The sequence below is a fragment of the Talpa europaea genome (assembly GCF_964194135.1).
Source record: "Talpa europaea genome assembly, chromosome: 9".
Classification (NCBI taxonomy): Eukaryota; Metazoa; Chordata; class Mammalia; order Eulipotyphla; family Talpidae; genus Talpa; species Talpa europaea.
Window position 1 is genome coordinate 19,057,639 of NC_140076.1, and position 52,387 is coordinate 19,110,025.

Genomic DNA, 52,387 nt, shown 5'->3' on the forward strand with positions numbered 1-52,387 from the left:
CCGGGGCCTCCGGGCCCGCTCCCCGGGCCGGCCCGCGCCCTCCCCCGACGCGGGAGCGCCCGGCGCGGGGCTCGGGGCCGGCGGAGGCGGGGAGGGGCCGCGCAGCCCAGCGCCCGCCCCGCGGCCGCTCCCTCGCCGGCTCCTTCCCTCCCCGCGGGCCCCGGCGCCCCGCCCGCCCCGGCCGGCCCCTCCCGCGCCGCTCCCGCCGCTCCCGCCGCTCCCGCCGCCCAAACTTTTCTCCGGGCGCGTCTCCCCGCCGGCCGCCCGCCCGCCCGCCCGGCTCATGGGCGCCCGGCCGCTGGGGGCCTGACCCCCGCCCGGTCCCCGGCCCGCCATGGCGGCCCGCGCGCCCCCCGCCGCACCTGCGGCCGAGGAGCCGGGGGGCCCCGGCGGCGCCCCGCGCAGGAAGAAGTCCCGCTCCGGCGCGGCCAGCCTGCGCCGAGCCTTCAGCTGGCTGCGGGGCAAGCGGCGCAAGAAGAAGGCGGCGGGGCCCGAGGGCTCGGAGGCGGCAGCCCCCCGGGGCAAGAAGGCGGACGACAAGGCCAGGAAGCCCAAGGGGAAAGGCCGAGGTAGGGCGGCCGGCACCTGGGCTGCGCGCCGGGGCGGCGCCGAGGGTGCGGCCGGGCTGGCTCCGCCGGGGTCCGCCGCGTGGGAAGGGGGTGACCCCCGTCGGGCTGGCGCTGGGGGCGCAAGAGCCAAGACCGGGGCCTGAGCACCCCCTTTCTGCGCTGCCCCCCAGCGCTTCCCAGACTCAGCCCCTTGCCCTGCTCTAGGGACTTCGAGGGGACCCCAGGCTGGCACAGGGATCCCCCGGCTTAAGCTGGAAGCCGGAGTCTGGTCGTGGGACGGGGAAGCCGCCCCTTACCCCAGGCGCACCTGGGTTCTGCCCTCTGCTGAGTCAGGGGGTCAGAGACTTTACTCTGGCCTGGGGCCAATGGGAGAGGTTGGGGACCTGGTGTCTGCGGGAGGGGGGGGGTTCCCGCAACGGCTCTTAAAGGGTGTTTCAGTCGACCGGGTCGATCTAGGTTTGCAGTTCACAGAGGATCTAGCGCGGAGCAGAGTGTTAGCTTTTCCCACCGCTCGCCCGCTCCCCCCACCTCCCACCCCCTCACCTGGGCCAAACCGCAAACATCCACCTTCTAGGGGGGTGAGCACGCAGGTGAGCCCAGGTCCCTCCCCATCCGTCCTTCCCCCAACCCTGGTAGCAACAGTCTAACATTCCTCCAGGGTGGGAAATGTGCTCACACATGGGGGAACTGAGGCTCAAGTTCAGGTAGAGGCTGTACCTGGTTGGGGCGAGGGGGGGGGGTGCTTAGAGACAGCAGCTAATTCCTTGCCTTTGGGCTCCCTCTGGCCTGTGGGCGAGGAAAGATCAGCCTGAGGGGAGAGAAGACTGACCTGACCTGCTAGGATCACTTTTCTCTGGCCCCTTGCTTAGTTCTTTGCTTATTCCGCACCCCCTCCCCCCTTCCTGTCTCCTGTTTGGGGGTGGGCATGACTCTGCAAGAGGGTGGGGCTCCCTTGGGACTTGCTGTCCTCTGATGTCTACCTTTCCAGCTCGCTGGGGTGAGGAAATGGCGCTGTGATTGAGGCCCTTCCCATTCCTCCTGGCCTGCATTTACCCTCCCAGTGTCCTTTACCCACCTCCTCTGGAGGAGAATTAGAAGGAACACTTTAGGGGTCAGGAAGAGGGTGACAAGCCTCTTGTGTGATTGCATCCGGCCTGATCTTCCTTTTGGATAAAGGCCCTGCTCTTCTGCGGCCCAGCCACTAATAAAAGTCAGGATGCTGGGGCCAGGGTGGGTGGGCTGGGCCCTGAAAAGGGGAGGGGATGAGGGGTGTTTCCAAGGGCTCTGCAGTCCGCCCCATCTCGCTCAAAAGGATGGATTGTGGTCAGATGGTCAGGACTGGAGGTAGAAGGCTAGTGGTGTAGGGGAGCCTTTTCTCCTAGGAGACCAGCCTGGAGGCTGAGGTTGGAAAAGCTGACACTGTAGGTCTGAGCCCCAACAGACTGTTTGGGGTCATTGGGTCAGTAGCCAGGCCTCCCCCTGCCTTGTATTTGGTATCAGGTAGCGCTGGGCTTTCCAGGCAGCAGGTCAGTCTGATTTGAGAGCATGTGCGTGGGCAACACCTCCCACGCCCCTGGCTGTTGTTTCCCTGCTCTGGGGGTGGCCCCAGGTAGGACGGGAGGAAGTCCTGCTCCCTTTTGCTCCAACCTCCTATTATTCCAATTGTTTCCTTGTCACTCGCCTAGCTGTTTCTTTTCTGTTTATTAAGAGAAATGAATCCGATCTCTCTAATCTTTGCTGGCACCACTGGTTAGGAAGGGGAAGCCCAAAGAGGAGTTAACTCTTTCTGGGGGAAATGTTCAGATTGGAGGAGGGATACCCTGATCTTCCCGGGAGGTCAGGGACCTTTGCTGGGAACATCACTGTTGCTTCCATCACAGTCTCTGTACCAAAAACTCAAGATTCAGGTCTTGGCTCCCCTAATCTGACTCCCCTGCTACAAGATGGGAAAAATGAACACTTCTCTTCTGGGATTCTTCTACTCCTCACTGCCCTGTACAGAAAATCTGACGTTTATTGATTATTCGGAATGTACCAGCAGCTCTGTATCCCTGATTTCATGTGCGCCCATTTGCAGATGAGAATATTGAGGCTTAGAGACTGATTGATTTTCCTAAATTGAAATTTGAACTCAGATCATCGGCCTCCAAAAACTGCTACTGTCTCCATGATTCTCTCAAGGACTCAGACCAGGGTGTCTTAAAGCCTTAAAGATCTATAGAGGCATGTTTTTTTTTATTTATTTTGTTTGTTTGTTTGTTTTGTTTATACATGCACTGGGTGCAGTCAGAAGTGCGGGAGGGTGAGAGAATTCACCAGAGCCAGAGCGGGGAGCAGAGCAGGCAGAAGGACCGAAGTACACTGCTGAGGGGAGCAGCGGGCGGCAGGAGAGGTCTGCGCGCCATGTGGGACCCTCCTCCGGTGGCCGGGAAGCAGCCGGGGATCGAACCGGCGCCGCAGAGGCTGCGGGCAGCTTTGCAACCCATCGCTCAACCGCTGCGCCACCGGGGAGGCCCAAACCCTTAAAGATCTAAAGATGGGAAGGGCCCAGGGCAAGCAAGGGGATGTGATAGGGTGGGAAGAGTATCAGAGTCAGACAAATGCGAGTTCCAGTCCCGCCTCAGCTAGCAGCAAGCCCACTGACACTGGGCAAGCAGCTTCTTGGTGGGCTCGCTGAGTCCATCACTGTCCCAGGGAACAGAGGGGCCTTTCTCTCCAGGGAGCCCCTCTGACTGGAGCATGTATTGGTGAATCTGAAACATTTCTGTCTCTGCAAGATCCTTATAAAAGAGGGTGTGAAAATTCTGTACAAGTGAAGTTGCCAGAGAGAGATAAGGGGTTGCTGTTGGTATGTTTGTTGAGTCACCTGAGCTCTGAGGTCCTAGTCTGGAAGTAACAGGCTCTGAGGCTGACAGGACAACTCTGCCTCCCCGGTGTGCCTCTGGGGCCACGTGATGCCCTCAGGTTATTAACTCCTCCAAAGCCTAGTTTCCCTATCTGTAAAATAAGGGATAATAAATCCTAGCTTTATGGAGGTGTCTCTAGGAGCCAATGAAACGCGCAGACATGCAAGTGCCTTGTGAACTGTGGAGCACGGTCCAGGTGGCCACAGGTTTCTGCTGTTCTGATGCTGTTCTGGGTATTAGCAAAGTTCATCCTGGTCCAGGTTTGCAAAACAACTCAGTTAATTATGCCTCCGATACCCCTGATGCTTACTTTGAGATAGAATCCACAGAAGGTGGAGTCTTACTTGTGTCCAGTGGAAAGATTTAGGCCCAAGGAAAAGTAAACAAACAGGAATCCATATTTTCGGGAAATGTCACTTGATCTCTAGACAAGTATGTGGGGAAGAAGTGTTTCTGGGACAGATGCCAGGACTGGAGCCTGGTAGATAATCAGGGGAGGCTTCTGGAGGAGGTGAGCAAAGTGTGGAAGGAGGCAAGGTGATGGCTAATGTGCAGGGGGACATGAAGGATGCTGTGTGCCGGCCCTGGGTGCCGTTGTCATGAATGTTTTCCCTTGTCCTCACAACAGTCTGGGAGGCGGGCACTTACCACCATTTGTAGGTGAGAAAACAGGCCCAGAGGGTGACAGTGAGTTGATGCAGGTCACTCAGCTTCATTCATTCAAAAAAGACATCATATGTTAGGCTGTGCTCAGGGTAATTCAAATACTTGGGACAAGCAGGCCTGGTTCCTGCCAACGTGGACAGGACGTTCACAGGCACGGCAAGGACAGAGCTAATCGGTCTACTTCCAGAGGCTACCCTCTCCAAACAAAATAGTGAGGTTGGATGTGTTTCTGACTCTGGAGCGGAGTCACTGTAGTAGTCTTAGCACCAGCTTTGGGGAAAGGAGTCCATTGCCTGCCCGAAGGTTTGGCTTCTCTCTGATTCTGGGCAGTGGCTGGAGGTGAGAATGGGAATAGGAATGATCCCATCTATTGATAAACTTCTGGAACCACTCTGCCATGCCCAGCAGATTTACCCTCATGAACTCTGCACCCACTCAGGGAGAGCTGACCTTGGCTGCCCAGAGACTCCTGAGTTTGACTATTGATCTACTGTATGTCCTTGGGCAAGTGCTGCCTCACCCTGGGCCAGATGTGACCTACCTTAACGAAGATAGGGTTAATGGCCTTTGGGACCCAGTCTAGTTCTAGAATGCTATAGTTTGAGAATGGGCTGGAGAAGCAAACTGGTAGGAACTGGGGTATGGAAGTGCGAGCTGTGTCCAGGAAAGGAGAGCCTACCTTTGGCCTGTCAGGTGGGTAAGACAGTGACCTGAATGTCATAGAAAGTGGGCAAGGAAAATGCGCTGTGAACAATGCCATCTATCCCTGCAGAGGAAGGGGCCTGTGTATCTCTGCAGCAAAGTGAGGACCCAAAGGCATTTTGGGTAGTAGGCGCTTGGCCTCTCTGATGTTAGGATGTTATCTATTTGCTGTTCAGTAAACACTCCATGTATTTCCGCATTCTCGCCATTACATGTGCTAGTCCCCTACCGAGAATGTGCTTTTCTAAGCTTGAACTCCTCTTTATCTCTCAAGGCCTGGCTCCAGTGACATCGCCAATGTCGTTATCCATGGTAGACTCTGAAATTACTGCCCTCAGACTCTAGGGCAGGGTGCTTAGATTTGGAGTTAGACAGTATGTGCTTTTTCTGGAAACTTTTTCTTGGGCAGGGGCATCTCAGTGTCCTCCTCAGCCTGTGCCTGGGTCCGTGTGATAGGGTCAGTGGTCCCTCCTCTAGGGCACACATCCATTAGGGAAGAAGTTTCCATAGGGGAGCTTCTTCTAGCCCTGTTTTATTTGCCTTGGGTGCAGATGGAGAGTGAGCCTTACTAACTTATTTCACAGTTATTAAATATTTGATTTGAAGTAATAAGTACCTACTATGTGTCAGATACTGTCCTCAGTATTAATGAGAGACAAGATCCCAGACCACCTGAACCTCACAATTTGAAAGGGGGGAACCAGACACTGAACAACTACTTAAGGGTTGAGTGTGACAAAAGAAGGAACACAGTGATCCCAGAGGAGATCAAGGACAGCTTCCCTGAGGAGGACACGTATGCTGAAATGGAAGCGGGGGTGGGTGGTCCCTGGTGGCGCAGGAGTTAAAGTCTCAGCACTGTCAATCTATCACCAGTCACTGCGGCATGAGTTTGATCTTGGCCAGGGAGGTGACCCACATGGTGCAGCAGACTCTTCTGTCTTGCCTGCTGCTCCCCTCAGCAGTGTATTTCAGTACGTACATCTGCCTGTTCTGCTCCCCACTCTGTCTCCCCTACCTCTGGCCTATACCCCAGTCTTGCATGCATGCATAAATAAAAATAAATCTTGAAAAAAAAATGGTAGGACGAGGGCATGCTGGGCTGAAAGATTTGCAGTCCTGGAATCAGGTGAGGCATCTGGTAGAGGCTGGGGCTAGACTGCTGGCTGGGGTTCTGTGGGTCTGGGGACCACTGTACCTCACTGTTCAGCTCCTGAGGGTAGGAGCCGGATGATAGGTGGGTGCCCTGATAAGGATCCCCAGAACCTCGGCATCGGGATCCTAGACACTCAGAGATGATGGCCTGAGATGTCACAGGGAGTCCTCATGGCACATACAGATGGCAGGTAAGGCCCAGAGGAGGAAGTGACTTGCTCAAGGTCATACAGTATTAGAGCTAGACAGTGTTAGAGGTGGGCCAGGAGCCATACCTGTCAGGCTCACCTCAGCTTCCCCTCTCCTTTGTTCAGACTTCAAATGGAAAATCCCACCCCAGAGAGGTGGCTGCAAGGGTTGGGGGAGAGGAGTAGGAAGCCAAGGCCAAAAAGGCCTTTATCCCTTTCCTCTCTGAGAGCCTTCGGGGGGTTCCTTCCAGCTGCTTCTCCCTCCTGTTGGAGGCCCCGATTCTCCACCATGGCACACTTCCCAGTGTTCTGGAAATCCCCCTCAGGTTGGGAGGGGCCCTCCCCTCATTATTCTATCAGGGGCCCTCCCCCCATTATCCTCTCCTGCTTTTCCTTCTCCTGCTCCGGAAGCATAACTGTCAGCAAGGTTTGCCTGCCTGGAGTAGCTAAACCTTGTGGCCAGCAAAATCTATACTCTGTTGTTCGTCGGGGGAGAGCCTCCTCTCACCCACCTGCCCCTTGGAAACTCCCCAACCCCAACCCTCAGCACTGTCTCAGCTGCTCCTGGCTTGGCACTTGCTGAAGAAAACTAATGAGAGGAGTCATTGTGTATGTGTTGTTTGGGCCACAGTGAGTGGGGTGTGGTGGGAGAGCAGGTGTGCTACCTCCACCTTCCCTCATTGAACCCCACTATCACTTCCAGCCCCTTGACTGACTTGAGGAAGGAAGCAGGTGGCAGCAGTTTACTGGGGCATGAGGATGAGAACTGTCCACACCCCCCCATTATTATACTCCACTGTGTTCTGTGCTTTTGTGTTCTCCTGTCCTCTGTGCCAACTCAGGAAGACTGTCAGCCCCCCTCACAGGTGCCCGCTCTGTGTGTGGCACGAGGGGCAGAGAGACAGCTCAGCTTGCAAAGCGTTTAAACTTCTCATCTTGTGGCAAAGTGCTTGATTCCTGGGAGGCTCCTGGTGGGCTCTGTCCCGAGGTGAGCCTCTTTTTATATATATATATATATAATTTTTTAAGTGTTTACAATTTTTTTTTTTTTTTTTGCATAGAAGACTAGGGTGTAGGCCAGAGATGTGTGTGTGAGAGGATTCACCAGAGACAGAGTGGGGAACAGAACAGGCAGACTGAGTGAAATACACTGCTGAGGGGAGCAGTGGGCGAGACAGGAGAGGTCTGCTGTGCCATGTGCGTTGCTCCCTGGCCGGGGATCAACCTCAGCCGTAGCATCTCGGTGAGGCCTTTGCCATCATTCTCTAAGAGGCACTCAAGCCCAGTCTTGTCGTCCCAGGAGTTCCTGTCCATCCCCTGTTCATGCCACCTCTTCCTTCCACCAGTCCTGCCCCGGGCTCTCCCATGCTCTTGGCTGTTGGCAGATTCTCTTTCCCCAGCATCCTGGAGCAAGCACAGCCACTGCAGTGAAAGACTGTGAGGGGGTCCTGGGCTCCCCCGCCTGTCCTCCAGATGTCCCTGTTCACAGAGTTGTCACCACCACCTCGGCCAGTATGCAGGCCCACCCTCTCCATCCACCAATTCTGTTCACATACCTGGCACACCTGCTGTGAGCCTGAGTTACTAAGAGGAGCGAGGCAGTTACTGCCCGGGAGGAACTTGTTTTCTGGCTGGAAAGGCACATAATCCAACAAATGGGTGTCTTGAGACAAGTGCTGGGGTGGTGGTACACAGGGTGCTGAGGAGGCCTCTGATCAGAGGGCAATGCTGATGCCTTTGGGGGCACAGAACTGAGCTGGGGGAAGACTTCATGGAGTAGGCTGTCGAGCAGGGTCTTGGGGACAATGAGGAGTCTTCCCAGCAAAAGCGAAAGAGGAAGGAACACTAGTGAAACCTGGAGGTCGATGGGGAGGGCATGGGGTAGTGGCAAGCAGTTTTGTGTATGTAAGAATGAGAGGGGTGAGGCAGGAGATGTGGCTGAACCAGTGAGAGTGTGTATGGGCAGGGAGGCAGCTCTGTGAAGGCCTCCTGCAAAAGTCAAAGCACCTGCTATGCTCCAGACATCCTTCTAGGCTCTGCATACCTGCCCTCACTCAATTCAAACCAAGGCATTTGAACTTTACTCTGGAGTGTTATCTCTGCTCCCCATACCAGCTATTATCTTTATGGGCCTCAATGCCTGCATCTGTAAATTGAGGGAATTGGGCTAGTAGGTCTCTGAGGTCTCTTCCAGCTTTGAGAGTAGGACCCTCTTTGTGTAAAGCAAGGGGTCAGCTTGGTATACAGTATATGCTCAATAGTATTTTCTGGATGGATGAATAAAACACCAGTCCCTGGGACTGTACTGTTGTCAATCTCAGACTCTTAGCAAGAGATGGGCTTCAGGGAGGGTGGGAATCAGCTTTGACCCTCCCATTTTTCAGGGAGGGAACAGGGTATCCTGGGTATGAGAGGCAGCATGGTGTAGTGAAGGGACTTGTCCAAGTGGCAGAAAGGATGAAATATATGGGGATTAGATATGAGGGCTTGGGACCTCCGGTCTAGCCCACTCTCAGCTACACCACACTGCCCTTCCTCAGAAAAACAGGGCAGAATTATGGTGAAGGAGAGCGCTGCCCAGGGCCTTGGGAATAGGGCTCTGTGAGGATACTGAGGAGGGGCAGCCTGACAGCCTGGAAGGCTTTCAGAAGAGGTGGCACTTGGCATGGGTTTTGAAAAACAAAGACTTGTATAAGGAGAGCTGGGTGAGGGACACAGCTCCTCATGGGTGGTTTTACAGGTTTACCTATGGCTTCATTATTTACACACACACACACCCCAAATGTAGATATGGGCATACACTCTACAAACATAATTGCAATTACACATTATGCAAAACCACATACAGTTACGCAGTCTTATAGAAAAAACTTACATGTATACAGGCAGACTGCTACACACTTAAACATATAAAAGTCAGTCCTATTTAGCCACTCTTGGAGACAATTGCAGTTACATAGGCAGATGCACAAAAGCACATATCCAGACATGTAAATAGACATAGTTATACTGATACAGGCACACAGTCACATATAGATGATCACATAGAGAGGACCCACATGTTCAGGGTCTCGGATAAAAGAACTACACAGCCACATTCAAGTGTGCAATTTCAAATGCCCAATCACATGCCCCCCTTCAAGGCCATACAGAGGCATAAAGTGGAGGGGTGGCAGGATGGAGTAGTAGATATTGGAGTCAATCTGATCACTTCTCAGCCTTTTGGCCAAGATCAAGTTTGGAGTCAATCTGGATTTGAGTACTAATTCTGTGTAGCTTATTGCTGTTTGACTCTGGATGAGTCAGTTGACTTCATGGAACCTCAATTTCCCCATCTATAAAATGGGAATGATAAAAGGACCCACCTTACAAGTTTTTTTTTTTTTTAAGATTTATTAATGCATACAAGAAGTGGGGTGTAGGTCAGAGGGGTGTGTGTGTGTGTATTTACCAGAGACAGAGTGAGGAGCAGAACAGGGAGATCTACTGAAATACACTGCTGAGGGGAGCCTTGGGGGAGACAGGTCAGGTCTGCTACACCATGTTGGTCATCTCCCTAGCCTGGGATCGAACTCATGCCGCAGTGGCTGGCAGCGTTGACTTTAACCTCTGCACCACCCAGGAGGCCCACAAAACTTTTGTGGATGAAACGAAATAATGCTTGAAGGCAATTATCACGGTGCCTAGCACGTAGTGAGCACTATGTAAAAGGGTGTTACGATTATTTTGACCATTACACAGAACCAGATCCATACATTTGTACACACAGGCACGGGGCCAGGTGATGCACGCGGCACGTGACACAGGGGTGGTGGGCCCTGGCCGCAGCAGGCCCGCCTCGTGGAGCCCGGGCCGTAGCTCTTTAGCTCCACTGCAGTCCTCAGAGGGGCGGCCTCCGCCGGGAGGGGGGCCCTAGCCGGCCCCACCGCGGCATGCGGGGCCTTTTCCGGGGCGCCGGCCCGGGCGGGGCAGCTCAGCCAAGCTCCCTGGCCCCGGGGGGCGGGGCCGACGGGACGCGCGCCAGGCCCCGCCCCTCGCCTGGCCCCGCCCCGGCCCGGCCATTGGCCGCAGCGGCCGGGGGTGTGGCCGCGCTGGGCCGGGGGCGCCTGCGGTGGCCGCTAGCGCGTCTCGCTGCCTCCCTCCCGGGGCTGCGGGCCCGGCGGCCGGCTCGGTGGGCCGCGCTCGGCTTCCGCGCCGGCTCCGCGCCCGCCATGGGCAACTCACACCACAAGAGGAAGGCCCCCAGCGGCCCCCGGGTCCGCAGCTTCTGGCGGTTCGGGCGGGCGGCGAAGCGACCGGCAGGTAGGGGCCGGGGTGGGGGCGGGGCAGCGGGGAGGAGGGTCCCCCCTGCCGCTGCTGCCCCCTCCCGGGGCCTGGAGGGTGTGAGCGTGGGGGGCCGGGAAGCCTCGCGCAGACCCCACCCCTCACATGCACACGGACACATGTACACATGAATGCCCACAGGCGGGCACACGTCCTGGTGCACACTTCGCAGCCGCACCGAGCACCCACTCAGACGTGCGGACGTGCAGACACACAGCCCACCCCCGCCACGCTGCTGACTGCACAGATCCTGAGCCGCAGGTACATACACCTATGCACGCGATTTACACAGCCACCCGAGCTGCACACAGCTTCAGACACAGGCGCACTCACACATCGGTCATGCAGGTACAGTTGCCCCACGTCTACATGCACGCACGGGTGCAGAACTGCCCAGCCACGGGGCGCTCAGGGTCGAAGGCTGACCCCAGGGTGGGTGCACACACACGTGCACACACACGCACACACATGCACACACGCACAGGTGGGCGCGTGCTTTCCCGAGGCTTTAGCCCCCCCGCCCCCCCACAGGCTGAAAGTTTGCTGGAGGGAGGGGAGACAAAGGTGGAGGGGAGAAGCAGGAAACCCGGGGCTGGAGGCTCGGGGCCGCCTCCATCTGGCGCGAGCGGGAGTCGGACTGGTTCTCCGGGCGCCCTCCCCACCCCCACCCCCGCTGCTGCTGCCGCTCTCCGCCCCCTTCCCCCCACCCACGGTCCCTGTGGTCGCTGGCTGTCGCATCTCCCCCCTTTCAGTGCAGCCACCGGGCTGGAACGCAGCCCTGCCCGCCCTGCTGCGGGATCCCTCCGCGGGTCACATTCCTGCTTCCAAGTGGGGGCAGGGTGGAAAATGGGGAGGCCTCCACCCGAGGGCTGGGGATGTATGTGTGTTGTTGGTTTCCCCCACTCGGTGCCGCAGTTCGTGGTATCCCCCAGAGTACCAAGGGGTGCAGGAGGAGAGGCTGTGGAGCGTGCCTAGTTCCCTTACCTGGTGAATCCAGAGATGGGGTGGGGGCGTTAGCCCCTACCCTCTTGGAAGATAAGGGGTCTCTAACAGAGGTCTGAGGGTCTGAGGGAGTGAGAGAATCCCGCATAAGGGGTGGGGTGGGGCCCCCTGCTGTGTGGAGAGAATCCACCCATATCATCCTAGGATGGCCCACATTCCTAGAGGTTCGGAGCTGAGCTGGATGATCTCATCCCTCCACACAGGGGGTGATAGACGAGCCTGGGCTGGGAACTAGGGAATCTGGGTTCTCCTTGTAGCTCTGGCCTGGGCTCTGGTGACCTTGAGTGGATTGCTTTCACGTCTCTGGACCTCCCTGGCTTCTACGGGGGGGGGGGGGGCCTGTCTGTGAAATTAGGGGGGAGACTTAGCTGAGGTGACTTCTTGGAACCCTTACAGCTCTGGCTCACCTTCTTGTGGATAAATACATGGGGTCTAGAAAAGGGGGGGGCTTGTGCAAGGTCATTGTGTTGCATGGGTTTGAGTAATAATGATAATCGAAACAACGGGACAAGGCTTAATTAAGTTCTGAGGAGTCTCCAGAAGGTGAGTTGATGAGGGACTCCTGGACCTTCCAGCAATCCTGAAATCTGGACTGTGCCCACTAGTCTCTTAGAATCTGCCTTGAGTGGATGGGACTGGACACGGGCTTTTCATCTGCCCTCCCATGACCACGCTAATCTGGTGTTTTCCTGTGAAGCAAATGTGGGTCCAGACGTGTGACTGTTTGTGGTGGGGGAGAGAGATTAAGAGGGCTATGTTTTCAGTCTCCTCCCTGCTGGCCCTTAAGAGACAGGAGGCTTCTAGCAAACTTGTACTCTTCCAGTTCCTGGTGCACCTCAAGGATCTACCAAGCTTAGGTGCTCCCCCACCCCCCAAACCAATGTCAAGGCAACACAGAAGTGTGAGGACTGGGGAATCTTCTAGGTTATATATCAAAAGGCTTTTGGGTGGGGGTCTGCTTTAGAAAACTGGGAAGTTTTCTTAGTTTGGTCTTTGAGCAGTTGCAGAGTTGGAATTAGTCCTGAATTGTTGATTAAATGTGAGAATATGGCCAGGGATGCCATAGGAGTGAGTGTGGAGGTTGGAGAGAACAGTAGCTGAGGCTCCTTCCTTGTGCCTGAGAGAAGTTCCATTGCGAATGCAAACTTCAGTCCCTTTGAGTAAATGACTTGTACTGAGGATTCGGGGTCTTCCTCTCCGCCTCTGCTGTCACAGGTTCAGGTGTGAAGCTGGGGCTTGCGTCCTTACTTAGCCACTTGACTAGCCTGTGAGAGGATGAGGGAAGGGATGTGAGGCCAGCAGGATGGAGTCTACAGACCACAGGGAGCCAGTGAAGGTGTCTGAGCAAAGGAGGGCCGAGGACAGTGATGTGTTGGGAAGATGGCTCCAGGGTGGGGGCAGGTGGAGGCAGGACAGGTTAGGGTGCAGGGTGGTGAGAGTGGAAGCTCAGCAAGGAGTCAGGAGGCTGTTGCAGCAATCCAGGGGAGAGGTGATGAGGTGAGGACCAGAGACAGGGTGAGGGCTGTGGGTGGAGAGGAGTGGCAGCTACGGAGGCGCTGTGGAGGAGGTGGCAGAAGTGATAGGACAGGGAATTAATCAGATGTTGGCAGTAAGGGCCCGAGAGGGCTGTCAAGGCTCTGTGCTCCGGGCTGCTTGGCTGGGGGATGGTAGCAGAGATAATAATGCAGAGATAAAGAGTAAGACCCTATGCTAAGCCTTTCAACAGAGTTTCAGGCTGGAAGCCATTCTCCCCTTTGCATAGAGAAGGCAGCGAGGACTCCGAGAAGTGAAGGCAGTTTCCAAAGCTGCTCAGCACGAAGCTGGCTAAACCGGGATTCACACCCAAACCTGTCTGATTCCAAAACCTGCGCCCTTACCCAGTTTTAGGATAGATGGGTTTCCATCTATGAATGAGGGGCCTGCAGGTCTTCTGGCCAAAGAAAGCCTGAGGCTGTGGGGGATTTGGACTCTGTGGAGAAAGCACTATGGGTGAAGAGCAGGGGTTGAGGATGAAGAAGTGAAGCCCCCATGGGCTCCGAGACGGAGCAGGTGGGAAGTGGGAGAAGAAAGCTAGGTGTAAGGAAGCGTTGGGCCCATTGATCAGATGCTCTTGAACGGGAGAGAAGACTGAGGGTGGATGGAGAGGGGCCTCCTCACAACTGGAACGACGCCGTCACCGGCTGAGATTGATTGGTTTTGGTTGGTGGGAATCCAACCCAACCCTCTCCTGGGCCAGCCAAGACACTTGGTCCTGGCAGGTTGGGGATGACTGGAGGACCCGAATTAGGAGCACCTCCCGCCTGTTCACATGCATTGCACTGTCTTTTACACAGATGGCCTTCCTCCTGGTAGGGTTAGGGTTCTCATTTTGCAGATGAGGAAACTGAGACTCAATCATTGGGACAGTCAGACCAGTTGGAATTCTTTTCACCCCTCCCCTTGCCTCTAGGCTGCTGTGCCAGGGTCTTTGGTCCCCTAGCTGGGAGAAGGCCGCTCCTCCAGTGGGGAGAGGGGGAGGCCAGCTGCTTCTTTTGTCTCCTCCCCTTTCCTGGGGAGCAGATGTGAGAGCAACTTGCTATCCAGACTTACTTGTGGGAGCCCTGGCCTTCCAGATAAAGGGCTGGCCCAGCTGTCTCTGGTCTGGGAGATCTGAGATAAGCCCACTGCCCTTGTTGCCCTAAACCCTGACCAAAAAATGGGGGACCACTGCCTGTCTTCCAGGGACTCTTTAGAGGTTATCTCTTCAACTCTCCCACCTTACAGGTGAAGAATCATGGGCTCAGGATCATGCTGTCATTGAGGGGCACCAAGAGCTCAAACTTAGGCTCCTGATTCCTAGGATGGTCTGGTCTGCGCTCAGAATCCCCTTTCCTCCCCAAGAGGAGGGTTTGGGCTGCCGGATTGGGCGGACTCATTGAGGAGTGATAGGGAGCTCATGTTAAGTGTCCCTTATCAGACCTTATCTTAATAATGGCCCTTAATGCCACTTGAGATTTGTAGAGCGCTCCGGAAGTGGGTGGGAGAGGCGGCCTCTCATGACTTGGGGAGATTTTGCAGCCTGTCATAGCTGGTGCAAATCCTGACCGTGTTTACTAGCTGTGTGACCTTGGGCAAGTCCCTGACTTTTGGGGAGTATCTGTAAATGAGCCAACTTAGTGAGACAGTCTGTCTTAATCAGTTAGTACTCAACAGCTGCTAGTTGTTATTGTGTTGGAAGTGGAAAGGCAGAAGGCTTGAGAGCTCTTTATCATTCCCTGGAGAAGGAAAGCCCCCTCTCCCGTTACCAGATTTTGTGTTTACACGTGGTTGCCTGGCTTGCTTTATCTCTCCCAGGCTCTGTGGGGTGGATGTTAGTCCCTCTTTACAGATGAGACAACTGAGGCCAGAAGTTGATTCATAGGTCCATGGCCTGGAATCCAGGCCTCCTGACTCCCAGCCTTTAACACCTGGCTTCATGGCTGCTACCTCTCCAGCATCTATAAAGTGAGGATAATCATGCCTTGAAGAAACAGAGGAAAGGGTTTTGGAAAGTCAAAATTGCTCCCTGACTGAAAGAGACTATTATGTCATTGTTAGGAGCAGATACCTACCCGGAAACTCATTATGACATTTATTAATATTATTGTAGCTAATTCTTCTCTGAACAACTGCCTTTTCCCCCAGGCACCTGTGGGATGGGATCCTCCCCTCCCGGTCCAGACACTCCCTGCCCCCCAATATTTACCTTAGAACCGGCCTGTCAGCTCCGCTCCTGCTGGGGTGGGGTTTCACAGAGGGAAGCAAGGTGGGGATTCCCTGTCTTTAGAAGCAGGGTACAGAACTCCCCGCTTTGGACAGGAAGTGAGGCTGTGGCCCCCTGACCTTTAGCTTCCTCAGATTTACGAACACTCATCGAACACTCATAGGGAGTGAGACCCAGGCTGGACTGCTTCCTGGTAGGGTGACCTTGAGCAAGTCACTTTGCTTGCACCACCTGTGCTCCTTTGTGAAAAGGGCTTGTCATACACACCTTCCAGCTTTTTTGAGACAGAAGAGAAAGTGTTTAGAGAACTGTAAAGCACTTTCACTTGAAAGTTTTTGTTACATTCATTTCCCTTTGTCTTGCTTCTAAGAGAAGAAAGTCTGGGTGTGCTCTGGATCCTGTTCCTCTGGGAGGCCCCGGCCCCCTCTGGGCCTTGGCTGGTCCACCTGGTGCAGTGAGGGGTTGAGACTGAGAGCCCTGAACACGCCGAGTCCTCGCTCCTGGCCTGGCCGGGGAGGTCATGGGAGTGGGGGTGGGAGAAAAGGGTGGGGAGCAGGGTCTAGTCTAGAGGGTTCCAGTTCCTGAGCAAGGCCACCTGGGCAGATGTGCCCTCCCCCTCATTCCTCTCCCCTGAGTCAGACCTGCCTGACTGTGGGTGAGCCGTGCCCCCGCCCCTTGCTTTGGAATGGGGCAGGTTGAGGCCTCACCCCAGGAGGATGTTGCCAAGACAGTGTGTAAGCATGCGCACATTTGCATGTGCCCATGCCCGTGGCCTTGGCCCCCCTCCCACCCTGTCCTCCGGCTGAGAAAAGCCCCACAGAGATACACGCACCTGCCTTCACTACACACGGCCACCTGGCAGGGCCCTGTGTGAGTCTGTGCGTGTCTTAGCATGTGAAGAGGGCACCCACCTGTAGAGGTGACCCAGTGGGAGACTTTGGAGGTGTGTGCCTGCATACCTGTGCTGGTGGACTGTATCCGAGCTTCGGAGCTGCCTGTGTGCTTTCTGGTGTGCCCTGTGTCTTGGGGGGTAGGCAGGGGGGCAATGTGTCTTCTCTGGTCCTGGCGCCTCCTCCCACAGGTGGGTGGGACTGGCAGTCTGAGCAGCTGAGGCTGCCTGGGGAGCCTCAGCCCCAGGCTGCACCACTGGACTGTTCTGGGGCAGAAGTCCTGAAATATGAACTCTAAGCCTGACCTTGGGCAAGGTCCTTCTGCTGCAAGCCTCAATTTCTTTGTGAGGTGCATGCCTTCCACTTGAGACTCCCCGCCCCCTAGCAAGCCACAGGTGTGTAGACCTGTGCCTGGGATGGCTCTGGCCAAGCCGTGGGTGGTGCGGGGAGGGGTGTTGCCAGGTAACCAGATGTTATCTCATGTGAGAGCCTTGAATCTGAGGGGAATTTGCAGCTGTGGTCCAGACCGCTAGCTGTGGGCCCTGGAGGAGCTGATGTTCCTCCACTCTTGATTATGGGGATGCTGATCCCTTATTATTCCTGGTTAGGGGGAAATTGTGTCCTGCAAGGTTAAAGGGTCCAAATATGGAGTCAGCTAGAGCTCGGGAAGCCATCTCGTTCTCTGAGCTTCACAGGTCTATGATCAATTATCAGGAGAGTATCTTCCAGTATCTGCCTGGAAGGGCTGTTGCAAGAACCATGAGGACAGAGAGAGACTGCCTTCCACCAGCGCCTGGCACAGGGCCTGGCATGAATGAATCACCCTGTGAGTGCAGGTCTCCTGTTCTTTTCCGTTTGAGTGGGACTGATAGGCGTGGATAGGTCTGGCCCAAGAGAAGGAAGAGGGAAGGATGTGGTCAAGAAACCTTAAATTTGTGGGAGTCACAGGCCCCCTGAGCTCTTTTTCAGAGGGGAGATCAGGTTTGTAGCTGGCACAGTGAACAGGACTTTCAGATTCAAGCTGTTCTGAGTGTGAGTGCTGCCCCATCATTTACCAGCTTTTTTTTTTTTTTTAAAGATTTATTTATTTGTGCATACAAGAGCTGGGGTACAGGCCAGAGATGCGGGGTGGTGGGTGGTGAGAGGATTCACCAGAGACAGAGTGGGGAACACAACAGGCAGATTGACTGAAATACACTGCTGAGGGGAGCAGCGGGCGAGACGGGAGAGGTCTGCTTCGCCATGTGGGTTTCTCTCTGGCTGAGCGGAGATCGAACTTGTGCTGCAGAGGCTGCGGATTGCTTTATAGTGTGGTGCTTAACCCCTTGCGCCACCAGGAAGGCCCATTTACCAGCTTTTAATGTTTGGCCTCCCTGCCCTCGATTTCCTCACCTGTAAAATGGGCCTAGATTGTTGTCTCAATTTCAGTGACGTGTGGGTATGTACTATCCAGCTTGACAGAAGTTTGTTCCCCAGAGAGTAAGCCTCAGCTGTCTGCTCGGGTGGTTTCTGAGAGGTGGGGTAGCATGTGGAGAGAGGGCTGTGGAGGGGTCTTGCAGCACAGGAGCCATTGTGAATTTTTAGGTCCCCAGGATTCAGAAGGAAGGGGTATCCTCAGGTGAGTCACAGACCTTGTCTTCCACGGCAACTCTTTGGAGTTGCTAGGGGATCTCTTTTGACACTGTCATTACCTAGCTTAGACCTTCAATACTGACCTCTTGGGGTCTGAATAAAATCCAGTCTCTGCCAAGGCCTCTGGGGCCCCACCTGACCTGGCTTCTGCCCTCCTCTCACCTCTTACCATCCTCTTCCTTGCTTGCCACATTCCAAACACACTGGCCTCCTCTCTCATCCGGAAATCCACCACTCCTCCCTCAAGACCGGTATGCTTGCCGCTACCCTGTCTAGGAGGCTCTATCCCAGGGCTGCCCTGGCTAACTCCTCCTATTCTTCAGGTCTCCGTTCCAAGGTCCTTTCCTTAGAGCGCTCTCCTTGATACCCCATAAGGCACCCCTTCCTGTGCTATCTTTTATTTTTTTTAAGATTTTATTTTTATTTATACAAGAGCAGGGGTACAGGTCAGAGTTGTGGGAGGGTGAGAGTATTCACGAGAGACAGAGCTGGGGAGCAGAACAGGCAGACGGACTGAAAGCACTGCCGAGGGGAGCAGCAAGCGAGGCAGGAGAGGTCTGCCTCACCATGTGGGATTCTCCCTGGCTGGCCGGGAATCGAACCGGCGCTGCGGAGGCTGCGGACAGCTTCACAGCGCTGCGCTCAACCCGCTGTGCCACCGGGGAGGCCCAGTCTTTGCTATCGTAAATTATATTGGGAGTTTACTGTTCATGCCCTTCAGATATTTATTGAACCAGCATGTGCCAGGCACTGATCTAGGCACTGGGGATGTAACTGGGCAACCAGATAAACCTCATTTGCTACAGCTGCTCATACTGTCTTACTGTTTGCTGCTTGGATGAGTGGATACAACAATCTTATAAGAAGGAGTTGGCCTTGTTTCCATATGAGGTCATGACTTGTGTTTGATAGAGCTGGATTTGAACCTGGACCTGATTTCCAAGTACCTCTCCCTACCCCAACCCCCTCGCAACTCTCTTACTGCCCTCACCTATGAGCTGCATCTTGGCTAATTCTGTTCTCCATCTGGGGGATACTGCAGGGTTACGGAGTCACAGAGGGAGGCCAGTAGGAAGAGTCCTAGGCTGGAGGGGCAGGTGGTTGGCATTGAAGGCCTGCCTCAGCTGTGTGACCCCAGGGTCTTCACAGTGCTTCTCTGGGCTGCTGCTGTCTCATCAAAGAGGGAGGAAAGTCCTTTGAAAAGTGTTGGAATATACAGAAGAGGGGCTGTTCCTGCAGCCACTGTGATTCCTCTGGACAGTCCTGGTTTCGCAGTAGTGTCCTGGGTGTGCTCTCAGCCCTCCAGGGCCTCTGCCAGTGGCCTTACCATTCCCACAGGCAGTGCTGAGCTTCTGCCGCTTTCCCCCCGGAATTACCCTCACCCCCAGGAGGACTTGTGGGTGGGCACGTGCCAGGTCTGGCCTGCTGGCCCCTCCACCTACCATCTGGCAGCTGGGGCCCCAGCCTTAGCTCTGGCTCCTATTTAGAAGACCCGGGAAGAGGGTTAATCTGCTCCTGGAATTGAGTACCCGCGGCCCTCCTAAGTTACGCTCTCCACCGGGGCGCAGCCGCCACAGACTCAGTTTCCCTCTCCGAGTCTGGGGGGTCGCCCGGCGCCCCCATGAGGGGCTGTGTCGGCGCGTGGGCGGATCCTGGAGCCGGTGGGGGGAGGACCTGGAGAGCAGCCCCTCCCCCGCTGCCGGAGCTAGCCGGGTACAGTGACGGCACCGCCGCGGGCTGGAGAGATAGAGCAGGGGCCGGTCCTGCCCGCAGCCATGGTGGTATTCCTGGGCCGCCACCTCCCGGTCCTCCTGGAGCTCTTTAAAAAGAAGGGTGAGTGGGTGTGGCTGGGGTGGGGAGGAGAGATCCCACTACTTACTTGCCAGACCCTTCTGTAGAAGAGGGGATCAAGGCTGGGGAAATTTAATGGGTGGGGACAAAGGGCTAGTAATGAGGCCAGACTCCGCTGTGCACTGCCAGGCCTTTGTCCAGCCCGTTCCCCGCTGCCTTTGTCTGCGCCTGGGCTTGCTGGGGAGCGCGGCTCCAGGTGTCTGACCTTGAATCCTGCAGCCTTTGGAGGACACGGCTTCCCTCTAGGATGTGCACGCTCTGCTGGGTACATCCTAATACCTCCATTCCCAGAGGTGGGGCATCCCTCCCCGGTCAGTCAGGATGTGTGGGAGCCTAGGATGTGGGGAGCAGAGTGGAAAGGAAAGCAGCACCCTTGGAAGTTGGGGAGCATGATTGGCTAAATCAAGTTTAGAGGTCCGAGGAGGAGAAGTTTGGGAGGGAGGGGCCTCTGCCCACTTCCTTCTCCTAGGAGCTCGGCTGTCCCATCTGGACTGAGACATTGGGGCCAGAGATTGATAACCGATTTGTACATGATGTTGGGGCCTTTTGTCTTTGAGCTGTTTCCCAACTTGCAAAATCAGGGGATTGGAAGACAGTGTCTCTGACCTTATGGGGTTCCTGTGGATTCCAGGGCAGTGGAGGGGAGGCAGGTGCTGGTAGTTGAAGAATGGACTGAGGAAGGAGGAAAGGGCAGGTGTCAGAATGGAAGACCCTTGAGCCTGGGCCTGGGGTGTGGCCCTTTAAATGGCTTGTTTTGTTTCTACCCCCTCCAAGGTACTGCCAAGGTGACATGACCCACTCCATGCTTTTGCTTGTGTTGTGGGTTCCATTTGGGGGGCTGAAGCTGCAAAGTGCTGACACAGCCCCCCATCCCTAGGATTAGATGACCAGCTCCCCCATGGGCGGGGCCTGTAACAAGATCCTTTGTAATGGATCCCTGGCTCCTCTGCACCAGGGGCCAGGGCCTCCAGAAAAGGGGGATACCTGGGACTGTTCCCCCAAGAGAGGCTAGAGTTGCTTTGTCTGGGGATAGAGGGGCCCAAGTCCCTCTTCTCCCCTCCCCTGACCATCCTTCCACTAAGGGGCAGTGGCATGGGTGAGTAGGGGACCCAGGGCCTTATTCCTGGCTTTTCTCCTCCCCCACCCCCTGTCTGGGGATAGAGGGGCCCAAGTCCCTCTTCTCCCCTCCCCTGACCATCCTTCCACTAAGGGGCAGCGGCATGGGTGAGTAGGGGACCCAGGGCCTTATTCCTGGCTTGTCTCCTCCCCCACCCCCGACTTCCTGGGAACCTGCTGCTTTTTCCTAGTATCCCAGGGCCCATGGGGTATATGTAAATGGGGGTTTGTTTTCCTATAAAGTGGGTCTGGAGACAAGAGAAATATATTTTCTGTGGGTTATATGTATACTGGTGTGTCTTGCGTGCGGCCCTGAGAGACATGTGGATACACAGTTGTGTGTCTGGGTGCTGATTGTGCATATACAGATGTGAACTGTGCGTGTTGTCTGTATAGGTAGGGGCCAGATGTGCTGTGTGGGCCCCTGGTTGTGGTATATATACGATATATTTATAGTTGCATGCTGTTTATTTGTGTACACACTGAAATTTGTGGGTAGATACACAACCTGTGGGTGTCATGTGCCCTGGGTTGTGGTGGCTTGTCTGGGCCTTTGGTGTGGGTACTTAGATGTACCCTCTTGGGCACAGTTTGTATATGTCCCAGGACTGTGGAGTGTGAGTGCGGATTGGGGGAAGTGAACACTGAATGTACCCTTGGGGCTGTGCGCAGCTGTGGGGGCCCATGTGTGGTGCCTGGGTGTCTCCAGGGCCCAGAAGCCTCTGGGCCTCACTTCTCTTCCTCTTCCATCCCACCAGGCTCTGCCAAGGTTGAGAGCGACAAACACCTAAGTGTGGGGCCCGGCCAAGGCCCAGGGTCCATAGTAGATGAGCACCAGGACAACGTCTTCTTCCCCAGTGGGCGGCCACCTCACCTGGAGGAGCTGCACACACAGGCCCAAGAGGGGCTTCGTTCCCTGCAGCACCAAGGTAACCTTCTTCTCTCCGCTGGAGCTACTTTTAGCCCCTGCGGTCAGGGGTCTAGTCCAACTCACCTTTCTGGTGTCTTCCAGAAAAACAGAAACTGAGCAAGGGTGGCTGGGACCATGGAGACACCCAGAGTATCCAGGTGAGCCCTACTTCCAGCTCAGGCCCCACTCTGCTCTTCCATCCTGCTGTCTTTGACTACTTCTGGATCTCAGTTTCCCTCCTGGGTCATGAAGGCTAGACTAGATGACCCCTGAGGGCTAGTCCAGGGTCATGCCCACCGCTGCCTGGCAAATGCTAAGTGATGCTGAGGGGCATGTGAGTTCATAGTTCCAAAAGGGAATGCCAAGAGCCAGTGGGAGGCTCCACCCAGGCCTCTGGGTGGTCCTGGGTCTGATCCTTTCTCCCCCAATAGTCTTCCCGGACCGGGCCAGATGAAGATAGCATCTCCTTCTGCAGCCAGAGTACATCCTACACAGCCGAGAGCTCCACAGCAGAGGACGCGCTCTCCATCCGCTCGGAGATGATCCAGCGCAAAGGTGTTTCGGGATTTCTGGGCAAAGAGAAGGGGTGGTGGGCAGCCTCTGGGTCCAGCTCCCCTGTTTCCTGCTAATCTAGTGTTCCCACAACTCTCTGATTCTGTGAATTCTGGAAACATCTTCTGTGTCCTCTTGGAGATTCATGATGCATATTATCTGCAAAGCAGGATAGTTAAGAGTGGAAAAAGCTGGGTTTGAGCCTGGTTTTGCTACTTACCAACTGAGTGACCTTGGGCCAACCCTTCTCCTCTGAGCTTTTGTTTGATGTTCTATAAAAATGAGGATAAGAGTACTCATTGGAATAAATGTGAAGTGTTTAGCGTTCTAACACGTAATAACTTTTTGTTAGGAAATTATCATTGACCTAGTAAAGCCTTCCAGAGGCCTTACAGAAAAGCAGCGATGGGCATTGTTTAACTAGCATTGCCCATGCCCACTTGACTATGGGTCTTTTTAGAAGAGCTCTTACAAAGCACCTACAGGAGCCATTCTCTGCAGAGCGTGCCCTGAGACCTGCTCTAACGGTTTCTCTCCCCTGGACTGGCCCCCCAGGCTCTACCTTCCGACCCCATGACTCATTCCCCAAATCTGGAAAGTCCGGACGGCGGCGGCGGGAGCGGCGCAGCACGGTGCTTGGACTGCCACAGCACGTACAGAAGGAGCTTGGTGAGCCAGGAGTTAGGAGGGCAGTGGTGGTAGGCGGGTTGTCCTGGCTGTCCTCTCTGCTGACTCCTGTATCCTCCCTGTTCATTCTAGGCCTGCGGAATGAGCGTGAGGCACCAGGTACTCCTCGGCCTCCTGGTCCACGGAATGCTGTACGAATCCCCACGGTGGATGGCCGCCCAGAGGACCCCGCCTCTGGGTCTGGGGCCCGGGTGTCCCTGCAGGCTCTGGAAGCGGAGGCTGATGCTGAGGCAGAGGCCAGGCTGCAGCGCCACATTGATCGTGTCTACCGGGATGACACCCTCGTTGGCAGGTCCACTGGGGCCCGACCTCCGCCACTGACACGGCCCATGTCCCTGGCAGTGCCTGGAATGACAGGAGGGGCCGGACCTCCAGAGCCCATGAGCCCGGCCATGTCCATCTCACCTCAGGCCACTTACTTGTCGAAGCTGATCCCACATGCCGTGCTGCCACCCACTGTGGACGTGGTGGCGCTAGGCCGCCGCAGCGTGCGCACACTGAGTCGCTGCAGCCTGCTCTCCAGCCCGGCCTCTGTCCACTCACTGAGCCGCTTCTCCTCGGCCTCCAGCCCGTGGCCCCGCAGCCGCCACCCGTCCTCCTCCAGCGACACCTGGAGCCACTCTCAGTCCTCTGACACCATCGTGTCCGACGGCTCTACTCTCTCCTCCAAGGGCGGCTCTGAGGGCCAGCCGGAGGGCTCTGTGGCTAGCAACACCATGGCACCTCCTCCCCAGGGGGGCAGCGGGCGGGGCTCGCCCAGTGGGGGCAGCACTGCTGAAGCCTCAGATACTGTCAGCATTCGGAGCAGCGGGCAGTTGTCTGGCCGCAGTGTGTCCCTACGTAAGATGAAGAGGGCCCCACCCCCTCCCCGCCGGACCTACTCACTCCATCAGCGGAGCTCAGTGGCCCCGGATGGGCCACTGGGGTTGCCTCCTAAGCCCGAGCGGAAGCAGCAGCCACAGCTGCCACGGCCACCCACCACTGGTGGGTCAGAAGGGACGGGGGCAGCACCCTGTTCATCCAACTCGGCAGGCAGCTGGGTGTCTGGCTTATCTCCAAGTGGCTCCCGGCGCCCCCCACGCTCCCCAGAACGGACGCTGTCACCCTCCAGTGGCTACTCGAGCCAGAGTGGTACCCCTACTCTCCCTCCCAAGGGTCTAGCTGGGCCCCCTGCTTCCCCAGGCAAGGCCCAGCCTCCTAAACCAGAGCGTGTCACTTCCCTTAGATCTCCTGGGGCCTCTGTCTCCTCCTCCCTCACGTCTCTATGTTCTTCTTCCTCCGACCCAGCTCCCTTAGACAGGTCTGGTCCACACACCACCCTGGGTGACAGGTTTGTCATACCTCCTCACCCCAAGGTGCCTGCCCCCTTCTCCCCACCCCCCTCTAAGTCCAGGAGCCCTAACCAAGCTGCCCCTGCTCCAGCTGCCTCTGCTCTGATCCCTGGGCCTGTCTCTACTGCTACTGCTGGTCCCGAGTCTCCACCCTCAGCAACTCCCCAGACATCCCGGGCCCTACCACAGCAGTCCCCGACTGCCTCCAAAGACCAGTCACCCCCACCATCCCCACCTCCCTCTTATCATCCTCCCCCACCACCCGTTAAGAAGCCAGAGGTGGCTGAGGAGGCCCCATCTGCCCCAGAGACTGCCGAGGAGCCCCACCCAGATCCCAACTGGCCCCCACCCCCGCCTCCTGCAGCCGAGGAGCAGGACCTGTCCATGGCTGACTTCCCCCCACCAGAGGAGACCTTTTTCTCTCTGACTGGCTCTGAGCCTCCAGACCCTTCAGGCTTCCCAGAGCCTGCCAGCTCCCTGGCTGCTTCACCTTCCTCCGCTGCCATCTCTTCCCAGATCCAGCCCCACAGTACCCCAGACCCTCCTCCAGCTCCACCAACCCCGTCTCCTGGTTCTGTCGCAGGGCTTGTGACCAAACTCCCTCAGAAGGAACCTGTGGGCTGCAGCAAAGGCAGTGGGGTTCCCAGGGAGGATGGTGGTGCACCCCTGGTCACGCCCTCACTCCTGCAGATGGTACGCCTGCGCTCTGTGGGTGCTCCTACGGGGGCTTCAGCCCCAGCATCAGGGCCAGCGGCCCCCCAGAAGCCACTACGAAGGGCCCTCTCAGGGCGGTCCAGCCCCGTGACTGCCCCCTCCTCAGGGCTCCATGCTGCCGTCCGACTCAAGGCCTCCAGCCTGGCTGCCAGTGAGGGCCCCATAAGTGCCCAACCCAATGGACCACCTGAAGCAGAGCCACGGTCTCCCCAGTCCCCTGCCTCTACGGCCAGCTTTATCTTCTCCAAGGGCACTAAGAAAATGCAGCTGGAGCGGCCTGTGTCCCCAGAGAACCCGACTGACCTCCAGCGGAATCTGGTGACCGAACTTCGGAATATCTCAGAGCAACGGCCACCCCAGGCCACAAAGAAGTCACCTAAAGCACCCCCACCTGTGGCCCGCAAGCCCTCTGTGGGGCTCCCCTCACCCAATTCCCCCAGCTTTCCTCGGGCTGAGCCCCTTACTGCTCCTCCCACCAACGGGCTCCCTCACGTTGAGGACAGGACTAAGGGGGAGCTGGCTGAGAATGGAGGTGTGCAGCCTGTGGGCTCAGAGGAGCAGAAGATGGGCCTGCCCAACTCAGGTATAGTGGGCCACAGGGGTTCCTCCACTGAACATGGAAATGGGTATCCCACAATAGGGCTTTGCTCTTGGGTCTTTGGTCTTTGAAGTCTTTTCTGACCTCAGGATGCCTGGGTAGGGTGAACTCTCACCCCTGATGAGCTACAATGAATGGAGTCAGATCTACTGAGCTTGAGCTCCAACTTGGCCATTTTTTTTGTTTTAAAGATTTATACAAGAACCGGGGTACAGGCCAGATGCGCGGAAGGGTTTGAGGATTCACCAGAGACAGAGCAGGGAACAGAACAGGCAGACTGACGAAATACACTGCTGAGGGGAGCAGCAGGCATGACAGGAGAGGTCTGCTGCGCCATGTAGGACCCTCACTGGCCGGCCGGGATTGAACCAGTGCTGCACAGGCTGTGGACAGCTTCACAGCGCTGCGCCCAACTGCCTGCACCACCAGGGGAGGCCTGAACTTGGCCATTTTATTGACAAAAAATTGCAGCCTGAAGTTCCTCATTGCAGATTGTGGAGTGGTGGTAGCACTAGTGGCAGAGGTTTGTAAAGCGTCTGAGCCTGCGCTGCCTGCATGGGTAGTAAACGGAATGGTAGGAAAGTGTAGGTAAGGATGTGCTTTGGAGGTCTTAGTGGCCAGAATGAAGCCGGGAGGTCTCTTGGTAAGTGATCCTTCTTTGTCCCCACAGACCCACAGAAAGAGCTGGTCTGACCACCAGGCACTCACCGGCACTGCTGACCCATCCCAGGAATACAATCTCAGGGACCTGAGCAGCTCCAAGGATGAGAGGATACGGCAGACACAACCTAAGAGAGAGGATTCCTGCAGCCTTAACCTCCTCTGCCTTTGATATTTATGCAAGCCTGGTGTTGACCCTATCCTCCAAGTCATCCTGCTCTCATGCCTTTTCTGGAATCCATCCACCCCTTCACCTCTGGCTGTGGCCTTGGCCTCATCTTGAAGGAGGTAGCTGGTGGAAGTGGTGGCTGCGCCCCCTGCTGGCCCTGAGGCCACAGAGTTGGTAGAACACCTTTTTTTTCCCCTTTCATGTTCAATCATGCACATACTGTGTAGTCCAGAATCAAAGCACTTTTGAAAAGTGGCTGCATGTCCATCCTCCGGGGCCCATGAAACCGTATTCCAAGGGCCTGTTTACATGGCAGCAGCACCAATCCCTGGTGCCAGCTCATAGCTGGGACCCATATGTTCCCTCCTTCCAGTCCAGTTCCTTTTCTTAGTTCTTGGAGGTGGGCAAGTCACTGTATTCCCACAGGCTTCTCCAGGCTGGAGACAGAGGTGGGGCTGTGGAATTCCAAAGCACAAAGGGTGCAGTGGGGATTAGCCTACCTGTGCCTCAATTTAACCACCAACCACCCTCCTGCCTTCCAGTTCTTCCAGGTGCTCCATTCAGGGGACAAGAATTTGGAGACTGCGAGGGCCCAAAAAGGTGGGGGGGAAGAAAAAACCACGGGGGAGGTCCATGGGGTCCCTCTAACCTCAGAGAACAGGACAGAGTAGAGAGTTACTACAGTAGGCCTTTGGCAAGGCCAAGCATCTACCCCTTGTTTCACTTGATGAATTGGGGTAAGTGGGCACAGTTCTTCAGAGGCAGGCACCCATAGAGTGTGGCAAAGCTGCATCCCTTTCAGCACTGCAGGAAATCCTGAGGAGGCAGGTAGAGGGGCTGGCAGCGGGGAGGGCTTACTTGGGCGGTGGGCTCACAGCTGGCCCCATGGATTTTCTCTTGACCTTTCTCGTTACTCATCCTGGTGCGTGTTCTTTCTGCAGCTGCCTGTCAGTACAGGTGCCTCTGCTGGGGCTGCTGATGGATGCTCAGTGACAAGGATGGGAAACCAAAGGTGCATTCTATTCTAGGCTCTTCCCTAGTCAATGAAGGGGACACTCAGTACCCCTAGGGGGCAGACTGGGTGGTTGCCCCCTAGACATCAGCCCCTAACTGCTATTCTCCAGGAATTTCAAAGACCTATGTTCGGCCAGTGCCACCTGGCAAAGTAAACTGGCTTCCCCATGGGTTCCTGTGACCCCACAGGGGTGGCCCCAGTGCCTCCTACAGCAGTGTGTCTGCCACCCAGGGCCACCCCTTCTGTCTTGATTTTCTCTCAACAGTGACTTGGGTTTGAGGTTGGCAAGGAAGCTCGCCTTTAGTTGCTCTCTTCTACTAAGGAGATGACCCCTCCCTCCCAGAGACCTGGAAACGTAGGGGATGTGGCACGAGCCCATGTTCCTCTGGCCTCTCACCACTGTCCTCTTCCTGAGCTAGAAACCAGTGTCCTGCTAGGTGGCAACTGCCACTGCTGGGTACGTGTAGGCCTGCCCAGGGTGTTGGCGGGGAGGACGGTCAGTAAGCACTGCTCTGCCCAAGAGTCCTTGATTACCCCTCCACACCCCGGTGACTCCCAGCAGGTCAAAACCTCTAGGAAGCCAGGCTCTGGTAGCAGCCTTGTAGGTTGGGGGAGCCCAACTTTGCTCTTTCCTGTCCCATGTCACTGTAGCTCCTTTTTAGAACCCTTTGAGCTTGCTGCCCCACTGGGTGAGACAGTACAGAGAAGGGAGGGTCTAGAAGAGGCAACTGTTCTTTGGGGTAAATGAGCTTAACCTAGTGCAAATGGAGAGACCAAAAGCCTGATTTTTAATTTCCATAAAAATGTTAGAGAAGTATATATATATTTCTTTAAATTTTTGAGTCTTTGATATGTCTATACAATCCATTCCCTCTGTCCTGAAGCCTGCGTGAGACACACAGAAGAACTGTGTTTCATTCAGAGATGGTAATTAAACATTTAAATCTTGGCTGTGGCTGCTGCGTCTTAGTGGGGAGGGACGGGGCCATAGTCTGCGCCCACATTTAGAAGGGAAAAGTTCTGCCTACTGCAAGATTAGACCCGAGAGGGGTCTTACTGGCTTAATAACGCCAAAGGGAAAGTTAGAATGTCATCCATCTTATTTCCCCCCCATTAGAATGTCAAAAGTCCAAGATAGAATAGCTCCTGGCTGGGTGAGGGGCCCAGTAGCTGGTTCCTATTTGTGTTCCTCTCTCCTGAAATTGCCCAGCTTACAGAGAGACCCATCCAGACCATCTTGTTCAGAGGTTTTATTTGAATTCATGACAATGACAGTGATGAGTAGTGATTCTGACTGCGAGGTGCCTTATGGAGAAGTTCCCACCCACTGTGAAGAAAGAGACAGGCTGTGCCATCCACCCTACTTCTGATGGTTAACAGCAAGAGGGAGTGTCCTGACCTGGCAGGACCAAGGCAAGTTATAGGAGTCTTGGGGCAAGCCCTGCCCCCTAGTGCCAAGCCTCAGGGTTGGCAGGCATTGGGGAAAGCTGCCGAGCACTTGGTAGACCACTGGGTTCTTTGTTTTCCCTTCCTTTCCTTTCCAAATCCCACAATTTCCTGTTGGGGAGAAGCTGTAATTAGCTTCAGTAGAGGCACCAGATCCCAGCCAGAGGCACAGCTGCAGGGATAATGGTAGGAAAACTTGGGAACCAGTATTTTTCCAATTAGAAGGATTGTGGCATAAACTTTTTCTAAGAATTCTACTGAAACCAGATTTCTCAAGTCAGCTGCCAAGGGAGGAGGGCAGCGCTGGACTCCATGCTGTGTGCTGCACTCGTCACTACCTGGAAGGTCAGCCTCTCCTGCAGCCAGATGGGAGGGCCCTGGGTTCGGTTCTGGGGAGGCTAAGGCGCCCCTTACTGAGTTTTGCACCCAACAGATCCCAAAGTTCTGCTTCAGTGTCCTGGGAGATGGGTAAAGGGTGATGGATGGAGCAACTAAGGACACAGCAGACAATGCAGGATGATGCAAGAAGGGAGGAAGATGCCCGGTTGGTTAGCTAATGTTCCCCCCTTTCAGTGATTTACAGGAGATGGACCCCAGCTTGGTCATGAAGTTGGTTTGCTTCCACTGGGCAATGCACTCCTCAGAAATTTTAAAGTCGGCCTGGACAGGATTTAAAAAACAAAAACAAAAGTGATTAGTGACAGCGGTGGGACTACAAGAAAACAAAGACTTTGATACTAGGGCTAGTATAAACGGAGGCAAGTTTTCCAAGAGAGCAGTTTGTCAGCAGCTTACACGGTCATATCTTTTGACTCAGGTAAGTGCACTTAGGGATTTAGTTTAAGAAAATTATGAAGGCGTATAAAGAACTGAGCACCATGGCATTCTAATAGTGTAATACTGAGAACAACTACCTAATGTCTCATAAGGTTCTGGTTAAATTATGGTAATTATGATCTCCACTCAGTATTTAAGAAGATGGAAAATTTTTCAGCATAAAATTAAAGACCAGAAGAAATAATCATTAAGGATATTTTTCAGTATCTCTAAGTGGCAAGACTATGGATTATTTTCTTCATTTCTCTTATTTTATAAATTTCTACAATAAAAAATTATTTTGTAGCCAGAAAAAAAAAAGGGAAAAAAAGCCACATGCAAGATGGAGATGCACGGACCACTCACTGCCCTTCAGAAACACTGGTTGATGAAACAAGGCACTAACTAGAAAAATCTCACATGTGGTGGAAATTCCACAAGGACAGGGAATTTTTGCTACTTTATTGATGTAGGCCAAGACCTAGGACAGTGCCTGAGATAGATATGGGACTGAGTGTTGGTTGAGTGAATGAATGAACTCAGGGACCATAGGAGCAGGCTCACTTGTGAGTCAATGCCCAGAGAGTGGGCGAAGAGCTAAAGTGCTCTAAGTTTGAGGTGGGCAGGGAGGACCCTAGGAAAGTTTTGATCCTAGCTCCATCACTCTGGTGACCCTGTGTGGCCTGGGTGGATAGACCCGGTGATTGCCTCCTGTCACATACTGAAGATCAAATGCGGAAATGTCTGAAGTCCCTTATACAGTGTCTCAAATAGCCTGTGAGTGCTCAGTACATGTGAGGCCCTCACACTCCTCAGCTCCCTCATTCAGAAGGGCTTGAATGAAGGAAGGGAGGGGCTTAGATGCAGGAAGACCCGGCTGGGAAAAGGACAGTTGGATTCAGTAGCAGAGCAGTCTGGGGGTGCAGTCCAGGTAGCATAGGTGAGAGGGGGACAATCACAGTTTTTATACCTGCAACTTCTCGAAGACTTTCTTCTTGGGCTTCAGTTCTTCGTCTGGCTGGCCCTTTTCATAGCCCTTAACAAACACCCGCTCACCAGGAGCAGAGCCCGCAGGAGGATCCAGAGGCTCGACTTTGCGGCTTTCCCCTTCTCTGGGGAGACACGAGAGACAAAGCAAGGGTGAAGCTATGGACTGTCTCTGGCTGCTATGGAGGCCAAAGCATTAGTGCCTTTATGTAGTGGCCTGGATGGAATTTAGGGTACCCTCAATGCCAGAGACCCAGAAGGCTCTGTCCTTACCACTGCCCTACAGCTCTGATACCACTAGGGCTGAGTTAACCAGAGCTAACCTGAAATCCCATGTCAGGAGAGATACCAAATCTGGACTTTTAGGTGAGGCAGAATGAAACAACAGAGAGCAAGGCCTTCTCGATGATGACAGCTCGGTCTGAATCCTGGCTTTTCTTCTCACTAGCACTGAGACTTGGGATGTACACAATTGCTTTGAACCTTCCAGTTCTGTTTTAATAAAATTTATTTGAGGCAAAGTGCTTCACCTATACAATAGATTACTCCTTTGTACATCATTTTTTGGACAGTGTTTTCAGAGCTTCCATGTGGTGCATGGAAGGGCATCATGTTGGCCAACTCCCTACTCTCCTTGGCCTCCCCAGGTCCTACAGCCCACCCCGAGTGCTCACTCACATAGAGGCGCACAGAAGCATGCCTTGAGACTCGACTCCTCTCATCTTCTGAGCCTTCAGGTTGCACAGCACCACCACCAGCCTGTCCTGCAGTTCTTCCTTGGGTACAAACTGCACCAGGCCGCTCACCACAGTCCGTGGCTCAGCTTCCCCCACGTCAATCTTCTCCACATACAGGCTGTCTGCGTCTGGGTGCTGCCAGCAAGAAATGTCAGTCCGAGAACATAATGGAATGTTCCGACTCTGGAAAGGGGCATCCCCTCCTACAGAGGCCCTCAACAGGCCGCCCAGAGCTAACTCTCTAGGTCCTAGGCAGCAGGCAGGAGAATGGGCCTTGAGGGTACACTCCATTCTCAATCAAGAGAGAGGATTTGAGTAAAACAAGCTTAATTGCTTGTTTAAAAGGTGGAAGGAAATTAACAGATTAAATGGCCTGGACTGTAGGGCCCTGCATGGCTACCATTGCGACCAGTTTCAGTCCTAGGCACGCTGAAGATGGGAGGAAGGCGCATGTGCAGCCTTACTGCCACCTGAAATGAGCACATAGGCAGCTATTTCAGGGTAGCTTTTGGTGGCTGGGTCTATACAGTGAGAAGCAGTCAAAGCCGGGAGGAAAAGAAGCCCAGAACAATGGTCCCAAGGACACGGGTTGCATAACTTTCAGTCTCTGGGACAAGGAAGTTCTATCCCTTCACTTTTTTCTGGGGGAATGGAGATCAGTGACTGATTCAAGATAAGACCCACAGCTAGTCCAGACAAGTTGGGAGAGAACCAGGTAAGTCCATCAGACTGGATTTAATGGATCAACAAGTTCCCTCTGACTAACATCTGCCCCCTGTCCTGAGTTCCGGGCTGTGTTTGGTTGCATTAGAGGCAGCAAAGGGAAAAGCCTGGAGCCTGGAATTAGATGCCTGGGTTCTGACTTGCAATGTGACCTCAGGGGTGTTACTTCCCATCCCAGGCTGGGTTTCCTCCAGGTGGAAACAGACAAACCTGACCCCTGTCTGCCTCTCTGGGACATGGTGAGAAATGAGTACCTTTTCCACACTAATGATTTTCCCCACACGGATATCCAGCCGGGATGGGATGACTTCCTCCGGTTCTGAGTTCTTGGCAGGGCCTTTAGCAACTGGCTCTGGGAATGAAAAGAATGCAAGGGGTCAGAAATTCCCTCCTCCTTCCTTCCTCCCAACAACAGGTCAGTTGTTGATTCTGATTCTCCCAAACAAGGACACCGAGATTAGCACGATTTCGTGCAGAGTCCCCAAAATCTACTCCAAAGTGTTATATCTTCCTTAAAACAGGGTCAGCAGCCTTTGAGCAGTGACAGGCCAGATTTTCATCTGGTGTCTCCCTCAGATGTTAGGCTCCAGGGGAGCTGAGGGGACAATAGTAGTAGCTTTGCACCTTTAGGTGTTTTTTTTTCTTTCTCTTTTTTTAAAGATTTATTTATGCATACAAGAACTGGGGTGTAAGCCAGAGATGTGGGGGTGGGGGACAGTTGAGAGGATTCACCAGAGACAGAGTGGGGAGCAGAACAGGCAGATCTACTGAAATACACTGCTGAGGGGAGCAGCGGGTGAGACAGGAGAGGTCAGCTGCGCCATGTGGGCAGCTCCCTGGCTGGCCGGGGATCGAACTCCTGCTGCAATGGCTGGCGAGAGCTTGATAGCGCTGTCTTTAACCCCTGCGCCACCAGGGAGGCCCGCCTTTAGGTGTTTTATTCATGCATTCCATACCCATCCATTTATTGAATCTTGCTGGGAGCCCCTTACAAACTATTCCTGTTAGTATCTCACATCATGGATAAGTGAATGACCAACTCAGAGCCAGTCAGAAACACTAGCAAGGGACACCGCAAGTCTGAAGGTGAGCTTCCCCAAGGGGCTGTGCAGACTCTATGGAAGCAGCATGTCATCCTCATGCTCTAACCCTATCAGTCTCCTTAACTAAGAGGTGGACTTAGTGAAAAGATTCGAAGGGTCGGGATACATGTCTCATTGCAGCTTCTGCTAGCAGTGTTGGTGCGAGAGAGGCAATCACTTCACAATTCAACCAGATCATAAGCCAGATGACTCAATCCAAGAGGCACCGGGGTATGCCATTCACACTCCAGACTGCCTGGTTCTCATAAGCTCAGTTTAAGACAGACCTTTTTCTGAGGCTCAGCCTTCTGATTCTGTCATCCCCCTCCCTGGCTTCCCTTCCCGAGCCTGCTTACTCTGCTTCGAGGGGTCTGGGTAGGCAGCACTGGCTAGTTTCTTCAGTGCAGGGGTGTTAAACTTCTCCCGGATGGGGTCCAGCAACTTGTTCAGGGCGATGTCAACAGAGTTCTTCAGGTCTCCTGGGTGCACCACCTGCAGAGGGGTGAAGGGCCTGGTGAGGTGGAGCAATAGAGGAGGACATGGGACACTGAATCTACTCAGAATAATGTGCTTATGGGATTCAAGGTTTGATCCTTATTTCTCAGCCGTGTCTTTACTTGATCCTCAGAACAGCCCCATAAAGCAGAGAAGGGGAGATCAGCTCAGGAGGGTTATCTAACTTGTCTGGGATCCAAGTCTTTTGACTCTGAATTCCACACTAACTTCAAGGTTATTAGCAGTTGAGCGCTGCAGCCAAATTTTTCTAGTCCCTCCATTTATGCCTGGAGTAGGGTGTAAGCCAGGTGCCACACACGGGCAGAGAAAGAGCACACAGGCAGCAAACAGAACCCGGGGGCTAAAAGAGCCCAGGGGGAGCTGAGCTGAGGTGAGTGAAGAAAGGGCATGGGCGCTGGAGTTAGAGCAAGGTTAAGGCCCGGCTGGCTGTGGGACTCCCAGCTAACTAGACACTTAAATCCTCAAAGTTTCGGGTTCTTCACATAATAATACCTTTATCTCAGAGTCAGAATGAGGATGAAATCACACGTGGGTGGGGGTGGTGAGCAGTGCTAGTACACAGCAGCAGTTCAGTCATTCATGTCTTCTTGACCTGGTCAGCCTCTCCCCACAAGACCCCATGTCTCACTTCGTAGGTTCTAGTCAGACTAAACCACTGTACCCCTGCTCTTGTATGTGGTTCCTTCCATGCCATGCCATGTCACCTTATCATGTTCAGACAATTTATTCCCTCTTAGATTTCCTCATGAACTTCTAATTCTCAAGTGAAATAGTGTCCTGATGTACCCACCACAAAGCTTTCCCAGACAGTTAACCACTTCCTCCTATGTTATTTCTGGACCATGCATAGTTCCTCACTGTACAGTAACACAGCAAAGATAATTTGTTGATATGTCTGCCACCCCTACTGGACCATGAGCCCTATAAGGTTTTAATCCTCTCGGTAATGCCAACCCCTAGCACAGTATCTAACATATGGCACCTCATAAGTCTTTTGTTAAACTGTTGAAATAAACAGTATCTGCTATCCTGTCCTTTATTATGGTGATGTCTTTTTTAAAAATTTATTTATTTATGGATACAAGAGCTGGGGTACAGGCCAGAGGTGCGGAGGGTGAGAGGATTCACCAGACACAGGGTGGGAAACAAAATAAGCAGACCGACCGAAATGCACTGCTGAGGGGAGCAGCGGGCAAGACAGGAGAGGTCTGCTGCACCATGTGGGTAGCTCCCTGGCTGGGGATCAAACTCATGCTGCAGTGGCTGCAGACATCTTCATAGGTTGCGCCTTAATCCCTTGCACCACCAGGGAGGCCCTATGTCTCTTTTTCTGAACCCTGATTTTGCACCTGTCCTTGACATGCTTCATCTTGTTGGGTTTGGTCCTTTATTCCAGATTAAGTCCCCTGGAGGCAGTTAAGACATCAATGTAGGGGCCTCCCCGGTGGCGCAGCGGTTGAGCGCTGGGTTGCGAAGCTGCCCGCGGCCTCTGCGGCGCCGGTTCGATCCCCGGCTGCTCCCCGGCCACCGGAGGAGGGTCCCACATGGCGCACAGACCTCTCCTGCCTCCCGCTGCTCCCCTCAGCAGTGTACTTCGGTCCTTCTGCCTGCTCTGGCGCTGGTGAATTCTTTCACCCTCCCGCGCTTCTGACTGTACCCAGTGCATGTATAAACAAAACAAACAAACAAACCAGCAAACAAATAAATAAAGCATGCCTCTATTAAAAAAAAAAAAAAAAAAGACATCAATGTAATGGCTTTGTGTCATCTGCCCCTCTAATCTGTGAACCACCTGAATCCTCATCTAGGCCATTAACAAAATCTACAGGGTTCCAGAACATCAAGACAGAACCCTGCAGGTGCCTAACTAGAAACCTAGTTAGGCCAAGATGGGAGGTTTGTCAGAGGAGTTCAGTGGGGATCACTCCTCCTCTGGCCTTACCTCATCAGCAAAGTCCTTTTCCAGGTCCAAGTAAGCTGTGTAGGTTTTGTTTCCACCCCATTTCTCATCTCGAAGGATCACAAACTCTGTAAGAAAAAGTACCCACACCAACAAACTCAAAAATGGCAGAGTCAGCATTCCTAGGCCCAAATGTATAGTTACCTGTAGTTTCTGCTTTAACTCTTAAGCCATAACATGTGACATTTTATTGTTTTTGTTTGTTTGTTTGTTTGTTTTTTTAAAGGGTGAGTGACTAGGTTACCCACCCAGTGAGCATCCAAGCTCAAGGGACAGGATCATATCTTACATTTCCTTTGTGTACCTCAAGTTCTGAACATGTCTGCCCCATCCTCATTTCTACTACCCCTGCCCACTTCCCACCCCACTTAGAACCTAACCTGGTAACAAACATGTGGACAACTAAATGATATCTCAATCCCAACCACACTTTAATATATGGAAATCACAGCAGACTCAAGGAAGGCAGTCCCTGGAGGAAGATCGTGACAAATCTCCAGTGTGATCACAGCAGTGGCTTTGCTCTTTCAATCTGGCACCCCAAGAAGAAAACAGTTGAGTGTCTTACCAGATTTGAGGGGAAAGAGGACATGTTTGATGAAGGACAGAACCCCATTGTTTTCCACATTCCCTGGCTCACAAAAAGCCTTCTTCAGTTTTTTCTTTACATCTTCTTTCCGATCAAGGAGATCAATCTTGGACTCCTAGTTGTGAATGGACAAGAAGAGGACCTCTTGTGGTTGGAAATGAGAATACGCCCAACTCATTACAAAAGCAGAGTAAGTCAGAGTGAAGAACCACTCACAATATTGTTACCCAACTGAAAAGCCATTTTCTCCTGTGTTCTCCTCAGGCCTTGGGTCTATCCTGTGTGTTTTCACGAGTATTTCTGAGTACGTACCTAGTCCTTAAGGATAATTTTTATTCTGTACTATATTCCCAATTATTAGTGAAACATAATCAACAATTTCTAAACCATTAAATTATGTTCTGATTTTTACAAATTATAAAAATATATAATATATACAATATATATTAGCATATGTATATAGAGTACATCTTTCAGATTTCCTGCCTTCTCTGTCTATGATTGTTCCCTTAAGCTACCCAAAATTGCTAGGCCCAAAATTGTTCTCTGAAGGGGATATACGAATTGACATTACTATTGGCAATGTGTGAGGATACCTGTTTCACAGAAATCATCAACAGGAGGTATTATGCTATCTGAGTAATATTTCCTTTTTAGGGGTAATAGGTTTTTTTTTTGGCTGCTGTTTTTTTTGAGCAAGGAAATTCAAGCTTATTTGAGTTTAGTGGTTACCAAATTCTGGTCCACATATGACTGTATGTGAATCACGTGGGTGCTCATAAAAAAAATAAATTTGGGTGTTCCACCCAAGCCCAGTGAATCAAAATCTCCTGGGCTTGGCCCAGGCATTCGTATTTTTAAAAATAGTGATTCTGCTGCTGTCATGTTTGGGAACTGCAGCCAGCACTGATTTCCAGGGTTAAGATATGCTGAGTATCATCAAATAGGATACAGTGATATGATACCTTGTCAGAGAAATAACTCTCATAACAGAGTATTTTAATGGGAGAGAATAAGGAATGAATATATTGCTTTAAAAATAACAATAATAGTTTATTAATAATGGTATATTAATAATGCAATATATTAATATTTACCAATCTCTCATGAGACAAAGATTGAGAAGTCAGACTAGCTAGAACTAGAAGAGAGCCCAAACATGACTTCAATCACCACCTCCTAAAATTTGAAAGAAAATATAGATTTCTGAGTTGTTTCCTGGAGCCACTGGATCAGAATCTCTAAGAACAAGGACTAATCAACTCAATTTTTTTTCTTTTTCCTTAAATTCCTAGATGATTCTGAAGATCAGAAATGTTTGGGAACCAAGAACTCAAAATTTCACATCTTTGGGTTCACTAATTTCTTTATTGTGTGCCCTTAGTGATCAGAACGAAAGTGCTAAGGAGGACTTTTAAATGTTAAAAGATACCACACTTATATTAGTCATACCAAACTTAACCCTAAGAGACAAGATGTTAATAGATGAAATGCAACCATGGCCTTTTCATTAAGGCTGAATTTTATCGCAATTCTAAGACTGAAGAAATTACTTCTTTTTGTATTTTTTACCATTAACATTATGAATTGATTCTATCAGGACTGCTATTGGGGTCTTTAGTATTCAACACCTCTGGAATTAGCCAAATGACAGAAGATTCTTTGTAACTCAAATATTTGAGAATTCTAGTTAGATGACTGTGCATTTGAGTCCTCAATTCCCCCATCTCTTGTTGATTTCTAAACTCAAGTCAAAGTTGGCAACCTACCTCTTCTGAAGAGCTCATTTTGCTGCCAGTTAATCCTGGAACCATAGGGTTCATCAGATGGATACGTTTTGAGTAGCCAAGTGCAGGGAGATACTACGGGGTTAGAAAGAAACACACACAAGCAGATATTAGTATAAATTCTTCCTTAGTACACCAATCTCATCCTATTTGGCCAGTGAATTAGTAGTCTGATATATTTCTTCCAATCTTTTTTCTACAGAATATATAACTTTTCAATGGTGATTATATATGAAGATTTTTTCCCTACTGCTTTTATACTGTATTACAATGTGAGGCTACTGAACTTATGGTCCAACAACAAACAACTATAAAAGATGGAAATACATAAAATGACCATTTGCAGGCATTAGATAGCAACTAGTAAAGGGCTAAAAATCTTGAGAGGAGGGAAGCAGAGGCGACTCCACACTTTCTATGGTTCTCTCCTTGAGGGGATCATTTCCCCCAAAAAAATTAAGGAAAAGAGACCAAGCAGAGAACAGCAGTCTGACTAGAAGAGACAGACTGGAGCTGAGGGCTGCCAGCAGGCTAGGATTTGGGGAGGATACTAGAGAGAAGGAAGACCCCTCAAAAGTCCAAGTCAAAATTCTCCACTTATTTCTTGACTATCTCATACCACACATGCACACAGAAAGACTCCAGAGAGCTGAGCTTCCTGACAGGGAGTCTCTGGGAGACTGGGGACATGAGCAGAGATCACAGATGCTGGACATGCTGGGGAGACAGAGGTGGAAGTTTAGGTCCAAAGAAAGGAGAAAGAAATTTATGACCACTCTTAGATTTCAGCTTGAGACCTCAGAAAGGTTGGATCATAGGAGTAAGATTTGTTCTAAAAGAGCCTAAAGCCGATCCCTGAAAGGATCAGGTGATCAGTCAGTAATTTGACAGAAAAAAATAGCACTTTATAAACATAATCCAGAGCCTCTACAACATATCCCAATGTCCATGATGCAATAAAAAATACTAGGGGCCCTCCCCGGTGATGTAGCGAGTTGAGCGCTGTGCTGTGAAGCTGTCCGCAGCCTCTGCAGTGCGGGTTTGATTCCTGGCCAGCCAGGGAGAAAACCACTTGGTGCGGCAGACCTCTTCTACCTTGCCCGCTGCTCCCCTCAGCAGTGTATTTCGGTCCGTCTGCCTGTTCTGCTCCCTCTGTGTCTGGTGAATTCTTTCACCCTCCTGTGCCTCTGACCTATACCCCAGTTATTGTATAAAATAAATAAATCTAAAAAAAAAAAATACTAGGAATGGGAAGCAGGGAAAAAAAAAGTGACAGATAGTCAAGAAAAAACAGAAAATGAAAGTGGAACCAGAAACAATTCAGGTATGAAAATAATCAACTCAAGATGTCAAAATAACTATGGTTGGTGTGTTAAAGAAAAGAGAGGAAAAGATGGACAAAAATGGGTAAGAGATAGGGAATTATAAAAGAGAACTGAATCTACAAAAAGAACCACATAGAAGCTCTAAAATCACTCAGCACAATGTTGGGTGGCTTTAAGACAAGATTAATAAAATTGAAGAAAAGTCAAGATAGAATATTCAAACAAAAGGACAGAGGGAATAAAGCAAGGAAAACAGAAAAAAAAAGGAGAGGGCCTCCCCTGGTGGGGCAGCGGTTGAGTGCTGGGCTGAGAGGCTGCACCTCTGCAGAGCTGGTTTATCCCCGGACCGCCGGCGAGGGTCACACACACAAAAAAAGGAGACACGAGGGACAAGACCAAAAGGTCTAATTTATATGTAATTAGAGTCTCAGGAGAGGAAAGAATACACAGAAGAACCATTTAAAAAAATAAGGGATAGGGCCTCCCCGGTGGCGCAGCAGTTGAGCGCTGGGTTGCAAAGCTGCCTGCAGTCTCTGCAGCACTGGTTCAATCCCTGGCTGCTCCTCAGCCACCGGAGGAGGGTCCCACATGGCGCGCAGACCTCTCCTGCCGCCCGCTGCTCCCCTCAGCAGTGTACTTCGGTCCTTCTGCCTGCTCTGCTCCCTGCTCTGGCTCTGGTGAATTCTCTCACCCTCCCGCGCTTCTGACTGTACCCAGTGCTTGTATAAATAAATAAATCTTTTTTTTTTTTAAAAAAAAAATAAGGGATAGGCCTCCCTGGTGGTGCAAGGGATTAAGGGACTATGAAGCAATCCACAGCCTCTGCAGCACAAGTTCGATCCCTGGCCGGCCAGGGAGAAACCCACATGGCGCAAAAGACCTCTCCTGACTCGCCCGCTGCTCCCCTCAGTCCATCTGCCTGTTCTGCTCCCCGCTTTGTCTCTGGTGAATCCTCTCACCCCCCACCCCCCCGCATCTCTGGCCTGTACCCCAGCTCTTGTATGCATAAATAAAATAAATCTTAATAAAATAAAATAATAAGGGACAATTTTCCAAATTTGATACAAACATCAATTCACAGACTCAAGAAGCTCAGCTAAATCCAAGCAGGTTAAATAACACAACAACTAAAAACATCATACTCAAATTGCTCAAAATCAGAGACAAAGAAAAAAAATCTTAAAAGCAGCCAGAGAAATGATAAAGTTGCAACAGCACTAAAAATACAAAATACTAAGGGGGACGACTTTAGGCTAAAGGAAAATGAAGCCAGATGGACACACAGAACAGGACTGTGGGAAGGAATCAAAAACATAAGGAAGGGTAAGAAGGGAAGAGTATACATGAAAGTTGCTGTAAAAAAACTCTTCAGGACTTAAAAATGTATGTAAAAGTGAAATATATGACAGCAATAGTACAAAGGACAGAAAAGAGTTAGGTGGAAGAAAATTGTTATAGGCTCTTGCATTGTTGAGAAGTGGTAAAAACATCTAACTTAAACTGTAATAAATTACAGTGGCAGATGCAATCTCTAGGGCGGGGTAATTAACATTTCTTTAAATAGTCTAAATGGCGTCTTGGGTCACACGTGGTCTCAATAAACACATTCGTCATTTTTGTAGAGCCCTTAAAAAAATAATAAAAACCATTCTTACAGCTTGTGAGTCAAACAAAAACAAGACATGGATCATATGTTTACTAGAAAGAAAAGGTTCAATTAAAAAGTTAACAGAAGAGACAAAATGGAATTAGAAGAAATATTTAACAAAATATTGCGTTTCCTCGTTCATTATATATTCAAAACCAATTAAAATACTACATAATATAGCATCGTAAGGATTTATACATAATGCTTTTAACCAATCCCCTGTCATTGGATATAAACTTACTTCCCAACTTTTGTTTTAAATTGATGTGATACTCTGGCAAAGCAGACCTCTCTTGTCTCGCCCACTGCTCCCCTCAGCAGTGTATTTCAGTCAGTCTGCCTGTTCTGTTCCCCACTCTGTCTCTGGTAAATCCTCTCACCCCCCACCACCTCTGGCCTGTATCCCAGCTCTTGTATGCGTAAATAAATAAATCTTAAAAAGAAATAAAAATAATAATAAAATTATTTCCTTAGGACAAATATGTATACTTATTACAGCAAAGGGTAGAATTATTTTAGGGTTGTCAAATCACCCTCCACAAAATAATATTCTCATCAACCCGTGCCAATATGAGGTTCTGAGAAGCTTTCAAAAATACCTACCACTTCTCAATAGCCCTCTTCAACTTACTCAAGTTCTTTCCCAGAAAAGGGAAAGATTTACAGGTTTGTACTGATTTCCTCCTATAAATCTTGTTAAGCCTCACGGCAGAGATGAGTATTCTACATAAAATCTAGAGCAACACAGGGCAAATGCTCTGCAAGAGAACAGTATTCTAACCAGTGGTGTCTTTCCTAGAAACTCAGATATGAGGAAAGAAGCAAATCCTGAGGTCTGGGGTGGCAGCAAAAGGTTTTGAGTCAGACAGATTTGAATGCCAATTCTTGCTCCATCACTAACTGTGATTCTGGACCATTTTCTTATTTTTCCTACCTCAGGATTGTTATCTGCAAAATAAAGAGAATGCCACCTACCCGACAATATGGTTATGATTAGAGGCACTGGCCCAATTCAAAAAACTTTATTATTTTTTATTTTTTTTAAAGATTTATTTATTTATGCATACAAAGTTGGGGTACAGGCCAGAGATGCGGGGGGTAAGAGGATCCACCAGAGACAGAGTGGGGAACAGATTAGGCAGACTGACTGAAATACACTGCTGAGGGAAGCAACGGGCAAGACAGGAGAGGTCTGCCTCGCCATGTGGGTTTCTCCCTAGCTGGCCGGGGATCGAACTTGTGCTGCAGAGGCTGCAGACTGCTTCATAGTGCAGTGCTTTTAACCCCTTGCGCCACCAGGGAGGCCCACAATTCAGAAAACTTTAATTGCATACCTCTGAGGCCCAAAAGTAAAAAGATAGTAAAGAAAACACTAACCTTCTCTGCAAAGGTGAAAATCTTTCTCTGATCAACGCCTCCAAATTGGGCATCTACTTTCAAATACTCCTCATCCAAGGCCTGTGGGAAGAAACACATGGACATAAACTCTATTGCATTTCTTTTCTTTTTAATTTTTTTTTTAGATTTATTTATTTATGCATATAAGAGCTGGGGTATAGACCAGAGATGCAGGGGGTGAGAGGATTCACCAGAGACAGAGTGGGGAACAGAACAGGCAGACTGACTGAAATACACTGCTGAGAGGAGCAGCAGAAGACTCAGGAGAGGTGTGCTGTGCCATGTGGGTTGCTCCCTGGCCAGCCAGGGATTGAACTTGTGCTGCAGAGGCTGCTGATTGCTTCATAGTGCAGTGCTTAACCCCTTGCGCCACCAGGGAGGCCCTATTGCATTTCTTTTAGATGGGTCTGAAAAATCAGAAACTTTTGAAAGCCACTAGATTTTTCAGAAGGTAGAGTCTGAAGCATATTAGCATCACTCAGTCTCCCTGCTTGGCCCCAAGAGCTAAGTAATTCTTGCACTGAGTGCCCGCAGTGAACAATACTCCGTGTGGACATCAGATTTTTTTTTTTTAATTTTTTTTTTAATAGAGGCATGTTTTATTTATTTATTTATTTGTTTGTTTGTTTGTTTTGTTTATACATGCACTGGGTACAGTCAGAAGCACGGGAGGGTGAGAGAATTCACCAGAGCCAGAGCGGGGAGCAGAGCAGGCAGAAGGACCGAAGCACACTGCTGAGGGGAGCAGCGGGCAGCAGGAGAGGTCTGCGCGCCATGTGGGACCCTCCTCCAGTGGCCGGGGAGCAGCCGGGGATCGAACCGGCACTGCAGAGGCTGCTGGCAGCTTCGCAACCCAGCGCTCAACCGCTGCGCCACCGGGGAGGCCCATGACATCAGATTTTTTTAAAAAAAAGTTTCTGCCCTCAGAAAGCTCATGGTTCAGTGAAGAAGGGAAGGAAGGAGACAAACCTTCATCAAAGGTACCCACTGAATGAGGCAGCCTGTGGCAAATGGCAAGTAAATGGCATTAAGACTAAAGCTTAGGAAAAAAGGCAAGATTGAACCAGTAAAAACTTACTGTCACTTATTAAGTGCCAGGCATCAGTGCTAGCCATTTGGATGCAGAGACGACTCAGATCCAGACACTGCCTTCAAGAAGCCAATTCCCAGTTGAGGATAAGGAGGCAGGCAAATGGACAATATCAATACTATGCTCCAAGGGCCATCTAGATGTCCACTCAAGGAACAGTGCTAATACACAGAAAGAAACAGCTACCTCTAGCTGGTCAGACAGGGGTGGTGGAGGCTTTCTAGAATCAGATTGTGGGTTTGGTTTGGTTTTGAAGAATATGTAGATGTTTTCCATCGTGCAGAGCAAACAGAATGTGAGATGGCACAGAGGTGTGAAGTGTTTGGGGAAATTATGAGTGATTCAGTCTGTAAAAGCACAGACTTGAAGGAGTGCAGGAAGTGGTTAATGATAAGATTAGAAAGGTAGAGAAGAACCCTGTTGTCACACTAGGTGCCTAGCATTATCTTGGACAGTAAATGGCTCTGAGGAGAAAGAGCTCATGAGTGATGGTAGGGCATGGAGTGGAGTCCTGTGGGTTGTAGACAAAGAATACAGTTAGAGGGCCAAGGCCCAAGAGACCAAGTGAAAAACAGTGATGAACCAAGTCAGTGGAGTTGTAAAGAAAGAATGAACTTAAGAAACTTTTAAGAAGTAGAACTGATAAAATGTAGTATCTGAGTGGATGAGGGTAAAGAGAGGAAGAGAAAGGTGAGGCAAGCAGGAAGAATCTAGACTAGCATTGTCCAATAGAACTTATGGATATTTTTGATGAAAATGTTCCATATATCTGCTGTCTAATAAGTTAGCCACTAGCCACATGTGGCTGTGAGGAACTTAAAATACAGCCAATGTGACTGAAGAACTTAAAATTTTTTATTTTAATAATTTTTAGTAGCTACATGGCTATGACTAGAAGCCACCATATTGGACAGTGCAGATCTAGAATGTCTCTAGGTATGACCTTTAGACAAAACACTTAGAGGTAAGAAGGGAAGACTTGATTTCCTTATGTCAAACATTATAAAAATATTTGAAGAAAAAGTGACGTCTATCTACATTTTCATCCTGTCTTCCTGAGGTAACCAATATGAACAGCTTGGTTTGCATTTTTCCGCCTTCCATTTGTTTACTGGAAAATAGGATCATATCTAAAACCTATTTTCATACTTCACTTTGAAATTAATTTTCTTTAAAACAATATGAGTCACAAAAAGATAACGTATGAGATGAGTAGTGTCATAAAGGACAGAGAGGTAGGGGAGGGCTTAAAACCGAAGAAGTCAAAGAATGTTCCAGGAAATTGGTGAGAGAAGGGAGACAGGAAGGAATACCTATAGTGTGGAGAAGGAACAGCAAGGACATCATTCTAAGCGGTGTTGGGAGAGTTTTGTAACTAGTATTTAAAAATAGAGCAGAAGGGATGACAGGGCAACAGTACTACCCCCCTCCCCAATCCCCTGCCCTGCCCCGGTACCTGCAGTCCAGGGTAGAGCAGACCACTCAGCAAGGGGTGCTCCACCTGCTTGACCACCTCAGCTCCAGCTTTCTTGGCATCATGCTGTGTGACCACGGAGGAAAGTCTGTACACATCTAACGTGTATTCTCTGAAGAGGAAACAAGAGAAGACAGTTGTAAGACTAGGCCAGGCCTCAGTTTAATCCTAACGCACATGAATTCACTTTCCCAGTCTTTTTTTTTTTTTTTTTTTTTTTTTGACTGGATGAAATGGCTTTATTAGAGAAGCCAAGGTTACAAAAACTTAAGAGTTGGCATTGGGGCCCTTCTTCTTGCCAAAGGTGGGCACGACATTGACAAAGCGCCGATTGTATTGCATCCGCCGCTTGGCCCGCCCAGTCTTCTTCTTCTTCTTCTCCTGTTTGGCCACATTCGGAGTCTGACCTCTCACTTTCCCAGCACAAGCCAGAGAACCATGGACTTTACCTCCTAGCATGCGGCCGGCTACTTCCAGAGTGGTCAGGGCCTCTACCACACTGGCCTAGGGTTGCCTTATCCTCAAGGGGAGTGCCTGCCAGGAGCACGACTTGGTCTTCTGGGGTGATGCCCTCCAGCAAGGCTACCTGAGCCTTGATCTGGGGGACTGTCTCCCAGCCGATCACCTCGAAGGTGTGGAGCTCCTGGGCGCGGACAAAGAGCTGCATGTCAGCAACTGAGCGCGGTCACAGCTGCCGCTGCCACGAAGATGGAGTCGGGAAAGAGCCAGTCTTTTTTTTTTTTTTTTTTTAAGATTATTTATTTATGCATACAAGAGCTGGGGTAGAGGCCAGCGGTGTTGGCGGTGAGAAGATTCACCAGAGACAGAGTGGGGAACAGAACATGCAGATTGACCAAAGTACACTGCTGAGCGGAGCAGCGGGTGAGACAGGAGAGGTCTGCTTTGTCTGGGTTGCTCCCTGGTCGGCTGGGGATTGAACTCGTGTGACAGAGGCTGCGGACAGGACAACTTCATAGGTTGCGTCTTAACCCCTTGCGCCACCAGGGAGGCCCACTTTCCCAGTCTTAAGACATTCAAAGTGAGCACTGCCTGAGAGCTTCTAGAATGTGAGCAGTCTGTTCTCTCAAGGTATTACTTGTTGTTTTTCTTTATTAAAGATGGCTTTAATTAATCTTTTTCTTCTCTTATATCTTAAAATACTGCTTTTCTTCTTCTAGAATGCCTATGCAATAAACATCAGGATTTCTCAACTTACTTTCCACATCGCTTTTTTTTTTTTTAAAGGATTTTTTTTTTTTTAAGATTTATTTTTATTTATTTATACAAGCACTGGGTACAGTCAGAAGCATGGAAGGGTGAGAGAATTCACCAGAGCCAGAGCGGGGAGCAGAGCAGGCAGAAGGACCGAAGTACACTGCTGAGGGGAGCAGCGGGCTGCAGGAGAGGTCTGCACGCCATGCGGGACCCTCCTCTTGTGGCCGGGGAGCAGCCGGGGATCAAACAGGCGCCGCAAAGGCTGCGGGCTGCTTCGCAACCCAGCGCTCAACCGCTGCGCCACCAGGGAGGTCCCTTTCCACATCTCTTTTAACTTAAAAAAATGTCAGGAATAATGATGAGTATAAAGAACAGTGTACCTTATCACTCAGTTTAAGATTTTATTTGTTTATTTTTGCATAGAAGAACTGGGGTGTAGGTCAGAAGTGGTGTGTGTGTGTGTGTGCGCGCGTGTGTGTGTGAGAGAGAGAGAGAGAGAGAGAGGATCACCAGAGACAGAGCGGGGAACAGAACAGGCAGACTGACTGAAATACACTGCTGAGGGGAGCAGCGGGCGAGACCGGAGAGGTCTGCTGTGCCATGTGGGTCAAGTCCCTGGCCAGGATTGAACTTGTGCTGCAGTAGCTGTGGATAGCTTCCTAGTGCCGTGACTTAACCTCCTGCGCCACCAGAGATGCCCTAATATCCTACTTTTTAAATGAAATATTGTCCTTTGGCATTTTAGTGCTTATGTCTCTTTGGTAATATCAGGGATAAAATACTTATAAGTGGTGGGCAGCTTGGTTCAATTCTTGGTATGTACAGACTCCAGTTTCCATTGGCCTAAAGTTCGACAGAAGTCCCTAAAGACCCAGGAGGTTGGCCAATTGTGTCCCCATTCTCTGGTTCTACTTTCCTTGAGGGGCTTAAGGGCATGAGCAGGAAAAGGGAAAGCCCCACTTTATCCTTTGGCTTTAAGTAGCAAGCTCGGTTTGTTTCTACTGCTGGTTTCCAGGCTGGAACCCAGTGGACCTGTAACCAGCCTAACTCACCAATTTGCATTTCAATTGTTTTTCTTACCATAGAGATGTCTAGTGTGTTCTTGAACCTGGATGTGTTCAAAATGCTGTGTTTGGAGTGGAGAGAGTGCATCAAAGCACACACTTACAAAGGCATCTTTCTTTGTAGTCTCTTTTGTATAGAACTCAACAAGTGCTTGCATGACTCACTCTTGATGTTCTTCAGGTCTCTATGTCATCATATAGAGGGCTTTTCTAACCATGCTACTTAAACAGAAACACCCCAAGAACTCTCTCTTCTCCCACCTTCCTGCTTTGGAGCAACCATCACCAACGGACATACCAAAATACTTGTTCATTTGCTCCTTCTGTCTGTGTTCCCTCCCTGTAATGTAAGCCCCAGTAGAAGAGGGACTTTTTAGTTTAGTTTTGTATACCCAGCATCTAGAACAGTGCTGTAGATTGAAACACGTGTTTATATAGGATGTTTAAATAACTAACAATGGAGAATGTTAAAGAAAATTATATTAACTGGAGGAAAAGGAAATGTTAACCTGTTAACAAGAAATCTGGGTTCACATTCTGGTTATTCCACTTACTAGCTGCATAAACTTGGGAATCTACTTCCTTATCTGCAAAACAGGTAAAGCAATACTTAACCTTAAAAAGTTGTTCCAAGGGTTTAAATGTAAAAGTGACTAAGTAGGGCCTCCCCAGTGGCGCAGCGGTTGAGCGCTGGGTTGCGAAGCTGCCCGCAGCTTCTGCAGCAACGGTTCGATCCCCAGCTGCTCCCTGGCCACCGGAGGAGGGTCCCACATGGTGCGCAGACCTCTCCTGCCGCCCACTGCTCCCCTCAGCAGTGTACTTCGGTCCTTCTGCCTGCTCTGCTCTCCACTCTGGCTCTGGTGAATTCTCTCACCCTCCCACGCATCTGACTGTACCCAGTGCTTGTATGTATGTATGTATGTGTAAATCAATGAATCAATAAATCTTTAAAAAAAAAAGTGACTAAGTAGAGTGACGTATAGCTTGAGAGGTTTTTAAAATTTTAAAATGTAGAGACTCTGAGGCAGTGTGGGGGATTCACTTAGGAAACAGTTAAAAGTTAGGATACAACATTCTATCTAAGCTGACATTGCAAATATGAATAAAGTGACAAAACATAAGCGATGAAAGCCATTGAAGAGGTAAGAATCCAGTGCACTATTTTTCTTTCATATTTCTTTTTTTTTCATATTTCTTTTATCATTGTTTACTGACGTTGGAAGGAGAAAGGGAGACTGAATTGCTCATCATCACTTCCCCATATGCCATGAGCTCTGCAAGATCAAGGACTTGCTTATGAAGACATTTCTATCTCCAACAAACAAGATAGTACATAGGCAGTGACTGGTCAACACATTTTTGATGGATGAGTTAAAAGGACAAAGGGGATACATTTTTCCATGGTGCTTAATAGGTAGGGCCAAACAGCTTCTAATCCAAATAAAGAGCGTCGGCCTCCCGGGTGGTGCAGCAGGTTGAGTGCCACGCTGTGAAGCATCCCTTTGCAGTGTGGGTTCGATTCCTAGCCGGCCAGGGAGAAACCCACATGGCATGGCAGATCTCTCCTGCCTCGCCTGTTGCTCCCCTCAGCAGTGTCTTTGGTCCGTCTGCCTGTTCTGTTACCCACTCTGTCTCTGGTGTATTCTCTCACCCTCCCGCATCTCTGGTCTGTACCCCAGTTCTTGCATAAATAAATAAATCTTTAAAAAAAAATAAAGTGTCAAAACTCTACAGGTTAACTAAAAGAATGAGAGCCATAGGAGGGTGGATGATCAAGCACTTACTTGCTGAGTTGGTAATCAGTGCCTTTGACGAATCTGAGCTTCTCCAAGGGCACACCAATGCTCTCCAGCATTGCCTTGATCACATTCTCATAGTAGCTGGTTCGGAGTTCTAGAAGTTCCCATGGGGCTTTCATGTTATCCAGGTATGCATGAAGGTCCGCAAAAAGAATGGTTACCTGGACACGGGATAAGGTAATTCACCAAGATGTGAATTTATCCGAGTACTTCCAAACCCCCTCCTGGCACCCTCTGCCCACTGCCCCAACTTGTTAAGTCTTTCTTTTGGCTGTTCCTGCTGGAGTCCAGCTCCAGCCAAGGTAGGGTACACGAAGGAAAGAATAGCGTAGGTGAATGAGGAGACACAGACACTTGATCAGGTGGCAAGCATCTCCTGCTGATAGCCTCAGTGGGGCTTTATTTATACATTTTTTATTTCCTTTTTCTTTCAGTTTCTTTCACAGCATGTGCACTTGTGGTTACAATTTTCTCCGAAACATCTTACATCATTGTTTAACAAAAGTACACCATCTAGGGCCTCCCCGGTGGCGCAGCGATTGAGCACTGGGTTGCAAGGCTGCCCACAGCCTCTGCAGCGCAGGTTCAATCCCTGGCCGCCAGGCAGGGGTCCCACATGGCGCGCAGACCTCTCCTGTCATGCCATTGCTCCCCTCAGCAGTGTGTTTCGTCAGTCTGCCTGCTCTGGTCCCCGCTCTGGCTCTGGTGAATTCTCTCACCCTCCCGTGCTTCTGACTGTACCCAGTGCTTGTATGAATAAACAAATAAATCTTTAAAAAAAAAAGTACACCATCTACTTTTACTTTTTCTTCATTCTGGTCAACTTGACCTTCGTTCTGGTCAACTTGACCTTATTAATTTTCCTATAATCTTAACAACTTGAAGAAATGGGCAAGGGTGCTAGACAGAGCGTGTCCTATGTGGTTATACAAGCTAAGCTAGGTGAATAAAGGTTAAGAAGGTTAAGCAAGCATTGTGAATAAATGGCAAACCTCAAAACTACCTATTGTTCCTAAGTTAAAAAGTTACTTATCTTCTTTTAACCCAGCTCACATACTTTATGAGCCATCTACTAACATTCTATGACAATAACTACATTTAATTTTATCTAGATACCTATTCCACCTTGTGGCGGCATGGCGCCTGGCTTCCTGACTCATGAGACACCAAGGGGGGTCTGACCTTTTTATTCTCTCCCATAAAGAAACTAAGGAAGCCAACACGTTTGCACCATTAATTTTGAACCATTTGTTCACATTTTCATCATAAATTCCAGTATAAGGGATGGGTGGGATAGGAGTAAGAAAATCTATTTTACTCATAGACTTGCCTCGAGGGGGATACCAAAGGCGGCCTCCTATTTTATGTGCAGGGCCAAAAGGCCCCCAAACTGTAGGAACAACATGTGGTGTTCCTTTTCTTGGATCTTGTCATTTTAGGGGAGCCTTAGGGCTTTTCTCAGTGGGGACCTCCACCGGGCTTGGTTCCAATAGCTCTTTTTTCTTTTTTAAAGATTTATTTATTTATACAAGATTTATTGATTTATTTATACAAGAACTGGGTTGCTCTGTGGCCAGTGGGGATCGAACTGGCGCTGCAGAGGCTGCGGAGAGCTTCACAGCACTGCGCTCAACCCACTGCGCCACCAGGGAGGCCCTGGTTCCAGTAGTTCTTTCAAGTGTAATTTGTTAAAGAATTCAGCATTGCTCATGGCAGATGACTTACAAATCGGGGGACATTGAGAAATATTGGAAATCGTCTCATTACCAATTATATTGGAATGGACATCACTCAGATTATTGGACTATACAGCACTGAAATTGGCATTGATGTCATCATTCATTTTGTTATTCTGAAGCCCATAGAAAATTCCCATAATTGCAAGAACTGCCATAAACAAAATGAAAGGAAGTAGCAGGAGCCAGCTGCGGAGCCTCCTGATTTTCAAGAATTTCCCCCATATTTGGACTTAGTCACACAGCATGAGTACCCTGGCTCGCACCAGTTCCCCAAGGGCAACTGCTTGGTTTATGACATTCATTCTTACCTCACAGCCTGCTTTCAGGAAATCTGCAATCTTAGACATAGGCACGAAGTAAGCCACATGAGGCTTGCCTGTGGTGGCTGTTCCCCAGTAAACTTTAAGTTCCCGCTCCTTCAGTATCTCCTTCAACTTCTCTTCCCCCAGAACCTCCTGTTGTGGAAGCAGAAGAGCTGGTTTAATGTCGGTGCCCCACCTTGCTCATCCTTTACCCTGTGACAAGGAAAACAAAGGTATGTGTCACTGAGGGGCCAGGCTAAAGGCAGCAGGGAGGTCCAGCCATGCTCTCAGTGCTGAGTGAAAGCCAATCCAAATAGGTACTGTTGCTAGTCCACTGCAGTGAGATGTCAGGGGACTGGGACATGTTCCTAACTGCATCTTCACCCCCAACTACCTCTAATTCCTGTGCCTTCCTTTCATAGTTGTCTCTGCTTCTGGTCTCTATTCCTTATCTCCCATGCTATCAATAGTTTGAGATCCACACAGCATCATTCTTATAAGATCACAGATGACCTTGTGTTGCTAAGTTAGATGAGTGATTTTTAGTGTCCTCCTCTTTTGGTCTCTGTTTTACTAGTTTCCCTCCTACTTCTCTGGCTGCTGGGTCTCATATTTCTTTGCAGCTGTTCTGCTTCTTCTTCATCATTAGATATTAGCAGTCCTTAGGGCTTTCTTTCTTCTTTTCTTACTCTACATACTCTCCAACTGATCCCCTTCAGCTGCTTTAGTAAGTTCTTATAAGTTAGAAACTCACAAATCTGCTGACCCATAAACAGAACTGTATACTTATCAATCCAGTGAATTCACACTCAAGCAATCAAAATTAAACTCATGTTCTTGCTTTCCTACCTGACTCTCCATTTTTTCACTTATGGTTTCACCCCAAATCTGTAAATGGTACTATCATTCACTAAGTTGTAAAAGTTACCCCAAATGGCCCTTCTACTTCTCTCCATCTCTATACCACCACCCTCGCTTAGGCCACCATCAAATCACATCAGGATTACTATAATAGCTTAACAGTCTTCTCTCTGAATCATATCTAGTCTTGTTCTCGCCTATGTTCTAAAAGGTAACCAGAAAGAGTTAAAACCCCAAATTTGATGTTGCTGATAAAACAGAGTTTAACATCTCTTCAAGTGGTGGTTTGGGATACTGCTGAAAGTCAGGATAGAGAAAAATTGTTTTGCTGGTTTGACAATGATTTATAAACAGGACTTGTTAAAAACCTGTGTAACAAGTTGTTTGGATGCTGATCGTGCATCCTAGGAGTCCCTGATTATTTGGACACTTGGAAAGCCCTCATCATCCA

At 50.7% G+C, this 52,387-nt stretch overlaps 2 protein-coding genes and 1 pseudogene across 3 annotated transcripts in view; 1 reads left to right on the forward strand and 2 right to left on the reverse strand.

The window, feature by feature from the left end:
• Nucleotides 1–334: 334 nt before the first annotated feature.
• NHSL3 (NHS like 3) lies at nucleotides 335–26,227 on the forward strand (the record flags this gene model as incomplete). Its single annotated transcript, XM_084242740.1, has 7 exons — nucleotides 335–569; nucleotides 21,501–21,671; nucleotides 21,755–21,810; nucleotides 22,084–22,207; nucleotides 22,760–22,873; nucleotides 22,964–25,519; nucleotides 26,205–26,227. 7 exons carry the CDS (start codon nucleotides 335–337, stop codon nucleotides 26,225–26,227), a joined length of 3,279 nt encoding a protein of 1,092 aa, XP_084098866.1.
• Nucleotides 26,228–29,373: 3,146 nt separating this feature from the next.
• The window catches only part of YARS1 (tyrosyl-tRNA synthetase 1), a gene marked incomplete at its 3' end in the record, with an annotated part of 24,635 nt that continues 1,621 nt past the window's right edge, over nucleotides 29,374–52,387 (reverse strand). The window contains exons 2-13 of the mRNA XM_084243027.1: nucleotides 51,082–51,228; nucleotides 49,020–49,195; nucleotides 44,939–45,068; nucleotides 42,372–42,452; nucleotides 38,004–38,096; nucleotides 36,214–36,349; nucleotides 35,628–35,713; nucleotides 33,526–33,661; nucleotides 32,342–32,439; nucleotides 31,306–31,499; nucleotides 30,611–30,752; nucleotides 29,374–29,484 (exon numbers count right to left, since the gene is read on the reverse strand). Coding sequence (XP_084099153.1) covers nucleotides 29,374–29,484; nucleotides 30,611–30,752; nucleotides 31,306–31,499; nucleotides 32,342–32,439; nucleotides 33,526–33,661; nucleotides 35,628–35,713; nucleotides 36,214–36,349; nucleotides 38,004–38,096; nucleotides 42,372–42,452; nucleotides 44,939–45,068; nucleotides 49,020–49,195; nucleotides 51,082–51,228 — 1,530 coding nt within the window. The remainder of the gene's footprint in view (nucleotides 29,485–30,610; nucleotides 30,753–31,305; nucleotides 31,500–32,341; nucleotides 32,440–33,525; nucleotides 33,662–35,627; nucleotides 35,714–36,213; nucleotides 36,350–38,003; nucleotides 38,097–42,371; nucleotides 42,453–44,938; nucleotides 45,069–49,019; nucleotides 49,196–51,081; nucleotides 51,229–52,387) is intronic.
• On the reverse strand, nucleotides 45,162–45,992 carry LOC311176392 (ubiquitin-like FUBI-ribosomal protein eS30 fusion protein; annotated as a pseudogene). The gene has a single exon. The product of its transcript is annotated as a ubiquitin-like FUBI-ribosomal protein eS30 fusion protein (transcript).